General features: G+C 33.6%; 1 pseudogene; it reads left to right on the top strand.

The window, feature by feature from the left end:
• Positions 1-28,935: 28,935 nt before the first annotated feature.
• Positions 28,936-64,094, top strand: LOC120216458 (annotated as a pseudogene).
• Positions 64,095-72,089: the final 7,995 nt, after the last annotated feature.

Raw genomic sequence — 72,089 nt, 5'->3', positions numbered from 1 at the left:
TCGTTAAAAAAATCTCTCTATACCTAAATGGAAGAAAAAAATGTCTTAGATATGGAATTATACCAATGGCACACCCAACATTGTATCGAAACATAGAAACAATTCCTCCTCACAACACAGCACCAAATTGAGCTACTCCCCACCTTAACTAGGAAATGAAACAAACCATGAAGAGCCACCATTAATATGACGACCTTCCCAGTCCTCTCATACAATCAATCTGACTTCTCATGACCTCATCCTAAGAGTAGAGATTCGACCTCTTAAATTTAGACTGACAATACTACAATACAAGAGTAGAGATTCAAGAATTTTTTATGGAATAGGCTTTACCCAAATAAGGGTTTTGAATTTTTGATAAAAAAGTTGATTCTGATTCTAGGGTTTACTGTTTTTTTTCCATGGATGATTTAATCCATTTGATTATTTTAAATATGAAAATGGTTGTGGCAATGATGATCAATAATAATAAAATCGTTAAAATTCAATAAAAGAAAAACTTGATAAATTCAAGTTTTGACTACAAATAATGTAAATCAATGCTTGAGTTGGAATTTGAACTTTGATGGGTGATTGAGAAAAAAATAAAGATAAATTTTGGGTTTAATGAAGAACTAGAGAGTAGAGAGGTAGGATTGTGGTAAAGAAAGACAGAAATAAGGGTTGAGAAATCTAGTTTTGACTTTAGTTTTGTTCTTCGATTGACGGCTGTCATGGGAGGCGAAGAGAAAGCGACAAAAGGTGTGATTAAAAGAGAGGATGAAGGTAACGGACTAAGGGAAGGATAATGGAAGGGGAATAAAGAGAGGGTGAAGACGTAGTTAGGTTTGGTCAAAACGGAAGAGGTAGAAAGTGGGGGTCATATTGTTGGTGGAAAGGTCAGATTTGATGAAAAATCATATATTGAGGTCCCAGAAGAAATAAGGACGATGTTTGATGGCATTGATGTACCAAAACACGATGTGGTGGAAATACTTGACGATGAAGCGATTGGATCAGGGATTAAAGAGGATGAATTTGGCTTGAAATTCTGGGTGGACTTAGACTACATATTTTTTGTGGTTTGGCGGAGTTCAGGTCGGATCTTACTAAAGTTTAGATAAAAAAATGAAGAGGATGTAGTGATTATTTAAAATTAAGGTCAAATTAACTAACAATTAGTTGATTTAGTGAGATAACGTATTATATTTCTTAAACAAAATTACCGCTTTAAGTCTTGACGTTTACAAATGGAGAAAGCTGAGTTAAGAGGGTCTCTTGACCTTTGCAATACTCAATCTGCATTAATCAATCAAAAGATCTGATACCGATTGTTATGAATAAATTACAACATTTATTACAATTGCTTGTTTGTAATTTTTTTTTAAATAGGTTTACAAGTAATAGAACGTTCAAATATCATTTGACAATATTTACAATATTTCCATATAGAAATAATAATCATTCCTTTAATTATTGAGAGCTTGATTCGTGCTATTGACATTTTTTTTTTTGAAATAAGCATCTAATTTATTCAAAATATGAAATATCCCAATTTATAATAAAGATTTACAATCACAATCGTAAATTAAATACATAATTAGGAAAATTTCCTATAATGATTGAAACAAAACTAGCAACTTGAGATCATATAATGATCATACAAGGAAAGATTAAATCTAACCAAGAAACTCGAACAAAGATATATACAAATATATCTGATCGCATCGGTAAATGAACCACAAAAGGGGTCAAATTTTTGAAAGACCACTGACAAACCGCAAATCAGACTCGAGTGACATGAAAAATTATCCACAAACGCAAACCGTGTATCCAAATCCAATCCGATGGTCCAAAACAAGGAAGTATAATATATTGGATAAGCACCATTGTAATATCCCAAAATCAGGGCCAGTGACTAAAATGGAAATTTTGAAACTTTGAGGTCTAATTTTGAAAGATTAAAAAGTTTAGGGACTAAATTGGTAATATTTCGTGGATGATTGTTTAGTAAATATTAAGTGAAGTAAGGGGTAAAATGGTCTTTTCTAAGGAAGGATTTTTATTTATTTTTTCTTTATATAGGAGATCAATACATGGAAGAGGAAAGGAAGGCAAAGTTGGTTCCATAGTTCTCTTCTTCTCCTTTCTTCTTAATACGTGATAGCTCAAGGCAAAGGTAAGATTTCTTAGTAGTTGATTATTAGCTGAAATTTAAGTTAGGTTTTGATCATTATGTGATACTTAAGCTTAAGGAAAGCTTAAGTTGTCTTAAAGATGAAGAGAATATAAATGATTAAAGATGAGGGGTGTTTAAATGAAATATTTGTAGAGGGAAAATAATTAGATTTTAAGACTAAATTTGACTTGTCATTAGTGGAATTAAGAAGTATGAAGTGTTAGAATTGGATTTAGAACATGTTGAAAATTGAGTTTAGTTCTTGAATTTCATGTAGTGGATAGGATTTTGAGGTTTAAGATGTGATAAATGGGTTTAAGCATGTGTATGTGAGTTAAGAATATGATAGGGGATGAAACATGAAATGTTTAAGTGGATTTGGAGTGATTTTTGGGCATAAAAAGGGAATCTGGGAAAGGGGGTATCGGTACCTACCGATACCTCAAGAGTAAAAATAGTGAATACATTCAAAGGGTATCGATACCTGGGAGGGTGGTATCGGTAAGAGAGGTATCGATACCAGGAAAATATCAAATGAAATTTTGGTACCGATACCCATGTAGGTATCGATACCCTCAGCTAGGGTAGTACCGATACCCTATAGTGGGTACCGATACCTCTTCAAAGGGAAATTGAAAATAGACTTTTCCTTTAATTTAAGAAATGAAAGATTAGAGTATGCCACTTGGAATACTGATATGTATAAATGTATGATTATGTAGATATCAATCGAGAGCAAGTCCAGATCAGTCGACAAGTATTGGGCATCAAAGAAAAGATAAGAGAACGGTATTGACTAGTGAGGCCAGGTGAGTGCATACTAGTGGTATATGGTGTTAATGGAAATATGGCTTGCAATGAGTCTATTTCCTATAGTAGAATGTATGAGTGCATAGATATAAGCATGTGTTTGTTATGATTTATATATGTGCATGAGTATATGTGTTGACATGTTGTGGTATATTACATGATTTATGTAAACATATGTTAGTGGGATAAGCTAGGTGAAATAGTATAAATAATCTATGTGATTATATAAGAATATAAATAAGAGATAAATAAGGACATGAGGAATATATGAACATGTGACATAAGATATAAGAATTATATATATATATATGCGAACAAGACAACTCAAGGGTAAGCTATATGGTACGGTATAAGGGATTACTCAAGGAAGGTTAGGAGCTCAATAAGATATGACTTATATGATCTAGGTGAACATAAGAGAACAAAATATAAACTATATGAAATATGGGGAACATATGTGAACAAGATAAGACATACATGTTTATATAAACACATTAGAAGTGTTATAAGCTATATGACATATGAATATGAGATCATATGAAAAGTGATATGAACTACGTGAAAACAAACTACAGGATTACATGTACATGTGAATGTGCCTATGTGACATGTGAACATGTGAACATGTGATATGAGAGTATTATATGATATGTGATATTAATGTGTATATGTGAATGACATAAATGACAATGCACATGTTATGTGTTATGAGAGCTAGGGTATAGTTGGCATGTCAAGAGTCGAGGGTTACCTATGTCCTTCGGGACATATGGACAGTATTACATATGTCCTTCGGGACATATGGACAGTTACCTATGTTCTTCGAAACATATAGATAGGTCCTTCGGGACACAGATTTCATATGCCACTCAGTGGAATTTTATAAGAGCTGTGGTGACAACATATGTGTGCACAACCTCAAAGTACTCATATACCTTGAGTTCTCAGTAATGTACGTGGGCAAATAAAGGATAATATAAATAAACTTGATATGATAATGAGTTGAGTTTGGTGTGAAGTGGTATATATGATATATGATGTGCATGAATATAGTTGTCATATGAATAGTTATATGATATTGATTTTAAGTTAATATTTGAAATATGTTACAGAAATATATAGGATGATATATACATATTTGGTTAATAAGGTTAGGTACAAGAATTCATAACTAAGAAATATGATTGTTAATCATATGAATAATGACAAGAATAATAATAAAAATAATGAAATGATATGTATATGTATGTGTGTATGTGTATGTGTATGTTTTGCATTCTATAGTTTATGAGGATCAAATGAAATGTGCATAGTAGGAACTAGTAATGATATGTCATAATACGTTTATTTATGACTCACTAAGTCATCGACTTAGCGTGTGAGTGTTTCACACGTAGGTTTCGAGAAGCAAGAAGAGGAGTGAAACAAGGGTAGGCAATGCAAGAAAGGGCAGCTTCTCCTTCCCGATTAGCAGATCAGAAAAGTCTTTTATTAATATGTATTTTGTTATTGGAAACTGTAGTTTGCATGTAAGATAAACGATTTGAATTGTATATGCTCTGATAAGTTTGTAAACTTTATTTCAAATAATATGAAGTTTTCTTATAGCGGAAAATTTTCATTATTTTGAACAAGTAAAGGTTTTAAAATTTGATGTGACACCCCGAACTCAGATCTGGGTCAAATGCGGGTTGAGGGTGTTACAACCATCTTGATAATTCGTGGCAATGTCAAATCAACCCTTAGAAAAAAGATAAATGAAAATACGACCAAAGAACTGAAAAACATGCCAAAAAGCATAAGAAAGCGGCCATAAAGGCAGATGAAAACGTGCAACACAAGCAGACTTATTGAGAATAAAAAAATAATAGAAAATAAATATACGATACAGAAAAGGAAAAGGTAAAAAAAAATATCGACGATCGATAACTAACATTAAAATTGATGTCACTGTCGATCAACAAAGACGAAAAAGAAAAGGGATAAGCGACACATCAATAGGTTTTTTCTGCTATTGATATTAAAATAAAGTATTGATAATCTAATTGATAAAAAATTTGTTCAGTAATTAGATTAGAATTGAATTTCTAATTTCATTATTGTATAATTAATTTACCTAAAATAAAATGAAATAGAATTTTGGAGCTAAGATATAAGAATTACGTCGATTACTACTTTTGAACGTTAGAAGAACGGCTTTGGGGCCCGCTCCTCTTTTTACGCACGCGCCCCTCCAGGCTCCAAAGCGGTTTTGTACGGTTGTACCTTTATTTGTTTTATGGGCTATTGACATTCAAAATTTGTTAGATTTAAATTTCACTATTGGGCCTTCAGCAACAAGCCCTTCTAAATATAACTGTGTGAAAAGATTGCACAATTTTCATCTTCGCAAATCTACACAAAATTATCAACATACAATATTCCATAATTATTAATTAATGCAGAAAAATTAAACTTAAAAAAAATCACTACTAATATTTAACTTTCGAAAATCATGGACAGCGAAAACCCTAGTGCCGCCGACGACAGAAGCACCAAAAAGTCGCGCCACCACCTTGATAAACCACCGGACTCCCTCCCGGTGACGGATCTCAAGCCGCCCCTTTCAACTGGAGGGATCGCCTCTGGGCATGGCTTATATCGTGACCGTCTGTTGACAGGTACCTCATCGCCCACTCCTGATGATGCAACTGATCTGGATGATGATAATGATGATATAGAAATTCTTGATGGGGATGTGAAATGCGAAACAATTGATGGGCTGATATCGATTGAATTCTCCGACCGTGAGCACAATCTTGCCGTGAAAAGCCTTAATCAGACTGAGGTTGTGAAATTGCTTGGGCGTGGTTATAATGCTCTGCGAAACAAAATCTATGATCACTGGAAACCTTCTCAGGCCCTCCGTATTATGGATATCGAGAATGACTATTTTCTAGTCACTTTCAGGAGCCATACGGATTATCTAAAAGTCTTAGCGAAGGGACTATGGCTGGTTTACGGGCACTATCTCACAATTGAGCCATGAACTGAAGATTTCTCTACCTCCCAGCCTCATCCTATTAAGGTAATTGCATGGATTCGCTTGCCTGGATTGCTTGTCACCCTGTATAAACAGAGCATAATCACAGAGATCAGTGAGTACATTGGAGTTGGACCGGTGATTAAAATAGACTATCAGACTGACAGCGGTCGCAGAGGTTTTACAAGAATGGTCGTTAGAGTGGACTTGAATAAGCCTTTGATCTCAAAACTTATTGTTAATAGTAGGATACAAATTGTCGAATATGAATCCCTACCTGTTGTATGCTTCACCTGTGTCCTGTGGTACCTATGGACATTCTTCGGAATCTTACCCGAAATCGAAGGCAAGGGTGGCTGCTAATAATCCTTCTGTTGATGACTCTCAAATCCCGGCACAACATGCCATTGACGATAACCGGTATGGTCCCTGGATGCCTGTGGAGAAGCGTCAACGGAAAAATGTCAAAAAGTAAGAGAATTCCCCTGGTAACAACGCTACTGGTAACCATGGATTGCGCTTCCAATCGATTACCATTACGGATAAAACTGCTCAAAATGGCAATGGCGCCAATGATTCTGCGTGCCACCCTAACGATGTCACTTCAATTGCGACCAACCATGCACGTGAAAACATGAGGGTCAATGGCAAAGATAAAGCTTCGGAACCCATCAGACCTAATAAGCCAAAAGGAAATATCTCCTTGAAGAAACCCTTATCTACCCCTATTTTCTCCACTTCAGCTCAACAGGTTGGACCTTCCTCCCGTCACTTACTTGTTTCTACGAAGAATGGCCCCAGACCCACGAGTTCCCAGCCTTAAATTGTATTAGATAGCTCGAGGCACTCCGCTATTATAATTGATGAGAATTCAAACCCGAATGTTCCTATGTCCATTGATAGTAACGAGTCACTGCCTGTTCAAAGGGGCGACCTTTCCTTAAAAAAGCCACTCGATATTGCCCAGGCTGGTTCGATTACTGCTGCTGTCCCGATGGACACCTCAAATGCAAACATGAGTGATGAGGGGCGTGTGACTCCAATGGATATCTGAGGTTTCTTCACTCCTCTTGTTATCTTTTTAAATAAATATTAAGATCTTTTGCTGGAATGTACAACGATGTGGCTATCCTCGTTTTTTGACAGTTGTGAGACAGTATTTTCGAGACCATAAGCCTGATATCATTGGGTTTGTTGAGCCTCGTGTTAACGGATCAAATGCAAATGTCGTTATTGCTGCTTTGGGTTTTCCTAACTCCCATCATGTTGAAGCGACTGGGTTTTCTGTCGGTATGTGGCTATGTTAGTATGATTCTATCTTTGTAGATATCCTCCTGAATCATTTTCAGTTTATACATTATAGCATTCACCATAAGAGGGATGACTGGTCCGCTCTTGCCACCTATGTTTATGCTAGCCCTAATGCTTCTAAACGGAAGGCTCGAACCATTTGCGCCTTCTTGCCCAAGAGATTCACCAACCGTGGATCCTTTTGGGCGACTTCAATGCAACTTTAGCTTCCGATGAACGTATGGGTGGAGCTGGTTCCACGCAACCTTGTAAAGACTTCCAAGACCTTTTATTTGATTTTGACCTCTGAGATTTGCGGCTATATTCACGAGATAATGTGTTGGGATTATTTATTTCACGAGATAATACTATCCCCATATTATTTGCTGAGATCAACCGTAGGTCGCCATGCCGTCCCGCGAGCTGTTGAAAGTTTCCATGCTTGCATTGGAGGTCGCCATGCAATCCAACCAAGCAAGGTCACCATATAATTGCTGCGACCAAGCTGGTAAGAAAGAAGATAATGAGAGTTGTGTGGGGCTACAAGATCACGACATGTGTTTCAAAATTTGAAATAAAAATAAAAAAAATAAAAATTCAACTTTCACTTGCCAAAAAGGAAAAGAAAATAAACGGTAGGTGAAACCAACTTTACAACACTTGGGCCACACAACTCTCATTATTTCTTTCTTACCAGATTGATCGCAGTAATCACATGGCGACCTTGCTTGCTTGGATTGCATGGCGACCTCCAACCATGCATGCATGGCGACCTTCAACAGCTCGCGGGATGGCATGGTGACCTACGGTTGCACTGTAAATTTCACCTTATCTCAGCAAATAATATGGAGATAGCATTATCTCGTGAAATAAATAATCCCAACACATTATCTCGTGGATTTGGTCTGCACTATAATTGGCCGACTTTTACTTGGTCCCGAGGTCTCACTCATGCTCACTTGGATCATGCACTCTGTAATAATCATTGGGATTAAACTTTTTTGATTTCGATGCTCCATCATCTCCTCCGGATCCGTTCTGATCATCGGTCAATTCTATTACAAATAGGGAATATTCCAAAGCATTCTGGCCCCAAGTAGTTTCGGTACTTCTCTGGTTGGCATCTCCATGATGTTCAAGTTGTATGGTTGAATTTGAAAAGTCTAAGACAGTTTAGGATGAAATTTCAACTTATGAATGTTAAAGTAGTGATTTGAAAATTTTATTGAGGTGCTGGAAATTTTTTGTAAATAATGTGACATGATCATAATAGTGAAGGATCATTATGAAGTTAATAGAAAAGTTAAGGTGAATTCTAAAGAGAATTCATAATTAGTGGTTTGATTGTGTAGTTGACAAAAGTTGAAGGGTTGATAGTGAAAATAAATATTCATAGGATCGAATAACTATTTTGAGAAGTTTGAAAGTTACAATGGAAGTACGATTTAGTTTTATATCGATTTAAGTATTAGATTTATTTCTATTGAATTTTATATTTAAGTTTAGATTATGTTAGTTCGATGCTAACATATAGTTTGAATATTTTATGTTATTATATAATGTAGTCATATCAAGGTAAATCTAGTGATTCAAGTAGCTTGAAGGGAATGAAAAAGTATGAGATCGAGAAGATTATCGTGGAGAATGTTCGATAGCGAGGCAAAGGTGAGTGCATTTAACTTGTATTTATGTTATCGAAACAAACATTAGCTTGCGATTAGCCATTGTTGGAGTTACATTAAAAAGTGACTCCTAGTGCATGAGAGGTGTACCTCAAGCCTATACGTTCAATTGGTAAGCTTGTAGATTTAGTGAATAAGTTAAGGATGCAAGTTTGTGAAATCTGCCTAGAAATTATGTTCTGAACAGAAAGTTTAGAAAATCACCAAAAATTCTAAAAAAAATAAATGAAGAATGAATCTTATATCATTGGATTTTTATATCAGTCTAGTTTCGTTTAGAACAAAACAAAACTGATTTCAATAGGTATACAAAAAGATATGAATTTTTAATCAGTGATAGGTCAGAAAACATGGCAGCAGATTCTGCCCGGAACAACTTATGTAAGTCAACTTTGAAAATTTGCTATAAATTGTACAAGTGGAACTAGAAGAAGTGTCTTATATGGTTAGAATCATATTTGAGTCTAGTTTTCATTGGTGCAAACAAAATAATTTTTTAGTATATAAATTAATACATAATAATATTTGTTTGAAGGTAGTACAAACTGACAGAATATGAAATTTTGATAAATTGTGTATTGAAAGTAGTGGAATGTAAAGGATTTAAATCTAAAGCGTAGTGAGACTTATATTTTGATTTTTAAAAAATAAAGTGTTAAAATGAGTGCAGTTTATTTATTTGATTATTATAGTCGTAGACTACTTGCGATAAGGCAACCTCATTTTATTTTCCAGTATGATTTAAAAATTTTCAATATTGAATATTTTTATAAAATTTTTCATCAAGTTTTATGAATGATTTTGGGTATGAACTGCCAAGTATGCTATTTATGATGATGAATTCTAAATGTTTACAGTTATCAGATATTTTCAGTTATCAGATATTTACAAATATCAAATGATTACAGTTATAAGATATTTACAGATATCAGATATTATAGTTATTAGATATTTACAGATATCAGATGTTTTGCAGTTATTAGACAAAAATTAATAAATGATTCTATGATGATACATATAAGTTCATTATATGCTACATTTAGAGTCATTAGTACATTTTGCATGCTATTTAGTGAGTATTTTTCAGTTATTAGTTTAGGTTTGGTATATTCGTGTACCAATTTTTAGCACAGTTGGTGCTCAAGTTATGATTGTATTGAAGTGCATCATATCACATTTCAGTTATGATTCAGTACCGTGTTGTGCCTAGTGCGCACCTTAAACTCACGTACCTTATATTCTCTTACATATACATTGGGCTATAACAGTAAATGTGAAAGTTATGACAGTATATGAAAGAAAAGAACATAGAATTGAAAAGAAAGTTTTGAAATATGTTCAAATGAAAAGAACAAAAGTTATTTATGATACTCGAGTTGACTTACATGATTTTTGATCATGAGATGATGATTTTTCAGGTTTTCAAAAGGAAAAATGGTTTAACTAGTCGGGTTTGAAGTTTAATGTTTTTTATTTAAATTAAAATTTATTTCTTATATTTTATGAAATTTATGATTTTATCACTTTAATTATATTTCTGCCTCACTAAATTTTACTTAGAGCATGATAATTTTTATGCATAGGTTCGAATAAAGTAGATGACGAAAAGTGAGGAGCTTGCCAGCATCTTATGGAAATCAAACCTACCGACAGTTTCAATAAAACATCCTAACTTTGACTTATTAGTGTCATGTACATTATATCCGTAGAGTTGATTTATTAGATTCATTTTTAAGGGTATGTATTAGTAACTAGGATTATTTTCTTTAATTTTGGCTACTTTTTAGTATTGATCGTATTTATGAATGAATAATATAAATATTATATTTTAATGCTTTAAAAATTAAGCAGTTTTTAGACAGTGATATATATATATATATATAAAATTATAATCAACTCTAAACTGCCTATTTATAGACTAAAATTTAATTTATTTTTCAGTGATTAAATATTATTTTATAATTTTATACGAATAAAATAAAAATTCAAAAGTTTAAAAATTAAAATAGTGAAAGTTTTTTAAAAAACGAGATTTTAAATATTTATATATGATAAATATTTAACTAATTGACGTGACATCTGTAACCTAGTAATAGTGAAAGTTTTAAAAAGAAACTAGATGTAAATCTTTATGCATAATAAAAATTCAGTCGCATGGTCGAGGAAAATTGGCCTGTCAATGGCAATCTTTTTGCTTCCATAGCTCATTTCACCAAAGCGACTAAATCTTGGAACAAATCTTCATTTGTTATATCGGCTCCAAAAAGCGGATAGTTATGGCTCGTCTTCGAGGAGTTCAAAAGGCACTTCACTCCCGGAATTTTGTCTTCTTTCAAGATTTGGAGGTGAATTTACTTTCTGAGCTTGAATCCATACTCGACCGAGAAGAGCTTCTTTGTCGACAAAGATCCCGTGCTGACTGGATTACTTTCCATTACCGTAATACTGCCTATTTCCACCGTAGAACCAAAGCTAGGAAACGACAAAATCGAATCTCAGCTCTCAAAATCAATGGCGAGTGGACTGACTGACGATGAGCATTTTCGAGCTTTATTTCCTCTCCAAGAGGCCGTGCATGATAAATATCTCTTAGATGCGATCCCATCGTCAGATGAAATTGTTGCGGATACGGTTATCAGATAAAGTAAAAAAGTAATTGATAATTTGATAAAATAAAAATGAAGATAAAAGAGATAAAAATTTACGCGAAAAATCCCTAAATAATATAGGGTAAAAATCGCGGGCAACGGTAGAAGAATTTTATTATGAGAAAATAGGAATTATAACTTCTCTCGATTTACCAATGAGAAAACAATGATAATTCTCTCTTGATAAAAAGGAGAAAACAACTCTCAAGAACTCTCTAAATTCTCTAGTATTGGAAGAAAGCTAGAATGTTTTGGATGGTTTTGAAGTTTAATGAGTTAGGGTATTTTATTAAAGCTTAAGGATTAATTTATAATACCTAAATTACAATGACTAAAATATAAATTATACTATTGTTAATTTTCAACAATTAACAAACTATTTTTGACATTTTTTCCGTGAATTAATTTCACCTTTCGGTGGATTTTCAACAGAAATTCAGGCTATATTCCGCCCTCTCCTTGGACCGCCTTAGATGCGATCCCTTCTTCGGATGAAACTCAGGCTGCTTTGAATGATATGTCGCCCCTTAAAGCTCGTGGTTATGATGGTCTTCATGCGGAATTCTTTCAGAAACAATGGTCAATTGTTGGCGAGTCAATCTGCTCTTGTATTCAAGGCATCTTTAATAGTGGCAGCCTTGACTCGGATTTGAACAAAACTGTCGTCATTCTTTTTCTGAAGGTTGAGAGCCCGAAATCTTTCGCAGACTTTCGTCCTATCAGTCTCTGCACTGTTATCTACAAATTGCACACTAAAATTATTGAGTGGCGCCTGAAACCCATTATGCCTACCATCATCTAGCCAAACCAGACGAGTTTCATAGCTGGTCGCTATATTACTGAAAACATTATCTTAAATCAAGAAATCCACTCTATTAGGCTCTCCAAAGGAAATAAAGGTTGGATGGCCATCAAAGTTGACTTGGAGAAAACGTTCGACGGACTTCGTTGGGGCTATATTCCTGACACTCTGATTACTTTCAGATTTCTGCCAAATCTGAATCGCATCATTATGCACTGCATCACTACTTCATCCTTCCAGCTCCAATGGAATGGTTCTCTCACTGCTGTTTTTCAACCATGAGCAGGGTATTCGACAGGACGATCCCTTTCTCCCTATCTATTTGTCTTGGCAATGGAGCGCTTGGGCCACTGCATATCTGATTATGTTAATAAGCAAGTTTAGGAGGCTTTTCGCTTTGCCAAAGATGGCTATCCCCTCTCTTATTTGTTCTTTGCCGATGATCTGATCTTCTATGCCAAAGTGGACATCTTCAATGCTGACACAATCAATTCAGCAGTGGCAAATTTCGGAAACTATTATGGCCATCGAGTGAACAAAAGAAAGACCACTATCTATTTCTCGCCTAACACGAGCACTCTGCTGAAGGAAGCCATCTGTAATCGCCTGGGTTTCCAACAAGTAACAGAGTTTGGCAAGTACCTAGGTGTCCCAGTGCAACATGGAAGGAGCCATCGTGCTGATTATGCTTTTATTCTCGAGAAAATGAGAGGCTTACTTGAAGGTTGGGCAACCCGTCCTCTCTCCACTACGGGTCGTATCACTTTGGCCAAACCGGTTCTAGTCTCCATTCCAATTTATTTCATGCAAAACTCCATGCTTCCGATAGGCGTCTGTAACAAAATTTAAAAGCTCATTTGCCGTTTTATTTGGGGCTCTTCGTATGCGCACTCTTCTTGCTCTTTGATTAACTGGGAAACCATTTGTCAACCACTCAATCGAGGAGGCTTGGGTATTCGCCGAATACATGAACAGAAGCAAACTCTTCTAATGAAAGTGTGTTTCAATTTAATTGCTAATCCGTTTGCCTACTGGATTCAACTCCTTCGCTAGAAATATAAGGTAACGAATTTATTTCCTCTTTCAATCAGTCGGAACATTTGCTCTACATCATGGCACTCCCTCTCGAATTTATGGTCATCTTTTCGAAACAATATTGCTTGGTCTATGGGAAATGGTGCCTTTATTCAAGTTTGGGATGATATCTGGATTCCTAGTCTCGACACTCTTTGAAATCACATTCGGCCATCAAGTCAAGTCCTTCCCCAATGTAGCCTTGCCGATCTTGTGAAGCAGGATGGTGAATGGAACTCGGACCTCCTTGGTTCCCTTCTAAATCTAAACGCCCTCAATCACGTTCTTGGAGTTATGCCCCCATCAAATGATGGCAGTATCGATCGTTGTATTTGGCGATGGGGAACTCAACACATGTTCTCGGTTTCATTCGCTTATGAGACCATTGTTGCCCCTTCATGGCGTGACATCTCTAATGCATGGAATATGATATGGAAGTTCCAAGTTCCGCAGCGAATTCGAGTTTTCCTTTGGATGGTCTTTCATAACTGTACTATGGCAAATCTTGAGCGTATGAGACGCCGTCTTACGACTGGTCCGTCGTGCCCTTTGTGTGGTTGAGAGGAATCTATCCTTCATGTCCTTCGCGACTGTGAGAAAGCCCGCAATCTTTGGCACCGTCTCCTTTCTCCTGCACACAGGTATTCCTTCTTTTCTCTTGATCTGCAATCATGGATCCTTGGCAAATTATACCTCACTGATTCGCATCATGGCTGGGAGTGTCCTTGGAATTTTTTATTTGCTGCTCTAGTACTTAATTGTCTATGTATTTATTAAAAGCATAATTCAACAAAATAACTCTTAAAATTTGACAGTAGTGTCAAATATACTCTTATCGTTTTTTTTACACATTCATCCGCTGAACGTTTAATTTTGGTCAAAAATACCATCGGTGGATGAAAATCATTGGTCAACTAACGGTCAACGTCTGATATTGACCAAACATATACACATGAGCGTAGATACGACATGACTTGTCCATGTTAGAGCTTATGATGATGTGGCACTGCCACATCAAATTTTTTTAAAATAAAAAATAATTATTATTATGACCAATACGAGAGTCACTCCTATTAGTGTTTGTTTAAAGGAACTATTAAAAGTGGCTTGGAAGGTGAATCAAACCTGGGCAAGTGCTGTGGAATGGAACGAGTTTTATCATTAGACCAAACTTATTACTTGGTTAAATAATAAACTAAATGCTATTTAATAGATATTTAATTTGAATTTAATGAAAAAAATAAAACGCGTGTTTATAATCTCACTTATACTCGATTATTCCCAAAACTCCTTTAATAATTTGTTTTAGGAAAAACTCCTCTCATATCCGAAATCGGTAAATCTTTTTCTTAGAAGGTGAAGAAACTCAGCTTATTCTCTGTTTCCTTCATCACTCTTATGAAGCTGGAATACGAAAGGTCTCTGAATAACAATTCTCTACATTGATTTCGAAAGACCCAAGCAATACAAAAGAAAAGGAAAATGTTCAGAGGTATTTTTCAAAAAATTTACACTTCCAGTGGTGATTTTATTTTCAAAATATAGAGCTAGTTTTGAGGGTTTTACCTCTGGTTTTTGAATCCCACGATGGGGTCCCCTTTGGCTGTTTCCATGGCAGTGAAGGTTTTGGGCTATTGAGATATCGTTTCTATTTGTTTAGAAGAAGAGATAAGGGTTACATTGTTTAATGTTATTTTTTAGGTTCATCCACTCATCATGGAAGCCTGTCGGAGAAAATATGGCCACCAAAGTATGGTGGCCGACGAAGCATTGGGGGGTTTGAAGAGGCAGCCATTTGTGTGGAGAAGAGAGCTTAGGAGATGAAACAGATTTGGGGAAGACAAACCAATTTATTTAAAAATAATTAATTGGATCAATTTTATAATCGGGAATGTCATCATAATCCTTTATACACAATTTTTATTCTTATAAAACAGATTATTACTATATATTGCATCATATGTGTTTTATTTATTTTCCATCAGAATTACTATGTATAGCATCATATTAGTCGATTTTTCCGTTATAGGGAATTTGAAACAAATTTAGGACTGTGGTAACGAAACCCTAAACCCCAAATTGTTTTGAGAATAATAGAGAATGAGAAGACGAGTTTTGGGAATAATTTGGTATAAGTGAGATTATAAACATGTGTTTTATTTTTTTCATTAAATTCAGATTAAGTATCCATTAATAGTATTTAATTTATTATTTAACCAAGTAATAAACTTGGTCTAGTGGCAAAACCCGTGCCATTCTAAAGTAGTTACATATGTTTGATTCCTCTTCTAAATCATTCTCCTTTTAAGGGTTCCTTTAAACAAACTCATATTGGACATAAATAATTAAATATTAATTATAATAATTATTTATTTTTTAAAAAAATTCTAAAAACAATGTCATGTTATTATGAGTCTGATAAAGACACGTCACGTCGGCATCAACGTCCAAATGTATATGCTTAGTCAACATTAAGTTTGATCGTCAGTTAAATGACGGTTTTCATTATCGAAAGTGATTTTTAATCCAAAATTAAAATTAAGTAGACAAATATATCAAAAAATAATAAGGATATATTTTACACTATTAAACGTTAAGATTATTTTATTATTATACCTTTATTAAATTGCTCATATTTGAAAAGCGCAACATTTTGGCGATTGCATGTGGGCTGGCCTATTGTTTTCGGTCATAACTAATCAACAACAAATAGTATAGGTATCAATCAATAATTAGAGTAAAGTTAAATATACGGATGCTGAAATTTCCTGACAATTTGACAGCGGAATCATATTATTTTATGCTGCGATAAAGATTATTCTATCAACTTGCATTTAAGTAATTTTACCAGAAATCAAACATTTGGAACCAAATTAGATGGCTGTTCAACGCCATTAGTTAATTACTTTTTTGACTACTTAATTATTAATTTTTTATTAAACTAAGATGATTATAAAGTAATATATGTTCTAAATACTTTCAACCGTTTAATAATAAAATCCCTTGCCAAAAACTCAACTTTTAAAAAAATAAATCACCTAAAAGCAGGTTGATGCTAGAACTCATGATATGCGTTCTTAACTATAAGGGTGCGTTTGGTTCACGGAATGTAAGATTACCGGTGTGAATAAAAGATTACCAGAGAATAGGATTACTGGGAATATTATATTTTGTGTTTGGTTGGTTTAGCATGAATGTAAGATTACCGTGTTTTGTTAAAGGAATAAAAGATTATTAAAATGTATTTGACCAAATTGTCCTTTATATATTGTATAATATTACAAATTGTAAAATATTTATATATTTTCTTTAAAAAATTAAATTCATATATTTATATAATTTTTTTTACAAAATTAAATATAAAAAAGTTTAATGAAAGGGTAAATTTTTTTAACCCCTGAACTTCATATAAAATTTTAATTATAGATTTTTTTTTGTAAATCTAAAATAATTTAAGGATAAATTGTAATTTAACCTTCATAAAAAATCTATTATTGGTAATAAAACATTACCAGAAAGGAGATTTCCGACCAACCAAGGATGGGAAAATCCTTGAACCAAACACCCCCTAAAAAATTAAAAAGTAATTTGAGGTTAATTAGGTAAATTGGATAATATTAAGAAAAAATGATTTGAACACATTAAGATTTTTTTTGACAAACATTAAGATATATATATATAATTAATTAATTATATGTTTGTGTATCAATAGCGGATCTAAAAATATTTTTTAGGGTAGATACATGTAAATTAACAACATAAATTTTTTTAAATGAGGTGGATACAAATAAAATTTCAGGGTGGACACTGTCAATAAAACAAGTAATTAATCGAAAAACTTAAATTTCAGGGTGCACATGAAAAACTTCAGGATGAATATCATCAACAAAATAAATAACTAATCAAGAAATTTTGAATTTCAGGATGTCTACTCTCACCAAGCTGTGGTTCCGCCACCACTGAGCGTGTGTGTATATATATCAATAGTTTGTTTTATGTAATATGACTGTCTCACAATTTATTCTGTTACGAAATAGATTTAATAATCATACAAAATCGTGTACGGGACATTTATTTGTACAGAAAAACTTGTACTTAAATTTAGTAATTAAGGAATCCTTGCACAACTAATATTGTTGTTTGATCGACCGTAACAATTATACAAATTATGGATTTCATATATGCTTTATTGTCAAAAGGATTCCCATTGGTCGATTCTCATACGCCTGCATGGTTCACGTGGGATGGACCAATCAAAGTTTGAGCTTCCAGACAGTCATCAAACCCTATATAGAGGAAAACTCATCCACATTCAAAATAGTTTATAAATTGTTTACTTGTAATTTAAAATAAATCATTGGACTGGAACAATTGGCCTTTAAAATCCTTTCGGAGTATATATGTGATGCTTTTTTGGTTCTGATTTTATTAATTTCTGCCATTGGACTGAAAGTCTCTGGAACTCCATAAACCACTAGCTCGGACTGGTCATCTTACTGATGATGTTGGCATCATGATCTTCACGTGTATTTGACAACTCTCGTGATCTCAGATTTTGGTTCCTAGAATAGGACATCGAGCAAATGATATATACGCATATGCATGGACGTTAAACTTATAAAATTTTAAAGAAATAAAAAAATCAATAAAAATACATAAAAAATTTAAAAATATATAATAATTTTAATTTTTTTTATATATTTTTAAATTTTTAGAGTGATGGCCCCACCGCCCCACTTACTTCATCCCTGCGCACACGCACAACCGCACAAGATTATCCTTATTTGAAAAAGAATCCTAGGATTGTTTTATGCACATCCTACAAGCTTAGTGGAAGACATTATTTTCATATATAAATATATGGTAAATTACAAATTTCATCATTCATCATTTAACTTTTTTCTCGCCCTGTTATGGTCATTAGAGTTTGAAATTTTTAATTTACTCATTAAATTTTTATTTGCTCATATTTTAGTCATTTAAGTGTTAAATCATAAATAGAAATGTTACGCGTATCCATGTGTCGATGTGAACTATCTTTTTATGATATGTCATCCACATATTTTTTTCTTTCTTTTTGTTCATTTTATTTTCCTCCTCCAAAGATAAACGATTTCCAATTTTATCATGACGTCTTATTCGACCACTCAAGATATTGAAAAAACTTTCCTCATTGTATCCTAGTACTCTATCAGTAATTAGATTTTATCTAAATCGTTTTAGAACTCATAAAATTCAATCTTGAACCTTAAACTTATAAACCCTCAAACTACTTTGATACTATATGATATCCATAATCTGATCGACAATAAATGAAGATATATAGCCTTCTTCCTCTTTCTCCACCTCTTATCATTGGAATTAGAAGATATGTTTCATCATCGAAAAATCAAAGGGAATTCGAAATAAGGGGTTTTCACAGAAATAAAGAAAATCTTGGGGTTATTTCATATTTTTCTAAAAAGAAAAATATTTAGTCATAACGTCATTAAGTATTTAATAAAGAAGTGACCAAAATAAAATTAAATCAAAAGTTAAGTGAATAAATTATTTTTTAAAAAAATAGTAACTAAAATAAGAGTAAAAAAATTGAACACTGAAATCTATAATTTACCCATAAATATAATTTTCAAATAATGTGTATCCAAAGTTCAAACCATTGGTATTTATAAGCAAAACTTTAATTTTAATTCTTATGATATATTAGTAAAATATCATAAGATGTCGTAATAATATCCTATTGTCTTCACACTCTTTTAGCTTAATGAGGTAGTATTTTCTCATTTCTGAAATTGATATTCAAATTGATTAGATGTCACTTCTTAAAATATTTTAAGTAATACCTTCCATTACTTATTTAAGTTAGTTTAGGATAAGCAGTTAATACATTTAAATAATTCTTTATCTAAAAGTTAATTAAAATGATGTTTTTTAAAGATTTTACATTCAAGTTATTTTTGTGTAGAGTTTATGCGCGTTTCTAATTGATTAAAACAATTCTGAACAAATATTATCTTATAATCACCCAAACTGTTAAAAAATAATTAAATTATTCATAACACCAAATTCATAAATAAAAAATAGTTACATTATGTAACATCCCAAACAACGGGTTAGTGACCAAATTGTAAAATTTCAAAATTTGGTGATTAAAGTAGAATAGTTGAATAGTTCAGTGATTTATTTGAGAATATTTCTGGAAAGTTATTAGTAATTATTAAAGGAATTAAAGGATAAAATGGTCATTTGTCATGAAAGATATTTTTTTATCTCTTTAAGGAGAGATAAACACGTTGGGGGGAAGAGTATATGGAAAACTCTTCTTCTTCTTGCTTTCTTCTTCTCCAACGTGCTGAGCAAATGTGAGTTTTTATTTAGTTGATTACTTGTTGATTTTATAGTTGGGTTTTAATCATTAGATGATAACTAAGCTTAAGGAAAGCTTAAGTTATCTTAAAATCAAAAGATAAAGGAGTTATGACAGATTAAAGAAAATGGGTTTTGAAGTGAAATTTTGAATAGGAAGGTTTAAATGAATTTGGAGGATGAATTTGACTTGTCATCTATGAGAATAAGAAGTTAGAAGTGTTAGAATTAAGTTTGGATAACATGAAAAATTTGGTATGATTATTGATTTTTATATGGAGAATATAATTTTGAAGCTTAAGATGAAATAAATGGATATAAATTAGTTTAAGTATATATATTTTAGTTAAGAATATGAAAGGGAATAAAACATGAAGAATTTAAGTTGATATAGTGAATTTTCGTGCATGAACAATGATTTTCTGGGCTTGAACGAAAAATTCTAGATTACGCAGGGGGTACAAATTCCCCCTGGGGGGGTATCGATTCCCCCTAAAGAAAAAAAGGGGTACAATTCCCCTGGGGGGGTATCGATTCCCCCTAAAGAAAAAATGGAATTTTGGTTCATTAAATCAGCTTAAGTTATTAACGTCAAGTTTAAGTTTAGGCTTCTGATTGTTTTGAAAAAAGGATTAGGATCGAATCAAAGCAAGGCTAAAGTGAGTGCAATTTAATGTGTATGTATAGAACAAACATGGCTTGCGATAAGCCAGGATGGAGTTACTATAGTAAGAAGTAACTCTTAAAATGTTATGATATGTTTGACATGTGTTCTATGTGTTGGATATATAGATATATGAACATAGATTAAGTGAATGAACATAGACGATATAAGAATAAGATATGAATAAAATGATATGAGTACATGAGAAATATATGTGAAAAGTTAGTGATAAGGATATAGAGAATAGAATGAATGAAGGACATGAAATGTATGTATGCTTGATTATATGAGTGGATATGTTCTTGTAATTCATGTGGCTTATGTAAATAAATGGAAAGGTGAGATAAAATAAGTAGTATTACTGATAAGGTAAAAGGAAATCATATGAACATATACTATTGATAGGAACATAAGACTATATGTCTATCTTTTATAATAAAGTGAAATAAGTCAAATGATATGAAGTATGTGAATATATATATGTGATATGAGATTATGTGACAATAAGTTATATGAGGTGAATGATATAATAAGAAGCTATGTGATAAGAGGATATGGGTTTATGCAATATAAAAGTGTATATGTGAAATGACATGATAGGTGATAAAACTGTGAGCCTATATGAATATGTGATATGAATGTGATGTATGTGAAGCATATGAGACAAGACAGACATATGTGGTTATATGAGACGTGATATGAAAAATAGGAGAAAGGAATATGTGATATGTGAAAATGAACCATATATATATATGAATATGAGAAATGATATAAGCTATGTGACATGATCTATATGATTACATAAATATGATATGTTACTGTTATATGATATGAGATATGTTTACCATACATGTGGTATGTGACAGAAGAGAATAAATATGTGATTACATGAAATGTGATAAGAGCTATGTGAAAGAATGATGTGATATGAATATGTAAAATAGGAACTGTTATAAATGATAATGCCCATGTTATGTGATATGAGAGCTAGGGGTATAGTTGGCATGCCAAGAGTCGAGGGTTTACCTATGTTCTACGGAACATATGGACAGAATTACCTATGTCTTTTGAGACATAGGACAATATACCTATGTTCTAAGGAACATATGGACAATTTACCTAGGTTCTTCGGGACTATGGATAGTTGTCGAGGTTCTTTATGACCTTGGATAGGTCCTTCGGGACATTTATATGAGCTGTGGTGACACATTAGTGCACAACCTCAATGTATCATACCTTCAGTTCTCAATAGTATACATGGGCTAACAAAGAAATTAATAAGTATACTGAATATGACATGTATATGTGATTTGTATATGGAATATATCACAGGATTTATGTAATGGGTATTGCTTGGTTAATGCATGATATGTTATATAAGGGTGTTAAATATAAGAATTAATGATAATGAATGTGAAATGTTAAACGCGTTGATAATGTATATGTTTATTTTTGGTATAGTGATATAGTGTTATATGAGAATGTATGGTAAGTAAAAGGGATTAATGTAGTATTGGCATATGTACCTTTTGTTTATATGAAATGTTATAGGTTATATAATAATATTTTATATGCCTCACTAAGTCAACGACTTAGCGTGTGATTGTTTCACGTGTAGGTTTTGAGAAGAGGAAGATTGATAAAAATTATACAAGACATGTCAGTTCCTCATTTCCAAAGATCAGATCAGGAAAAGAAGTTAATAGTATGTATTTGTAATAAGGATAGTGGTTGTCGAGTAAATAAAGGATTAAATCCTATATGTTCTAATCGGTTTTGAAAAGTCATATAATTGAGTTTGTAATGTTTTAAATACGTATATGTAATTGACAAATTTTATATATATGAAAACTTAGATTTTTACGAATTTATACGTATTTTACGAAAGTACTGTAGTAGTACTGTAGCAGGGAATCAGTACCCTGCAGTAGGGGAATCGGTTCCCCTCAAGCAATTGGGAAAAAATCTAACATGCGGTACTGTTCACATACTGTTCATTACTGTTCATACAGTACTATTCACTGTTCATACCATATTTTATTGTTCACAAAACGTATATTTTCTTAAATTGGTTATAACAAACATGATTCAACATATATTATCGTATTTTCTTAAAAGAGTTCAAATTTTGATATTTTGTAAGAATATCGTTTTAAAAGTCAATGTGACATCTCAGACTCGTATTCGGGTGAATACGGGTTGGGGTGTTACACATTAAACTTATATATAATCTTTAAAAAGTATAATCCAATTAAAATTCAGTTAATTCTCTAATTAATTAGATTAAATTTAAGAAAACATCGAAATGCATATTATTATTGTATGCAACGTTCCAAAATTATATATATATATAACCAGTGGTTTAAGTTAACAAGCTATAAATATTATATGCTAACCTGGATTTATCATTTATTAATTTAAAAACTGCAACATTTGCGTTCCAACTCAACTTGCATTACCTTGCGCGGCATGGGACATTGAACTGTGACTAATGCCTGCAACTGATGGATCTCCCATGGATATCATCATCATCCATAAATGGCAACTTAAATTTTATGATTTTTTTATGTTTATTTTTGAAACATTACAACTGGTGGAGGGGATATCATTATCAAGGCTTAACCTTGGACATGGAGTTTCAATCACATGTTCCTTTGGATTGTGGTTAGATATAAGTTCTTCATCAATATATAATAATATATCTATCTTTTTTTTATATCGTATGAATATAAATATTAATACAAGAAAGCAATGTGTACAATAATGTGTCATAGCTATATATAATATATAATTCATTACTTCTTAAAAGAAGAAAAGTCGAGGGTAATCTTAATGTAAGAGAATACGTCTTTAAAAATGGTTGAGGAAGAGATTAAATTAAAATATATTTTTAAAAATTTATCAAGAAGTATTTATAAACTTCTAAATTTAATGACGATAGATTAAGACAACTCATCAATAACTTTATTATAATGTGTGATTTTGATTTTATTTATTAATAGGTGAGTGTATTCATAATCATTATATTATAAATAATTTGAAAGCAACATTTTCCCGATGGTTGAAATTAACACCTATTTAATTATAAAATAATAAAATGCATATTGAGAAAGAGCATCATGCATCCCTATCACATTAATCGCTTCATCACCTCATTCCTAATAAATAACACATTCTCTTTGAACCCCTCTTTAGTTGTAATTTCACATGGATTAGTTTCTCTCAAATAAAAGCAATAGCTTATCTATTTGAAGACACTTCAAGTTCGCTTGTCTGGACTCCCGGTGCTTGCATGGAATGCCGGTTCTTGATTGGCGCCTTGAATATAATTCAATCGAGTCTTGAATGATGTGTTTCTTTCATGGGTGTCTTGTTCTCATCTTCCGATGTACTCCATCGATGCAAGACAGGTTTTGGTGTTTGTTTTGTAATTGTTCGTCTTGATCGTTTCCACCTGATATGGTGGTGGTTATTAAAATTAATAAGAAAAGGAACTTTGCTGAGGGGGAAAAATGATATTTTGCAAATCATTAACTAATATTTTTACAAAATATATATGTAGTTGAACAAATTTGTTAAAAACGCTAAAACAAGCGTTTTTTAACTTCTATATATGATATTAGAAATCATCAAATTTGAAAGTCTGAATTGTAAATGATAAAATATGTATCAGAATCTCAGCACGATCATATAAATAGTACTATTGTTGGTTTCCATTCAAGTAAAGGAGTTTCTTGATGGAAGAGTTCAAAGATGTTGGTGCGGTGCAACTGCAACTGTTTTGTGACGAATAAATGGATAGATTTGAATCTTTAGTTAGTTTAATACAATCTGAAGACCTTGGTGGGTTACATCTGGGTTGCCACTTGCCATTTCTGAAACATGGGAACTTGCTTTGTCAGAAAACAAACATATATATATATATATAAAAGATCCAGGTGTTTGCTTGTTCATATGTTACAACCTTTTGCGATGAATATTTGATTAAAAGAAATATGATTTAGTTTTTTTTTGAATAAAGAGGAAAACAAAATTATGATTTAGTTTAATACAAGCTGAAGATCTTGGGGAGTTTCGTTTGGGTTGCAGTTCTAAAACCTGGGAACTTGATTTGTCGGAAAACAAACATGTCCAAAATAAAAAAGAAGACGATCCAGGTCAGGTGTTTACTGAACTCAGTTTTCAGGATAAATAAAATAGGGTGAGAAGAAGAACATATTTCAGGATTCTTTGTTGGCAAAGATTAATGTTTTGGATATTTTGCCAGGAGCTCGGTTTCCTTTTTTGCACGGACTCAGTCTCCCAATTAGGAAACCTTAAAAACTTAAAAGAGGGAAATGCTTTTACAATTTCCCAATTTTATTGGCACGTGGTGACTCACCCTTTCAGACGCCGGCTTTGCCAGGTATGTCCCTCGTTTTTTCTGAAATGACGAGGATATCCTTTCAGAATTGGAGCGTCGTTTTCCTAGTAGAATAAAAAATGGTCAACATCATGGCAAATATAATTCAATTTTTTAACCTTTTTTTCCTTTCATATCTTAGACAAAATCTACCCGGACATATCACATAGAGGATTAGATCGTCCATGGAAAACAGGTGCGAAACTGACTTTTTTTTCTCACAATAAATTTTTATTATTATTATAAAAATCATATGCAATGGATAAATTAATCCTTACAAAATCCATATAATATATTCTTTCAAAGAAAATGTAAAAACAGTACACATATGTTTTATGCGCACCTAATCTGTATACTGATCATATGCTGTTCTCGTCATCGCTATGAATCTATGATTTAACTTGAACTAAATTGGAACTGTGCCTATCCCACTACCATTCTAGTTAGGTGTGTTTGTATTAATTTTTCCCACATTAATGAAAATTCTAAGGTGGGGGCTATATATATCAAGCAAGTTACTTTAATTGGACGACTTTAAATCTTTAATGCTTAATTGGGATCGTGGCTTGACAAGTTGCCTAAAATTATTAATCTAAGCATAATTATACCTGTTTTGAGACTGTCTTCTGTTTTTATAGCCCTTTTCGTGGAAAAAGAAGATGCTTGGTTGGAGTAGATTAACTGTTGAGAATCTGTTTGATGTCATCCCATGAATAGAAAAGATTCAAATCTTTCCCCGTATGTCTCTCCATTGGCCTTAAATTTCATCAACACTATCAACTTTATTTCGACTCTTTCACAATCACCACTTATTCCCCCACATAAAATTGGGCATTATTATATAAAAAACGTCAAAAAATTATTTTTTTTGGGAGAATATCCTCAAACCAATTTTTTAAAAAAAATACCCCAAACCTACATAGGATGACATCACGTTTTATGACAATCAAATTTCATGCATTTATTATATCTTTATCCTAAATTGAATGACTTATCTAAAATAGTTGATGGGTTTCAAGTTCTATAAAATATGAGGTCCATTAAATACGTTTTATAGGACGCGAGGTAGTCCTCTACGTGAGCAATTTAGGAGGTATTTTTCTAAATTTCTCAAAAAAAAATTTGGAGTTTTTTTAATATAATAACACCATAAAAATACCTCAAACAAACAAGATAAAAGAGATCAACGTTCGGTTGTCAAAGTTTCTGACATATTTGGTAAATCTTATGTTTTAATCTTTAAAAATTGAACTTTGAAATTTATCATATAATTAAAGTGATTGTGTGTTGATTATATAGTTATATGTTTATATTTGATTTATCATAATATACATTAATTTAAATTTTTAAATGTATTTGAAAATTGTTATTTTAAAAATAATATTTTAATTATACTCCAACTTTTAAGCTTAAATATTTATATACGAAATCAATGATTTTTATTAGGAGATTGAATTAATCTAATAAAACACACCAACCCAATTCATTTACTTTCCAGCTTATTATCTTAAATTTAATTAAGAATTAAAATTAGTGAATTCCGATTGAACTTTGCGAAGATACTGCTTTAAAAAAATGCACCCTAGAAAAAGGATAAATGCACACCAATTCAGTACTTTTTAAATCTTCAATTAGTACGTGATTAAATGGATACTATATGTTTTTTATCTTAAATAGATAGTAAATATATGAATAAAAGAAAACATTTTATATAATAAATATTTATATTTTTAATAATAATTATAAGTAAAATAATAAAATTATATACATATTTATTTAATATGAATTATATCTTAATTTATTTAAAGTTTGTCCTCTCTTGTGATTGAAAAGTTAAAAGATATAAAAAAATAGGATAAACTACATATTTAGTCACTCAAACATTTTCATGGTTCTATTTTGATTCAATTATTTTCTTCAAATTATATCTAAAGTTATATTTTAGTCATTGTCGTTAAAAAATAAATATGCTTGATGTTACATTATCTTACGGTAATACGTTCGCATTGTTAATTTTTTAACGACAGATGACCAAAACATAATTTTAGGTATGCTCTTAAAAAATAATTAGGTGACCAAAAAGAACACGACGGAAATTGTTGAGTGACTAAATTATTACGACAAACCACAATATATTCTGATGAAAAATATATTTATTAAATAAATTGATGTTAAAAACCATATGATAATGATTTTATAAATTATATATATATATTATTGTTATAACTAGATAGTGATTAATGTTACCTTATATAATTTATAATATCAATATAAGTAGATAATATAAATTAGCTTAATGGTATATGAGGCATTCGTACTTTAAAAAATAATGTGGCCCTTAAATTTATTTTACCATCAATGTTTATCATTAAATTAAAGAAAAAAATTAATTGATATTGACGTGATAATCTACATTATTGATACGACGATATACAATAGACGATAACATAATGGAGGAGCTTAATCAATTATTTAAAAAATACAAGGAATTGTCTAATTTTTAGAAGATTTAAGGTTTATTTATTTTTTAAAATATTAAAAGTACTAACAATAACAATAAAAATTAAATTGTTAAAGATAAAAACATTATTGATTTTTCAAAAAATAAAATAAAATTATCACAAATTATAAAATAAAAAGATAAATTATTAAAATTAAAAATATTAAATTTTTTGAACATATCATAAAAAAATGTCTTTGAATGTTTTTCGTTAATATAAATCTATTTATTGAACATATTTTCTGTTGAAGTAGTTTATCTTTATTATAATTATATATATATATGAAAAACACAGCTTTGTGCATGCTGTCACTTTAGCGCCACCCTTCCAACTTCGTGGTCCATTTCCAATATTTGTAAACTACACCCAATGTCACTTAATTATAGGTTAAATAATAAACGGCAAAACTTTCGAGATAATATTCTGAAAGAAATTAATTCACGAGCTAATGCACTCCTAAGATTAATTACTCAAATAGGGTGAAATCCACAGTGTTGGCCGTAGGTCGCCATGCACTCCGGGCGACCTACCCTTGCTCAAACAGAGAGAATGAACGTGAGAATGAACGTGTTGCATGGCACATGCAGTCCAACCATAGGTCGCCATGCCCTCCGGGCGACCTACCCTCGCTCGGCTTCCCTCGGATTCCCTCGCATAGCTCGCTCAGTTGCCCTCGGATGCCTTCATGCTCGTTCAGATGGCCTCGGTCGGATGGCCTCGGATGCCCAGCGTGTTGGGACGTGCATGGCACATGCAATCTTGTAGCTCGCCGGGAAGATATGGCGACCTAGTAGGTCGCCCGGAAGGCATGGCGACCTACGACCAACACTGTGGATTTCACCTATTTGATCATTAATCTTGGGAGTGCTTTATCTCGTGAATAATTTTTCCAGAACATTATCTCGAAAATAAACTATGCCAGTCACTTTTTTTTCTTCTAAAAGTTATGAACATGTCACTTAACTAAAGTATCATTACAAATATTCAATTATCATTAGTCATTAAATATTGAAAAAGGATTAAAATCTATAAAAAAAAATTAAATATGAAGGATTGATTTTTTTAAACTATTTAAAATTAAGAAAAATTAATAGAATATATAAATTTTGATGAATAAAAATATTCCTATATTAGACATTTATTTTAACTTTAACGACGAAATGACATGATTGTAATTATAGTTTAATTGAATGACTTGTTTATTATTAACCATAATTAAGTGGGTTTGGGTATTGTTTACCCTTCTAATTTTCAAAGGCCGCTAAATTAGAAATTTTATTTCGGAAAATAATGAAATAAAAAATATTAATTTCCCCGAAATAGGAAATACGGTCCATTGTCTGATGAAATCGTAGGCCCACGCGTCAGTGATCTATACGAGGAATGGTTCTTTTTGCATAAATCAAAGCCATTAAACAAATTCATTTCAAGTCTGGTTGGACCACGTACCCTCAACCTTTTCTAAACCACTAGTGGTTTTAGAAAAAAACTGCCGGTTGTTTTTGCTTTCTTCCCCAAACTTTCCTTATATAGAAGTTTTTATTTTTCCTAATGATGTAGAAAAGGACCAAAACCACGTCTCTGAAACTACGGTTTGTCTCCTTCCTCTTCCTCACTTATTCTCCAAGCTTTTTTTTAAAATAAATTTTGAAGAAACTCTTTCTTTTTTATCTTATCTTATCTTATCATTTTTATTTTACTTTGTTTGATTAAAAGCTTTTTTATTATTTTTCTCGACTTCTTTAATCGAACATCGGGACTTTTAATTTTCTTCTTTTTTTTTCTTCATTTTTTGAATAATTAGAAGAGATTAATTGTTTGAGGCATACTGGGTGAGCTAAAGCTATGGGGAGAGGGAAAATAGCGATAAGGAGGATCGATAACGCGACAAGCAGGCAGGTCACTTTTTCTAAACGAAGGAACGGATTGTTGAAGAAAGCTAAAGAGCTGGCGATCTTGTGCGATGCTGAAGTTGGAGTAATGATTTTTCCAGCACTGGAAAGCTCTACGACTTTGCTAGCACCAGGTAACCTTTCAGATCTCTTTCATCGTTGATTTGTTTACTTTCATGCTTAATTATTATGCTATCTGTTATGCACATAGATAAGATTTGTATGCTTCTCTTAAAAAAATCTGTTCTCTATATATTTGATTAAACGCGACAATAAAATGAGAGTTTAATGTTGAAAATAATACGAAAATTTAAATGCCAGAGTTTTTAGGTTTGATTTTATAATTTTATAATTAAAAGAATGCATGGATTAAATTTACCTTGTGAATTTAGCTAGAATTCCTTCGATTGTTCATCTTCGATTCGATTTTATTAAGACTTAAATTGAATATGAGTTCAAATTTGTTGACAGTGAGCTCGTACATGGCTAGTTCATAACTTGAAGCATAATTACAGATTTTAGACTTTAGAGAGAGTGAATACTTTTTGCTTGACTTAGAGGTTTCGATTAGTTATTACTAAAATTTCTAAGCTCTATAAAACACCTATAGGAACTTAATTCTTTACTTTTTCGCTTAGCTAAAACTGGATTAGGAATCTGATTTGAATTGTTTGAGAATAAACTCCCGGTAGCTTATAATTAATCATAATGCGTGGTTGAAAAATTAAAGCAAAAGAGGGTTGAATGTCAGTAATGACCTTATATAGTACTGTTATACATTGAACTTATATCAGTTGAAATAACTTAAAAATTAATACTATTTTCCCACAACTTCATACACCATATATAACCATGAAAGCTTGGAAGATTATAAAGGCTTTGTATTGTGAAACTCGGAAGATTTGTCTGTGGGATTTTGGTTAAATACAAGGGTTCAAAGCCTAGAGATATATCTTAGTGATAAACTGATAGGAATCTTAGAATCTGTGAAAAAGGTCATCAGGTTAGGGATATCTGGATCCCAAATGTAGGTCATTAATAATTATCATGAAACTAAATGAAGAAAGAAGATTAAGAAGGGAAAAAACTGTGTTGTACGTAGGGAAACTTTTCTTTCAAATAGACTTAATTTAAAAAAAAAAATACCATATCTATATGATTTTCAATCTTTGTTAAACAGTAATAATTTGGAACATTCTATTGTAGGGTAACATTCATTATATACAATCACTAAAACTCATGCATGTTTTCCTTGATATGTTTAGAGAAACGAATTAGGCTATAGTAAGATAGTGTTGAAGAAAGAAGATTAGAAGGGAAAAAACTGTGTTACGTAGGGAAACTTTTCTTTCAAATAGACTTAATTATAAAAAAAAAATACCATATCTATATGATTTTCTTTGTTAAACAGTATAATTTGGAACATTTATTGTAGGGTAACATCATTATATACAATCACTAAAACTCATGCATGTTTTCCTTGATATGTTTAGAAACGAATTAGGCTATAGTAAGATAGGTTGTATTAGTGAACATATCATTTTAATATTAGAACTCACATACATCGTACTTGTCTGTTGAATATACTATTTCAGATTTAAAAATGTTTTTAAAAAATTTAATATATATAATATACATATATCACATGAATAAAATTAAATAAATTTCAAATAAATACTCATCAATTATGCAATTATTCATAAGTAAACTCCACAAATACAATCATAATTCAAGAAATCTAAAACAAACAAGACAGAGAATAATCTCCTACATTAAAAAACTTTCATATACACTGAATTCAATTCTATACATAGAAAAAGATCATTCCATACATTAAACAACTTACAATATATTAGGAAAGAATAATGGTAATTTGACTTTTTCTCAATCTTAGTTATGCATCGGTCGGTTTAGATTATTCTGGTCTGTACAAACGGAATTGGACGAAATGAACTTGAAGAATCGACATAGACCGAAATTTTTACTGGTGTAAAAATGGGAGATTGAGGTATAATGGTTACATTCCAACATTGCCCTAATGGTTAAGGCCAAAATTTATATTAGAAACCGGGATAAAATTATAGGACTGTAAGGAGAAATTTTCCATGTTAAAAAATCTAAATTAAATTATTTATTTTCAAAAGGATTCATATCGTAACCTTTCTACCTTAATCAAAGAGGGTTAAGATCTCTCAGCTCCCTTTAGATCCGCTGGCAATATGATGGTTGTGATGATTGATAATGGGCGCATGGAGAGGCTGTTGTGATATGCAATCAATGCAAAGATAGCAAAATTAGTAAGGCTTGTGGTTTTAAGATCTCATTATAAACAATTGGATAGGTATGGAAGTAATAATAGCCTGTGTGTTGCATGAATATATTATATATTTTTCTTAAAAAAAATAAAGAAAAGAAGATGATTTAAATTATACTAAAGATTAGGAGGCCAATAAAGGAAAAATAAAAGATAATCAAGTCGTTGAAACTTTAATCAGGACTGAGCTAACAAAAATACTTTCCTTATTGGATGTTCTTAATTTTTTTAATATCAGCACATCCTCTCGTTTTCATGATTATTTTCTTATTTTCAATTATTTAAATAGATAATTTTAATCTTTTCCTTAAAATTTAAATTTCATCAAGTAAAATCTAATCATAGTCGATAGGGTAAAATGTTATTTCTCTTATCAATAGAACTAATTTAACATGATATAAAAATAAGCTTTAGGGGTGATTATCAAGCGAGTCGATCGCAAGTTGGACATACTCGACTTGTGATCATTAAAAAATTTTAATGTTGACTCGACTGTTGCTCATTAAGCTCGTTAAAATTGTGCACGACTCGTGCTGTTAAAAAAATTGTTACTCAACTAGACTCGTGCTCGTTAAGCTCATTAGAAATTTTACCTTGTCTTTTAACTAAAAGTAAAATTTAATAATACTATATAGAGATTAATATAAACATAAATTAATAAATTAATAAAAAAATTATCAAAAGAGTGTATGAAACACTTTTAAAATATAAATTTCAAATTCTAAATTTTAAATTAGTAATTATTACGCTTAATACCAAAATAAGTGCTCATACTATACCTAAATTCTTGAATAGGTGCCTAAACTATTTTTTGACCCATCCAAGTGCCTAACGATACAAACGTTATGCATTTAGGTATCTAAGCCGTCAATAGTGTTAATTTTCCCGTTAAGTGACACGTGTCACAATCTGGTGATTTGAAATTTATTCTTTTAAAAATTATTATTATATTTATAAAAAACCAATTTCTCTTAAATTATAAAAACCCTAAAATACCTAAAATCTCCAAATCCTATCCTTAACCCGTTGTTGCCCCTTTCTTACCACAACCACCGCCATCGACATAATCTCTGCCATCCTCCTAGTCTTATGCTATCGTAGTTGTTGTCAATTGGCTGTCGAGATCGCGTGGGATCGCGATTTTCATCCTAGGGTTCGCGGGTATAAAACGTCGATTCACCGTCAATCGATTACGATTTCTTGGGGGGTTTGGTCATCGGGGAAGATGAGTCGGGTGGAGTTTCGTCGACGACAAAGGGCGATGAGATTTAGGGATTGAAATGAAGGTTTTCAAAGTTTTGGGGTTATTTCATTCAAAAAAATATATGAAAAATATAAATAAATATAAATGCATAAACATGTTAAAATTTACACAATACATTATAGTTTTACACTAAAAAATTATAAATGTAACACAAACATTTTGCATAGTTGTGAAATGTAATTATGAATTTAATTTTATCACGTCTTCCACATAAAAAAAAGTATCAGTCTAAACTTTCTTTAAAAGAGTGAAGCACATGGATGATATTTATTTAGAACTGAATTCTATGCTATAGATAAGTTTAGGCTTTCATTTTTCAATGTAATTACCACTAAAATTGGCCCCTAAGAAGATGTTACAACTACACTAATCAGCTTTAGTTGCCAACGATTTTTCTATAAAAATAAAGGATTTTATAATAGAAATTGGAAACTAGGTATGAAGCTTTAAACAGAAAATGGCTTAACATTTGCATAAACTAAGATTCTTATGAAATTTAATATTAGAAAGAAATCAATCTTATATCATAAAAGATGAATATATCTTAACTATATTATTTAAATACAATATATAATATGGCCCATAGAAATTGGCTGAGATTGGCGGGTTTCAAGCACATTCACCACTTGTTCTTTTGTTTATTAAATTTTGTCGAACTCAAGTCCTCCCTTTAGCCATTCTTTATCAATTCTTTCTTAAGGAAAATAAATGGTGGAGATTTCCCCTATATATGATTTTCTTGGATGTGGTGGCTAAAGAGTTAAAACCTGCGACTGACAAGCACAAAGTATTTGGTGAACTATTCCCGACCTAACTTTACCATGTCAAAACTTTGGATAGTGGATTCTTATTTTTTGGGAAAAACCTCGAGAAAAAATAGGTTCGATGGTGATAAAGTAGGAAAAAACTGGTTTGTGATTCTCTACAAGAAAAGTACGTATAAATATTACTTTATTCCTGACTTCTTTAAAATATTTTATTCTCATTGTACACTCTTAATTATTTTTATCAATTTTCTTTAATTATTTGAAATGACTATTTCGTTTTTCTTAAATAACCCTTTATATTTTTGCCGTGTTCAAAGTTAGGGCAGACCATATAAATAGGATTGGAGTATTGGTAAATCTAACAATATTAGACATGAGACAAGCAACTAACTAGACATAACCAGGGATATAGTCGGGATATAAACTCAAAGGGACAAAATATAACTAACAATAGAAATTGAGAGAGGCCAAATGAAACTAAAATAAAATTAGAAGGGTTAAATAAGTATTTTTCTCATATATTTTTTAATAATAAAAAATTAGGGAGGGGCAGTGACTCCCCTTGACAAAGCGTGGCTTAATGGCTGGACATAACAATATCATACAAAAATAAATAAACATAATACGAATATATAAATTTCTAAACAATTATATAGGATAATCTATTAGAAAATATGTCAATAAGATTTATATAAATATAAAACATTTTAACTACAATTATAATATAGGTTACGTAATAACGACATAGTTAGATGAATTACCAATTCCTAAGATGGGGGTTGTGCATATAAAATGAGGGATTAATGTGATTTGTTTCTTGTTAGCAAGGAGAAAGAAAAGGTAGGCAATATGCATACAACGATTAGTGTACTATTGTGCTTTCCAAGTCAACATGAATGTAAAGTGTTAACTATGATGAAAAATATTCAAGGTTAATTATATTTTGTTTGTAACTTTTTTTGTCAATCTTTAGAGCTATTATTTAAAATAATTGTTAACCTTTCATTGTTAATAAAATTTAATTCTCGTATGACAAGATGAAGTATGTTGTGATTGGACTTAAATTAAAAAAACATGCTTTTATTGTAAAGAAGAAAATTTTATTTAAATTTAAATGTTACATGTTACATAATATAAAAAAATATGTTGTGAATCAAAAGGGAAAACCATAAGAGTAATCTAATGAAATTGTTAGGATTTTAGGAGTGAAAAAAATAATAAAGAAAGAGATCAACCTAGAATACAATAACATAAGATATAATATTCAACATGGTTCGACTTTATTTATCTCCATAGATGAAAAGGATAATAATCCACTATAAATATAGAGATTGCGAAGAATACAAATACGTGATATCTCATGTATCCTAAAACTCTTAATTTATATATCAAAATCAGTTGTATCTCAAATCACTCTTTCCATATCCCTACAGAATTTATCTCTACAACATAAACCCTAAAAGTTATTAAACATATTTGTAAAAAAAAATATTCTCTCCCATAGTTCTAAATGATAAGACACTCTTTATTTATAGAGGTATACATTTGACCACCAAAAAATTGCATTCAATATGAATTCTTACTAAATAAACTTAGTTATCAAGTAATTTTCAACCAGTAGAATTATAATAAAATTTAACTTATTTTCTAATTAAAAATTGAGTCAATATTTAATAACCTCTCCCTTGCACAAATTTCATTACAAAATTAATCTTTGAATCTTTAACAACTTCAATTACGTAAACCAATAACTTCAATTCTTACACAATATTTATTAAAGTACCACTAGATCGATTGATAATTACTCACTTGCAACTGTAAACTTATTGTAACAAAGTTCTTCATATGTCTCTAGTATCGCTAACCAAGTCTACAACAATAAATTCTCTAAAATTTTATAACTCTAACATGACTTTGATACCATCACTTGTTAGGAATTAATAAGTGGAAAATAATAAAGTGAGATCGATATAGAATAAGATAACATAAGAGGAGATATTTAATATGGTTTCACATTGTATACCTCAACGAATGAGCAGAGTAATAATCCACTATAAATATAGATACACTAAGAGTATAAAAATATGATATCTCATGTATCCTAAAATCTTATATCTATACCAAAATCTGGTGTATCCCAAGTCACTCTCTCAATGTCCATACACTACAACAAATTTGTCCATTTATGACGACATTTCTATATGACATTGCGTATAACGTCACAAAATATATATTGTGACGTTTTTTCTTTTCGTCGTATTTATTGATTAATGATATATTTTTATGACAATTTCAAAAATGGTCATTGATTTTCGTCACTATATACTTGACGCCAAAATCTTCCCACCAATATTTTTAGTGAGAAACCTTTTAATGACATTTAGATAAAATAATGACCTTGTTCAATAAGAGTTTTTACTAAATAAACTTTAATCACCAAGTAATCTTCAACCAGCAAAATTATAACAAAAGGCACCTTAATTTCTAATTAGAATTTGGGTAAATATATAAGCTCAACTAATTATCATATTAAACAAGGTATCAGATTTAAGGGTAAACTACACGTTTAGTACCTAAATTATCAGTTTTGATCTATTTTAGTACCTAAACTTTCAAAAAAAAAATCAAAACCATACCTAATGTTTTGTTTTTATTTCATTTTAGTATCCCGCTCTTAAAAACTTGACGCATTTAGTACTTAAACTATCAATTTTGATATGTTTTAGTACTTAAACTTTCATTCTTTTTCAAAACTTAATGTTAAATTTTGAACACGAGTACTAAAATGAAACAAAAATTAAATTTTGGGTATGATATTTAAAAAAATTAAAAGTTTAAGTGTTAAAATAAACTACAACTGATAATTTAGATACAAGACTTAATTTACCCAAGATTTAATTTGAGTTGGGTCAAGGAAATGTTAGGATGGCAATCACGATTAGGGATGTTAATTTAACCCGAATTCGACGACCTGGTCCGATAAGGTTAATTTTTTTATTAAAAAAATGGGGTTCAGGTTGAGTTGAATTTTTAAGGGGCGAGGTTGAGTTCGGGTGGAGGGTGAAAAAACTCCGACCATACCTGAATATAATAATGTAATTTTCTTAAAAAATAAAAAAAAATTAAATCCATATTTTATCGAGTAAGATAAGGTCGGGTGGAAAATATATACTTTTCGGGTCTGATGTAGGTTATAAAATTTTCGGGTCGGGCCTAGTTTGGGTGGAGGATATATATTTTTGGGTAGGGTTGAATTAACCAAAACCCATCCCATTACAATCCCTAATCACGATCCTTAAAAAATTTAAATTTTAATATAACTTAAATATTTTTTATATTTAATATTGATAATCTAATTTAACACTTAGTAAAATTTCGTAATTATATATCATTTAAAATTATAATATAAATTCTCAAAGGTTCACACCTCTTAACATAAAATTCTATGTGTGCTCCAAATTTTACCTCATTTTATTATATTTTTATATTACTATTTCATATAATTTTTTGAATAGTCTAGGGTAGAAAACCGAGTTAATCGATTGAACTGATTTTTTTCGATTAATTATTCGATTAATTATTCGATTAATTTTGGGTTCAATCAATTAACGATTAATGGTTTTTTAAACTTTGGTTATCAGTTAATTCTATTTAAAATTGATTAATTAATCAAATTTATTAATGATTTAATATATTATGCAATAAGATCCACTTATACCTAGTGTAAAAGTAAAAGTTTTATACCCTTTTAAGATCGTTTGATGAGGGAAAATCAAATATCGAGTTTAACTCCTTGTTTTTTTTCCCATTAAATATCTTCTCATTTCCTACTGTTAATCTCATCATATGATTTTCTTTCATATAATGATCTTAGTCTAGTGTAAAACCTTTTAGTTTTACTCTATGTAATTGGATCCTAATCTATATATTATTTATATATTATGGGATATGATCCACTTGCACCTAGTGTAAAAGTAAAACTTTTACACCCTTTTAGGATCATTTGATGAGAAAAAATCAAAAGCTGAAATTAACTTATTGTTTTTTCTATAAAAATCTTCTCATTTCTTACTGTTAATCTCAAAATATGATTTTCCTTTATCCAATGATAGTAAAAAAGTGTAAACTTTTTAGTTTTCTATTATGTAATTAATCCTAGCCCGTATATTATATTTATTATTTATATATTATTTAGCTAATATAGGTGTTAAAACTTCTATTTAACCGAATTAACCAACCAAATTAATTGAATAAATATTTTTTTTAAATATTTAATATATAATGTATATTATTTATAAATTTTGATTAATTCAATTAATCAATCAATTAATTGAACTTAGTTCAGTTCGATTAAAAATTTCGAAAAGAATGCCGTTCAATTAACAGTTAAAGGAAATAAAATTGGTTAATGGATTTTTTAGTTCGGTTCCATCAGTTAACCAAATTAATTGATTGAACACCCCTAGTCAAAGGTAATTAGGTAGTATTTATATAAAATCTTTTGTAGTCATTGATAATACATATTCACAAATGCAATTACTTAAAACTTAAAACATCTGCAATCTACAATATGTCATCTACGACCTACAAGTTATGGACAATGTTACACATTATTTAACCCTGCCTCACTATAGTCCCGATTGGAGGTTTATTTGGGTGCTGATCCAGAATGATTCAAAGCTTAATTTTGGGTAATATCCAATCAATACTTTTCAAATAGTTATGATGATATAATTTTTTTCGGCTAAAACTGAAAGTTATGATTATATTTTAACGCCCATAGAATATAATAGTCTTAACATTCAATTATCTTTCTTGGCCAAATGTTCAAGTAGAACTATCGGCATAAAGATTGCACAATCTATGGAAACTTATCTTTTATTTTAAATTTTAAGTACAATCTCAATTATAATTACTACACATCTGAATAGTTTTTTTATTAAATAAAGTGATTATAAAATATTACCTGTTTGAAAAATTCAATTGTTTGACAATAAACTATGAAGAAGGTAAAACTACGTATTTCATTTATTTCATCACCGTTCTGAAGTACAAGAAATGAGACTTGCATAACACTACAATTGGCAGCTAACCATCCATCTAACTAACCTATAATAAATGAAACTAACTTGCAACTAATTCTACAACATCTTTCAGCTCTTCCCCTCAAGTTAGAGGCATGAAATGAGACTTAACAATACAATTGGCAGCTAACCATTAATAAATGAAACTAACTTGCAACTAATTCTACATCTTTCAACACTTTCCCTTAAGTTAGAGGCTTAGTTTTAGAAGGCACAAGGCGCAATGGGTCCGTAGAGAAAATGTGTATTTTTATACTAAAAAACCTACAAATCAATTATACAATATATTTTATACTTGAAACAACGTAATAATCATATTATATATGTTTAAATATCATAATATTCAATATAATCACTAATAACATACATTAACATAAGAAAACATAGTTCAAATACCAAAACATAATTCAAATACTTGAACACTAATAGTATAAACAACCATAGTTCAATAGATGTACGCATAAACTACGACTTTCAATAGAAACAAACACCATAAATTTAATGTCACACAATCATTATATATTAATTAAAAACTTATAATTAATAAATATTTAATACAGTTGAATAAATCTTCTTTTAGAATTTTTGAAAACTTAAAAATAAACTCTAGTATCTACCATCCAACGTATATAAAAAGTAGAATTAATTAAAAGTAATCTCACTAACAGGTTTTTATTCAGAATCTCATTTTCCTAGGATAAGTCATAGAGTTCTTAAATAGATCATTTGTATACCCTTCTCATTTATTTTTTTTCTTTAGCAATTGTCATCTTGCCCTTTTAAAGAAATCCTAAAAATCTCCCTTAGCATCTTCTCATCCCACAACTTGACTGTCACCAGTTCCAGCGTCCTTTCTCCGATCGGGGATTACAAATGGAAGCATAGCGCCCTCCATGTCAAATGAAGACTATGGTACCAAAATCAATACTTTTTTTTATTAATTCCTCGCCCCTCCCATAGGCGCAAGAAGCGCAACTCATTTGCTCATGTAGAAAAGCGTTAAAACTCGTCCACCGTTCACCGCCTCACCTGCGTCGTCGGAGGCGATTATTCAGGTGCCCACTTGCGTCTGGCGCCTTAGGCACGCCTAGACGCGCTTTTTAAAACTAAAGTTGGAGGTCTGAAGATATCTTTAATCCCCAACTTGCTTATTGAATAACTATGTTGTGAAACCCTCAATGCCTTGGTAAAGAAATCAGCTAGTTGCTCTGAAGATTAAAATTATTTTGCGTGTATATCCCTTCTGAATTTTTCCTCGAATAAAGTGACAGTCAATCTCAATATAATGTGTCCTTTCATAAAAAAAACATGATTACCAATAATTTGTAAAGCAAACTTCCTATCACTAAAGAGCTTAACAAGCCAAGTTCAGATAATAAACCTGTTAATCAAACAATCTCAGTAGTGACCATGGCCGTGCTTCTGTATTTTGTTTCTACAACTGATCTAGCAACTATACTTTGCTTTTTTATTTCCAAGAAATCAGTGACTCCCAATTTTATACAAAGTCATGTCATTGATCTCCTGGACATTGGACAAGCAGTCCAATTAGAGTCGTAATATGTTGTTAGATTACAAGCAGTTGCATCTTAATCAAAAGCCCTTGACCTGGATCATTTTTAATATATCTGATTATCCTCAAGGTTGCTTCTAAATGAAATTTCTTTGGCTACTACATAAATTGACTGAGATTGAACAACATAGGTAATGTCAGATATTATATGGGTTAAATACAATAATCTTCCTGCCAAACTCGTACAGATCTGTTTTCTAGCAAGGTGTCATCAGAACTTGATAAGATGCTATCAAAGTCAACATAAGTGAACTTTTCATTATGTTCTAAGGGGGTTTGAGCTAGTCTAGCTCCCCCTAAATATGTGTCTTCAATAAGCTCTATGACATTTCTTTTGCCTCAATATGATCCCTTTCTTTGATCTTAAAATCTCAATGCCAAAGAAGTTTGCATCAGAGAAAGAGTCTTGGTGGAAGAGGGGGGTATGTGGTGTTTATGACATGGATCCGAAATGCATAATGATGGGGAATTCGTGGCCAGGCCGTGCATCATGGATTTGGAGAGGTGTGGTTAAAAATTTCTTTTCCGATGATGGTTTTAGGGATTGTATTAGGAGGAATATGCGTTTGAAGACAGGGAAGAGGAATTATGTGCAGTTCTGGAACGATGTATGGTTGGGTAAAGTACCTTTGAAAATACAGTTTCCTAGACTCTATGTTCTTTCGAGCAACAAATCGGGTAAGGTGATGGAGTTTAGGGTGAATAATGGCACTGATTGGGTGTGGGACATTCAAATGAGGCGAAATTTGGCGGATTGGGAGGTTGAACAGCTGTTGCAATTGATTTCTATGTTGAACAATATCTCAATATCGCCATGTGAGGAAGACTGTTGGATTTGGTCAGGGAATGGTGAAGGTTTTTTTTCAGCTAAATCTTGTATCAATATTTTCCTTGATCAAGATGGTATTCAGTAGAAGATGGAGACCTGGGAGAGACATATTTGGGCAGGGATTGCTCCTCCACGGGTGGAGACATTTGTATGGCAAGTTGCTCACCAGAGAGTGTCGGTGAAGGAGGAATTACTGAAGCGAGGTGTTGTAGGGATTGATGATCCTTTATGCTCTCTGTGTGATAGGGAAATGGAATCAGTTTCGCATCTATTTTTGCATTGCGAGGTAGTATGGGGTCTGTGGGCCAGATTATTGAATATTTGGAATTTGTCCTTTGTGATTCCAAAGAATATCATGGACTTTTTAAATTTGTGGGATGATTTACTTTCGAATTCTTTGATATGAAAATTTATTCCAAGGGCGTTGATGTGGTTAGTGTGGAAATGCAGAAACGAGGTTATTTTTCAGAAAGTTAAGCTGGATGTGGTGAGATTGTTCTTTATTGTCCGTTTTAGAATAGCTTCCTGGTTTGTTGCAAAGTTCAAGGATGTGAATATACCTTTAGACTCTCTTGTGGGAGATTTAAAACTTGCGGATTTGGTGGGTAGACAAGGAAATGGCAACTCTAAACCAATTTGCTGGGTTCCTCCTCTGGATGGGTTCTTAAAGCTAAATGTTGATGGAGCGATGGTAAAGGGTTGGGATAAGGGAGGTATTGGTGGTTTGATTCGGGACAGTAAAGGTGTGTTGCTTCAATGGTTTTCAGAAAGAGTTGGGGGTGGTCCTCCTATCTTGGCAGAATTATTGGCGATTAAGAGGGGGTTATGTCTTCTGGAAGATTTAAGTTTTGTTCCTAATCGGAGGTTTATTCTTGAATCAGATTCAAGCAATGCCCTAAAGTGGATCAAGAATCTGGGTTTATGCACTCCTATGTTTCAAGTATTGGTGAAAGAGATAATCTCTCTTATGGCAGGGAAGGATATCATCATCAAGCATATTTTGAGGGCTGCAAATTGGGAAGCTGACAAATTAGCTAAGGATGGGATAGGGTGATGTAATGGTTTCTGTCTGCTTGTATTGAGGAGTAGAAAATTTTATTTCCTATGTTTAGCTGTTGTGTTTAAGTTTTATGTAATTTCTGGTGGTGTTTGCAGATGTTTAGGGTCTGCCTTTATTGTACTTTGTTTCATCTAATAAATTCTAGGCACTCTTTTTCTCCTTTCCTTGTCCTTCATGTTACTTTTATAACATGAAGGTTGAAAAAAGGGGTTTTTAATAAGGCATAATCTTCTATATAAAAAAAAGAAGTGTTTCAATTCTCCCAAATCTGTCATTTTGAAATTTTGATTCATGATGGCATTCAACTCAACAATTAAATTACTATCATTTTCAATGATAAACGAACCATCTACACACACCAATAACAAAACCAATTTATCATCTTTTCTTTTTGTAAAGGTTTAATACAAAACAAGTGCCTAAACTTTACCTAAAAAAATGATTAGGTGCTAAAGAAATTTTCGCTAAAAATTGGCGCTAACATTTTCTCAGTTACAATTTTAAGTGCCCACCATTATATTTTTTAATTTTTTCAATAATAAAAATATTATTTTTTAATGAAAAAGAAAAAAATTAAATAAAGTTAATTTATTTATACAAGAACTACAAACTTTTCATGAAATTATAAAAAAAACTCTAAAAAACTAAAATCTCTCATTTCAACCCCGTTACCAACCGTCGACGGCCATCTCCGGCCACCATTGTTATCGTCGAACGATTACCCACCCGTCGCTGCCCACCCATCACCCAAATCCCCTAAATCTCTAAAATCACTAATATCAAAATCCCTAAACCTTTAAATCTTAATCTCCATGATTAACGTCGGAGAAGCATTGACGGAGCGACGACAAGAATGGGTTTTGAGCAAAATTACACGCTAGTTTGAATGGTGGTGACAGCATGACATATGGACATCGGGATTGGTCGAAATTGACGAAAAACAGTGGCAGTGGCTTAAAATCTGACGAACCTCCGAACGCTTCTCCATAGCAAATGGTGGCAGCTTACGGTGAAAGGCCAACGGGGGTTTGATCGGGAGTTGACGCTGATTCTATCGACGGTGGCGGTGACGGTCACGGTCGACCTGCCGACCGACGACCATGGAAGGGGGAAAGTGGAAAGGGAGAAGGGGAAAAAATCAAGATGGGGAGTTGGGGTTGTGTAGTGAGCATGCGGGTATTTTTTTAATTCTCAAAATTACTAGTGCTCGACACGTGTCACTTAACGACCGTTACGGTCCAAGAACCTAAAATTGCTCCGATGAAAATATTAGGCACCTAATTTTAGTAAAAAAATATTTAGGCACTAAAGAGTTTTTCGAGGTAAAATTTAAACACTTATTTTTGTATTAATCCTTTTTGTAAATTGTTGAGCTCGAATATTTCAACATGAACATCGAGTAATCAAATTTACCATGATCATAACCTATTGCAAGAAGAGCATCAATAAGTTTAATGTTCGGTGTCTTGAAGCTTGTTTCAGGCTAGATATGAATTTTTGCAAACGATAAACTTGATGTTTTCTTTAACTGCAAAAACCTAGAGGTGGTTGCATATATACCTCCTCATACAAATCACCTTGAAGGAAAGCATTGTTTACATCAATTTGATATAAAAAACAACCGCATATAATAACAAGAGCAAGTAGAGTTCGAACAGTTACCAACTTGGCAACATAAGAAAATGTTTCAAAAAAATCAACATCTTCCTACTTATTATAACCCTTGGCTACCAGACGAGTCTGCTGGGAAATAAATGAGAACAAATAATTTTCCTATAACCAAATTAGTGAGAATGCGAAATAAAAGCTGAAAAATAATACCCGAAATTGATAACGAAGTTCAGCCAATTTTGCTTACATCCCCGGACTGCTGCAGACCTTTTACTAAGAGAGAAAATTTACAGGTATTTACAAAACACTCACTACTCACAAGAAAGCTCTCTACTATTAGGAGAAAGAAAAATGATTTAGGATGATTTTGAAGCTAAATGAGCTAGGGTATTTATAGTTGAAGCTTAAGGACTTAATCTTGTAAATACCCTAAAGTCCAGGGATTAATTATGATTATCCATAATCATTTTTCAACAAACATCTATCAAACTTTGAAAAACTATTTTTCAAAGAAAAATTTACCAAACTTTAAAAACCATTTTCAAAAAAACATTTACCAAACTTTAAAAATCATTTCTTCAAAGTTGGTTGTTAAACTTTGAACTTAACTTTTAACAATCTCCCACTTGAAGACTGATTTTAATCTATCTTTACATCTCGATCAATGCAGTAACATTTCTGATCATGTTATTCTAGTATGCCAACTGAAGCTGAGCACAACTTCAATTTGTCAGTAGTCGCCGTCTTTGTCAACATGTCTGCCAGATTTTAAGCTCTACTAATCTTTTCAATCTTCAAAATCCCATCTTTCAGAAGAGACCGGATAAAATGATATCTCAATTGTATGTGCTTTGTCCTGGAATGAAAAGACGAATTTTTTGCTAGATGAATAGCACTTTGACTGTCGTAATACAAGACATTGTTTTCTTGTTTCTTGCCCAACTCTTCCAAGAAACTTTGGAGCCAAATCATCTCCTTGCTGGCTTCCGTAACAGCGACATATTCTGCTTCAGTTGTGGAGAGAACAACTATCTTATGTAATTGAGAAACCCAACTCACTGCAGTACCTCCTAGAGTATAGACATACCCTGTAGTGCTCCTTTTGATGTCAACATTTTCAGCTAAGTCAGCATCTACATAGCCTGTTAGTATCGTATCTCCACCTTTGAAACAAAATGCTTTGTTTGTAGTACCCCGCGATATTTGATGATCCATTTGACAGCTTCCCAGTGTACTTTACCCGGATTATTCATGTACCTGCTAACAGCTCTCTCTGCTTGAGCAATATCTGGTCTGGTACAAACCATGTCATACATCAGACTTCCAATTGCTGAGGCATACGACACCTTCACCATGTGTGCACTTTCTTCCTCCGTCTTTGGTGATTGTTCTTTGGAGAGTTTAAAATAACACCTAAAGGTTTACTTACTGGTTTAACATCTTGCATGTTGAACCTGAAGAGTACTTTGTTGATGTACTCAGCCTGTGATAACATCAAAGTCCCTAACTTTGTGTCTCTCTTGATCCTCATCCAAGAATCTGCTTTGCATCGCCCAGATCTTTAATAGCAAACTGCTTCGACAATTTTTGCTTCAAATTTATAATCTCTTGCATGTCTGAGCCTGCAACGAGCATGTCATCAACATAAAACAATAAAATAATGAAGTTGTCGAACCTCTTGATGTAGCAACAATGATCTGCTTGGCATCTGGTAAAATCACTGCTACTCATGAAGTTATCGAACTTCTTGTACCACTGTCTAGGAGTTTGTTTTAAACAATACAAGCTCTTCTTCAACTTGCATATCAGGTTTTTCTTGCCTGCCTTTATGAAGCCTTATGGCTGCCTCATATAGATTTCTTCCTCCAAATCACCGTGAAGAAAAGCTGTCTTTACATCTAATTGCTCAAGATGTAGATTTTTTGCAGCTACAATTTTCAACACCAGTCTGATTGTAGATAATTTTACGACTGGAGAGAAAATTTCATTGTATTCAATACATTCTTGTTGTTGAAAACCTTTGACAACCAATCTTGCTTTGTAGCGTTTTCTCCCATCGTGCTCTTCTTTGATCCTGTAAATCCACTTGTTATGGAGCGTTTTCTTTCCTGATGGTAATTCAGCTAATTCCCACGTCTGATTTGATGTAAGCGAGTCCATCTCATCTTTCATGGAATACTCCACTTGACTGAATCCTCCACTTGCATTGCTTCATCATAGCACTCTGGTTCACCATTGTCAGTCAGCAACAAGTAGTGCAAAGAAGGCAAATAACGCTGGGTTGGTTTAGGAATTCTGGAGTAACGTCTTAGTTCTGGTGTGCCTGGTTCTTCTTGAACTGCTTCATGACTGATCTGAACATCATTTCTAGAAATCTCAAACTCGATAAATTCTTTTGTTTCAGCTTCGATATTTGAGCTACTTGATTCTATGGTTGACCTGTCTTTGTACATCACATTCTCATTGAAAATGACATCTTTGTTTCTGATGATTTCCGATTTTCGTAGTCCCAAAACTAGTAATCGAACTCATCACCACCATAACCAACAGACACATTTGTTGGACTTAGCATCAAGTTTATTTCTTTCAGCAGAGTTTATGTGTACATAAGAAATACAACCAAACACTCTTAAGTGTGAAATGTTTATTTCTTTCTTGCTGCAAACATCCTTCGGTATGCCACCATCCAAGAGAACTGAGGGCCCACAGTTAATTAGGTAAGCTGCAGTGTTGATAGCTTCAGCCCATAGAAATTTGGGCAATCCAACATGTATCCTCATGCTTCTGGCACGTTCATTCAGAGTTCTGTTCATGCGCTCTACTACGTCATTCTGTTGCGGTGTCATGAGAACTGTTGTCTCCATCTTGATCCCATTGCGCATAAATCTCTGAATCTTCTATTTTTGTACTCTCCTCCATTGTCAGACCTCAACCGCTTGACTTTCAAACCAGTCTCATTTTCTATCATGACCTTCCATTTTCTAAAGGTATCAAAGACTTCTGATTTTTTCTTTAGAAAATATACCAACACCTTCCTTGTAGAATCATCGATGAATGTGACATAATATAATGAGCCTGCAAGAGATGGAACTGGAGATGGTCCCCATATGTCAGTATGAACCAACTCTAACTTTTCTGCCTTGGGTGTCTTGCCAATCTTTGCAAAACTGACTTTCTTTTATTTGCCAAAGATGCAATCATCACATAGTCCGACATCTACACTCTTTAGATACAACAGCTTCCCTTTTGACAAAAGTGTCTTCATCCCTTTCTCGCTCATATGTCCAAGCCTTTGGTGTCATATGTTTGATTTTCCATCAGCATCTGCTACTGTAATGATATTCTCTAAATTTGAGGTTACATAGAGAGCATCAATCTTCTTACCACGAGTAATGACGAGTGCTCTTTTAGTAATTTTTCATTCACAACCTGAGAATGTTGTGTTATATCATTCTTCATCAAGTTGTCCTACAAAAATCAAATTTCTTTTGAGGCCAGGAATATGTCTCTCCTTTCAGCATCCAGGTGGTCTGGTTTGGCAACTTTAATCGGATGTCTCCTTTTTCGACGATCTTCAAGGTTTCATCATCAGTTAGATGAACCTCCCAAAATCACCACTGACAGTTATATATGATTTCTTGAAATGAGGTGGAGTGGAAAGATACCCCTGAATCCAAGATCCATGATTCAATCGAACTGTTGACGCTTAGAATCATGACATCATCTGTCTCCTCTGTTATGTTGACAGATTCCTGTGCACCAGTATCTTTCTTCAATCTACATCTTCCAAAAACCAAAGTCCGCACTATCGAACTTTTTAATTTTCACATTCCCTTCGTCTGCAGCCATCGCTCCCACTCGAATCTAGATTCGTTTGGATCGTTTCTGACAATTCTTGCGAATCACCGTGTATTAGAACACCTCTGTCGACAAATTCGTATCGCCGACCAAATTTTACTATTCACGTAAATAGTAACCTTACAAAAAATTGACAAAATTCACAACCAAAAGCTTTGATTACCAGTTGTTGGAAAATAAACGAGAACAAACAATTTTCCTATAACCAGATTAGTGAAAATTCAAAATAAAAGCGAAAAAATAATACCCGAAATTGATAACAGAGTATATGTAATTTTGCTTACGTCTCCGGACTGCTACAGATCTTTTACTAAGAATTTACAGGTGTTAACAAAACACTCACTACTCACAATAAAACTCTCTAGTATTGGGAGAAAGAAAAATGATTTGGGATGGTTTTGAAGCTAAATAAACTAAGCTATTTATAGTTGAAGTTTAAGAACTTAATCTTGTAAATATCCTAAAGTCCAGGGATTAATTGTGGTTATCCCATTATCATTTTTCAACAAACATCTAACAAACTTTGAAAAACTATTTTTCAAAGAAACATTTACCAAATTTTGAAAACCATTTTCAAAAAAACATTTATCAAACTTTGAAAATCATTTTTTTAAAGTTGGTTGCCAAACTTTAAACTTAACTTTTAACAATACTTTCAACAATCTCCCACTTTGATGTTATCACAGGCTGAGTACATCAACAAAGTACTCTCCAGGTTCAACATGCAATATGCTAAACCATTAAGTACACCTTTAGGTATTCATTTTAGACTCTCCAAAGAACAATCACCAAAGACGGAGGGAGAACGTGCACACATGGTGAAGGTGTCGTATGCCTCAACAATTGGAAGTCTGATGTATGCCATGGTTTGTACCAGACCAGATATTGCTCAAGCAGTGAGAGTTGTTAGCAAGTACATGAATAATCCGGTTAAAATACACTGGGAAGCTGTCAAATGGATCCTCAGATATCTGCGGGGTACTACAAACAAAGCACTTTGTTTCAAAGGTGGAGATACGATACTGACAGACTATGTTGATGCTGACTTAGCTGGAAATGTTGACATCAGAAGGAGCACTACAAGGTATGTCTATACTCTAGGAGGTACTGCGGTGAGTTGGGTTTCTCAACTACAGAAGATAATTGCTCTCTACAACTGAAACAGAATATGTCGCTGTTACGAAAGCAAACAAGGAAATGGTTTGGCTCTAAAGTTTCTTGAAAGAGTTAGGCAAGAAACAATAAAACAATGTCTTGTATTGCGACAATCAAAGTGTTATTCATCAGACATGTTGAGATATCATTTTATTCCAGGACAAAGCACATACAATTGAGATATCATTTTATTCAGTCTCTTCTGGAAGATAGGATTTTGAAACTTGAAAAGATTAGTAGAGCTCAAAATCCAGCAGACATGTTGACAAAGATGGTGACCACTTACAAACTGAAGTTGTGCTCAGCTTCAGTTAGCATGCTAGAATAATAGGACCAGAAATACTGCATTTATCGAGGTATGAAGACAGATTAAAATCAGTTTTCAAGTGGGAGATTGTTGAAATTATCGTTAAAAGTTAAATTCAAAGTTTGACAACCAACTTTGAAAAAATGATTTTCAAAGGTTGGTAAATGTTTCTTTGAAAAATAGTTTTTTAAAGTTTGGTAGATGTTTGTTGAAAAATGATAATGGGATAATCACAATTAATCCCTGAACTTTTAGGTATTTACAAGATTAAGTCCTTAAGCTTCAACTATAAATACCCTAGCTCATTTAGCTTCAAAACATCTCAAATCATTATTCTTTCTCCCAATACTAGAGAATTTTCTTATGACTAGTGAGTGTTTTGTAAACACCTGTAAATTTTCTCTCTGAGTAAAAGATCTGCAGCAGTCCTGAGACGTAAACAAAATTGGATGAACTCCGTTATCAATTTCTGATATTATTTTTCCGCTTTTATTTCGCACTCACTAATATGGTTATAGGAAAATTATTTGTTCTCGTTTATTTCTCAACAGAGCCTTGTATCTCTCTATCCACCTGAAGTATTATACTTAATCCTATAAACTCATTTACAACCAATAGATTTTTTACTAGACGACAAAGATGTTAAATACCATGTATCATTGACTTCCAAAATTTGAATTTCCTCTTTCATTGTTTGAATCCATAGAGTTTTTGATAGCTTCAACTTAAGTCTTGGGTTCAATGAGAGTTGAAGTTAAAAACAAAAAACTTTGATTGTTAGAAGGCAAATGAGATTATGAAATATATTGAGAAATTGGGTACCAACCTGCAAGGATAGAGGATTGACAAGCATATACAAAGGCTTTTAAACAATTAGGAGGTTTGGTCACTCTACTATACTTTCGAACAGGTAATGATGACACATCCTACAAACTGAGTTTCTGTTGAGATCGGTGGTGAAGAAATAATTTCAGCAAGAGAACTCAGATTTTTTTAATGACGAGAATTAGAACCCATATTTTATGAAAGAGGAGAATTAGAAACCAAATTTTGTGGTGAATTAGGAGGAGAGGAGATGATGCTCGTTGTTCATGAGGAGAAAACAAAAAATTCAAAAAATCAAGATCATGTGTTGAAGTATGATCAGGAAAGAAGGAAGAATCATAATTTTAGGACAAATAAAAAGAAAATATTATTTCCTGAAAAACATCTTGACTTACAAAGAATGACTTGTATTGTTTAGTAGAAGAGTAACCCATAAAAACAGAGAGAATGATTCTTGGTGAAAATTTGTCATGAAAAGTAAAGTTGATAGCATAGCATATGCAACCAAAAACCTTAAGATGAGAAAAATTTAGTTGTTTTTTAAAAAGAACTTCAAAAGGGGTTTGACAATGTTTATGTTTTCTTTCTGTAATTCCATTTTGTTGCGGAGTAGATACCCAAATACTTTAATATATGATTAGGGTTGTAAACGAGCCGAGTTGAGCTCGGGTATTGCTGAGCTCGACTCGACTCAAAAACTCTTAATGGAGCTCGATTTGACTCGAAAACTCGCAAGCTTAAAATTTTTAAACTCAACTCGAACTCGAATCATGAACTGAAGCTCGTAAAAGCTCGAAATGAAAAAAAAGTAGCTCGATTGAAGCCTCAAACTCGAACCTCAACTTTAAATACATGAAAACCTTATATTGCATTTTAAAAAAATTAGCACATAAATGTTAATATTATTAATAATTTATTTTTTAAAAAAATAAAATTTTAATATATTATATTTTCGAGCTGCTCATGAGCTTTTCGAGTCGAGTATCAATTAACTTGTTTCGACTCGTTAAGAACTCGAGTATTTATCAAGCTTTGATCGAAACGATCTTGGATAACTAGCGATTTGTCTCGTCTCATTTTCAACCCTATGTATGATAGCAAGATAGGTAAAGAAACCAGAACAACGTGTATTAAAGAATTTAGTACCGATGTCACTACGCAAAATTTTGATACTAGTAGAAAATTGGTTATGAACTAAGACGGAGAATTTTTTTAAGGTAAAGAAAAATTCAAATCATGCGAGCGTGATCATCTACAAGGGTTAAAAGGAACCTTTAACCTTGTAGAGATTCGATAAAGACCCTATAAGTTTATATAGATTAACTCAAAAAGAGAGGTAGCTCTAGACAGACTTGAGGGAAATGGGGCCTGATTGGTTTAGCTAAAAGACAAACAATATACTCTTTAATAGTATTAACATTTTTTTATAGGAATAGAATGCCTCTTTAAAAACCTCCCTCTTAGTAGTCTTTTGCCCTAAGGCAAGAACCATCTAGCGAAAGGAGGAAAAGAGTACATCAATTTATTAAAGTTTAAGCTGTTACATAAAACTTAAGAACACTCCACCAAGATACAAAAGACATAAAACACTCCTGAAACGCCTTTTCTCTAAAGCATACAAACCAACTAAAGCCATGTCAACAATCACCCAATTCCCTCTTTCGCTAGCTTGTCAGCCTCACAATTACAACTCCTAGGAATTCACCTGACAATAGCCTGTTTTAGAGAAACAGAAGCCACAATTTCCTTAACTAAATTAGACAGAAACTTGGCTATTGATCCAATCCACTGCTAGCTTTGAGTCGCTTTCGATAATTAGCCTACCCTTCGAAACCCATTCTGAAGAAACAAAAATATCAATGCCTTTTTTGATAGCTTTCAATTCTGCTATGATGGGGGTGGTAGGACCGACATTTTCTGAAAATGAAAGAAGAATAACCCGATTCCAATCCCTGAGAATTCCTCCTATTCCAGCCATAATCCCAACACAACAAACAACCCCATCCACATTCATCTTAAAAAAGTCCACCGGAGGAGGATTCCAGCAGTACACCATGTTGTTCGAAACCTTAGAAGCAGAAAATTTGTCAGCCAAAGAAGGATCACCAATTAATGAGTCTACCTGAATGGAGCATAGGGGATACTTTGCTATAAACCATTTGGCTAATCTTAAACGAACAATGAAAAACAATAAAATTCTGTCCAATTTTCATTTCTCAAAGATAATCTCATTTCTTAGCTTCCAAATTGACCAAAAAACAACCCCTAGAATAAACTTCCATATAGCAGAATTAGGCCTCAAATCAGCCCACAAACTGAGCAGGTTGGGAGGGTCTTGTGGTAGAGCTAACCGAATACCCCAGTACCCTATAAGCTTAGTCCACAGTTCCCAAGAAACATGGCAAAAAATAAATAAGTGCTTAACTGATTCATCCTATTGATTACATAAAGGACAAAGAATGTTTTTTTCCTATATTAACCCCTATTCTCAACAATTCCACTCTTCTAATTTTTGATGGGATAATTGCCAAAGGAAAGTCTCCACTCTAAGAGGAACTAAACCCAACCACACACAATTATTCCATTGAAAAGAATCATCAATAGAAGAAGAAAGAACTCTCCTACATGCTTTGACAGAAAACAACCCCTCACCCGAACCATCCCACAACAAACAATCCTCCAAGTGCTCCAAAAGTTTAATATTTTTCAGCCTATCCAATAACTCTACCAACTGCTCAACCTCCCAATCACAAAGATTCCTCCTAGTCTCAATAATCCATTCTCATCCATTAGAATCAAAACTCCCAAATTCTGCTACACTACCCAATTTATTTGAACAAAGGGCAAAAATCCTAGGGAACAACAGTTTCAAAGGCAACTCCCCAATCCATGAATCGCTCAAAAAGGAAATAGATTTACCATTGCCAATTTGAAGCTTAGCATAAGATCTAAGACATACACCAATAACATCATCCTTAATATAATTGTTCACAATTCCCCTCCATAACCAGGAGTCTTTTTGAGATAGAACCTTTTTGATATCCATGGAATGGCAGCTCACATTGTGTTTGCCACATAAGAACTTCTTCCACATCGAATTTTTATCATTAGCAAATTTCCAAACCCACTTACTCGGCAGTGATCAGTTTGTAAGATTCAAATCAGCAACACCCATTCCTCCGCCACTCAACGACCTGTAAATAATTTCCCAACGCACCCAGTGCATTCTCTTCTTTTCAGCTCCTCCCCCCATAAAAAAATCGACATCAAGGAATTTAACCGTTGACAAATAGTCGAGGGCATCTTAAAAATAGATAAGAAGAAGATAGGTAAGGATGATAATATCGACTTGATAAGCACCAGTCGCCCAGCCATAGATAACGAAGTAGCTTTCCAACCTGCCAATTTCTTCAAAAAGCTGTCAATAACCGGCTTCCACAGCTTCTCCGAGTTCTTCAACGCCCCCAACGGAAGACCCAAATAAACCGAAGGAAATGTTCCAATAGAACAACCAATCTCCCTGGCCCAATCTTCAAGGATATCATTCTCCATATTAATACCAAAGAGTTTGCTTTTAGCTAAATTAAGATAGAGCCCCGTAATCAAGCTAAAAATCCTCAAAACTATTCTAACATTATTAATCTGAGTAATACAAGCTTCGTAGAAAATAATTAAATCATCTGCAAACTGAAGATGGGACAAATTAAATGAGTTATGATTCTTGCCAAAAGAGAACCCTTGAAAGAGACCCAAAACCACTGCTTTAGACAGCATCATATGAAGTAGTTCCCCAACCACATTAAACAACAAAGGAGAAAGGCTACAACCTTGCCTTAAACCTTTAGCAATAGGAAACTTTACTGTAGGAGACCCGTTCACTAGAACCGATATTGAAGCTGTAGAAATACACTGGTTAATCCAAGAGCACCACCTCTCACCAAAAGCCATCTCTTTCATTAACCTTAGAAGAATTGGCCATTCAACTGTATCATATGCTCTGCAGAAATCCACTTTAAATACAACCCCTTGTTTCCTCCAAAAATCAATTCCTTCATTAGCTAAACAAGCACAGTCCAACAATTACCTCCCCGGAATAAAAGCAAACTGTGTATGGCTGATAATGTCCTTAACACAAGATATCAGTCTCTTTGAAAGAACTTTATTAGAAAGAATTTTATATAGGCTGCCCACAAGACTAATAGGTTTATAGTCTTCAATACACTCAGGATTACCTTTCTTAGGAATCAAGGTAATAAAAGCATGATTAACTCCATGAGTCCACTCATTTCCTTTATAGAAATCTGAGAAAAACTCCATAATCTACTCCTTGAGATCTTTCCAATATTTCTTATAAAAACCCATGGTAAAACCATCCGGACCAGGAGCTTTTGCACTTTCAGAAGATGAAATTGCTTGCCATACTTCTTGCTCTGAAAATTCTGCCTCCAAAAAAGCACATTGAGCTGCTGTTAACTTAAGAAAATCAAAATTAAGGCCCTCGACCTCCAAGGATGAAATTTTATTATAAGCAGTCTTGTAAAAATTAAACAGACTACCTCTTAACATTTCCGGATTCGAGATTAATTCCCCTTCTACTTTCAATGAAAGGATATAATTGACTCTATTCCTTTTCAAAGCACTGAGGTGAAAAAACCTCGTATTTTTGTCACCTTCTTTAATCCATCTATTTCTTGATTTTTGACACCAAATACTCTCATCTATCCTTAACAACCTCCATAACTCCTTTCTGAATTCAACCACCTGATCCCTCTCTGTCGTAATCAACACGCCTCCTTGAGACTTTTGATCCAATTAAAAAATCTTCACTTCGAGAGACGAGATAGATTCTGCCAGTCCTATATGACTACTTCCAGGCCAGTTTCTGATCTTTTTTGCAGCTTGTAACATTCTGAAAATACCACCTCTATTCTCCTTCTTCTTCTCTGCTGCCACAAAGTCTGTAACCAAATCATCGAAACCTTGATTCTCTAAAAGATAATTAACATGAAGGTTTTCAACAATAGAATAAGGCAACTTATGCATCTTAGTAAATGAGACTTCCCAAACAAGCATGCCAAGTATTTGTATTAGTGATTGAAATCATTCAAGAAGATGGCAAATCAGAAACGAATGAAACAAACAATTTTGGAAAAGAAAGGACTCTATCAATGTAGGTATCAAAGGAAAAATCATTGGCAGAAGACTCGAAGACATAAAGACCAGCCACGAATTTATCAACCCCTTCATCCTTTCACTAGAGCGGTCCTATAATAGACAAAAATTGGGGTAAAAGAAAATAGCACAATTGATATTTAGCTTAATAGCATCGCCAGTTTTCTCCTTAACTTTGCACTGGGTTACTAAAAGACCTAATTCGTCATAGAAGATATAAATGAGAAAAATGAGCATAATTATAAATAACGCATCAAGTAGATGTTTAGAAAAGAAAAGTGGTGTATAAGACACTCAAATATCATTTTTTTTAAGAATCAATCTAACATACCATAAGATCCCGCTTCTTTTAAAATACCATAAGATTCATACAATAAAAAGATGAATTAGGCAATATAGAACTAATCTCATAAGCAAAAAATAAATTTCAAGTAGACTCGTTCACCTTTAATCATGTTCTCAAGCTATCTGTCGGCGCAGCCCTCAACAATATTCTTGATCAAATTATCCTCAGATTCTCCTTCGTATTACTTGACATTATTACTTAACAAGTGACCTCTATTCATACCACAAATATTAGTAGCTCAATTATCATAGCAAAACAAAAGAACATGCTTTAAAATAATTTAGTATCACATATGTAAAGTAATGAAACATATGACAGCGATGTGTAAAATAATAATTTGGAGTTTTCTATTTATGAGAGAAATAGGAAGAACATAATTGTAGAAAGGACAAAGACGATTACTAGAAAATCAGTTAACATTTTTTTTTACATTACCAACATAACAAATCTTAAACCGGCTAATTCGACTGTGAACACTTTTATTAGATCCAAACTGTGTAAAACAATCTTCTTACAAGTTAAACTATTTAATTTTCTTAAAATTTCCATTTCTTAAACAAAGAAGTTTCTTTTTCTATTCAAATCTGAAATAAATAGTTAGAAGTTAAATTTGTTTAGGTTTGTATTTATAATATATCTTTTCGAAAAGAAAAGATGAATGATAATTGCCCATTGTCAAACTTATCTGAAATGAGCTCATTTAATATGCCATAATAAAATAAAACTGTTTTTCTATGAAATTTAGAATATTTCGTGCTTGAAAGCTGTTATGAGTTTGCATATGTCAGAAATGTAATCTTTCAAAACTTGAAAGGATCTCTTAAAATTTTAACTCTTCTAAATAGACCTTAAAAAATCCAAACATGAAACATCAACAAATGAGTCTATAGATCTTATATTTAGTGTCAATTCTATAAAATTCATTCATTTATGGCATGTCTCAGAAACAACGTTGTGAGGGAAATGCAACATCGTTATGCAGTCTCTGTAGTTCCAATGTTATAGTTGAATAGCCAAGCTAATGATAAAATAAAGCAAGCATGGAGGAGATAGCAACATCCAGACTAATCACGACTGATCTTCCATATTTAACAAAAAAGAAAACTTACCTTTTAAGATTGAAACTTCAGTTTTCGCTAGGTGGTTTATGTTTCTGGAAGGATGCCATGGTTGATTAATATAACCACAACTTTGTCAGATGTTATCAGGTTGTAGAGCCCATGTATGGTGATTTTGTATGTTATGCGATCATCATTTTGTCTGCTTTCCTTCTCTGTTATAAGCCTTCAGGAATTACATAATTTCTGATGTAATTCAAATCTTTTCTTTGCCAGCATGAGATCAGTAATTGAGCGCTACAACAAAGCAAAGGAGGAAAATCAATCAGGGAATCCAACATCTGAAGTCAAGGTATTATTTGGTACTTGATCTTCAAATTTCTTGAATTTTACCTCTCAGAGCACGCTGAACGCATATATCATAAGTGAATTTGCATGCTTGTAAAGATAAAGTAAGACTGAAAGGCTAAATAATTTTCCATTTGATGAACCAAACATTACAAGCATGCCAGAAAATGTGAGGTGCGAAGTTAAATGTTCCCAACTTTGCATACCCTGTTTTCGCTGAACAAGTAGAGCATCAAACCGGTTTTTTCTTTTCCAGGTTTGCAGTGGGTATGAGGTACTGACACAATGCATGCAAAATTTATAAGTAGAGATTTTTTTTTTATAGAATTTATAAGTAGAGATTAGGTTCAGGTTTAGACTTCTTTCAATTATTGATCAAAATGTTGACAGCACCGAAACCATAAACATAATAATTGATTTGTATGCACAAAATTCGACTCCTCTTGAGAGTGTTAGAACAGGAATGCCTAATTGCATGCATAGACTAAATTGCCATGCCAAGACTGTTTTTCACTTGTTCTAATAGCCACAGGATTTTCGAAACAGAACCAATAGAAAAGAGGTCCAGGGAGAGTGTTAGAACAGGACTGCCTAATTGCATGCATAGACTAAATTGCCATGCCAAGACTGTGTTGTTCAATTGTTCTAATAGCCACAGGATTTTCGAAACAGAACCAATAGGAAAGAGGTCCAGGGTGAACATCCAGAGATGGATCGAGGGGGAAGCGGGTGGGGGCGGTCGCCCCCATAAAATTTTCAGTTTCTCTTATATTTTAAATTTTTTCTTTGTATTTTTTATTACTAATCTGTTTTCGCTCCTCACTAAAATTTTACAAGTTTTTTTTAAAAGAGTTGGAGGCCTCGTTAAAAAACCCCTTCATACTTCTCAGATTACTAAAAATATTCTGATAGGTAGCAGAAAGAGGAAAAGAATGCCATAGATTTTATTCCAACATGAAATTCCAATTACAAGAGTTCGAATACATTTCCACTTCATAGGATAACTCAAAACATAAAAGGCTACATCACTTAACCCAAACAGATTTTCAAAGACATCCAAGTTTCAATATTACCAACCCTCCTACCCTATCCCCTGCTTTGCTAATTCATCCGCTTTAGCGTTAACACTTATCCTGACATGGCAGAGAACAATTCCTCGGGCTCTAACCATAGCTTTCTATATCTCAAACCAGGTTCAAGAAAGGGTCAGGGCTTAAGAGAGGGTCCTTCACCCAATCCAAATATTCTTACAATCACTCTACAATCAACTTGTTTCCTTATCTCCAAATCTAAAAACAATAAGATTCCTTGCATTTTTGCTAATAATTCTGCCAACGCTGGAGGGCCTTGACCAACTTCTTTAGAGAACGAGGTTAAAAAAATATCTTCCTGATCACGAATAATACCCCCAGTCCCTCCACCACTCCAAGAGCCATTCATGGATCGATCAACATTGACCTTTAGAAACCCATATGGAGGTGGGGACCAAGACTCTTTAGCCAAAACAAGAGGGGAAATGTTGAAAGAACTGTCAGCCAAATAAGGATCACTAACTAGGCTGTCAAAGGGGATTAGAGGTGAAGGGAAGCAAACCTTATACCAAGAGACCATCCTGAATTTCGTTAGAAAGAAAATCTGTTCAATATCCAGAGAGCAGCTGTTGAATACTATGTCATTTTGAAATTTCCATAGTGTCCACAAGACCGCAAACAGTACAAACTTCCAGACTGAACTTGAAGATTTAACATGAGCAACATTATGCCAAGAGGCTAAAAAGGTAGTAATATCACCTGGAAAGACAGTGGAAATTTTCCAGTATTTAAGAATGAAAAACCAGACCTCCCTTGCCACCTTACACCCTAAGAAGAGATGATAGACCATTTCTGATTCAGCCTTACATAGAGGGCATAAAGAATCTATTACTGTCTTCACACCTCGCTTCAACAATTCAGTTTTGACAGCAATCTTCCCGTTGACAACTTGCCTCCACCCTTTGTGGAGCTAACCCCATCCAAATAAACTTACTCCATTCGAAGTGGTTTTTCTTTGATTTGAATACGGTTGCTCCAAAAGACTTCACTGAATATACCCCTTACCATTTTCGAGTCCAAGTTAGCCAATCAACTGCTAAATCACTTGATTTAAAACTGCTTAACAACAAAAGGTCTTTCCATTGTGCTAGTTTCCAATCCTGAAGCCTTTTGCGAAAAGGGATATTCCAGTCCCAACCCAAACTTCTTTTCAATCCAAACTCGAAAATTCTACCATTTTTATTCCAGGACAGCAAATATCCTCGGGAATTTCTGTTTTAGCAGGGAATCTAACAGCCAAGTGTCCCACCAAAACAGGATTGAACCACATTTCACAACTTGGATTTTAAAATTATTTCTAAGACAGCAACTGATCTCGTCCTCCTTATAAAACGATTTAAGAACATCCCTCCAGAGCCAATACACCCGTGAATTCTGCGATTTTCTGGGTAAAATCCCTCCATCCAAATTGTTTTTTGAACATAATAGTCCCTTCCACATGCAGTTGCCTCCGCTTGCGAACTTCCAAACCCATTTACCTAATAATGCACGGTTAAGGAAATCCAGATCCAAAATCCCTAATCCACCCTCTTCCTTTGGTAGACTTACCGAGGACCATCTCATCTGGTGGATACTTCTTCTTTCATCTGAACTATTCCACAAGAAATTTGCCATTAAGGAATTTAATTTCTTGTAGACTGCAGCTAGCATCCTAAACAAGGAGAGGAAACATACGGGCAAGGAGTTTAAAACCGACTTGATAAGAACCAATCTCCCAACTATGGATAGCATGTTTGATTTCCAGCTAGATAGCCTAAAATGAAACTTTTGGATAACAGGTTACCTAAGAGATAGTAATTCTTCTTTGTGCTTAGGGGAAGGCTTAGGTATTCTGTTCGGAAAGCACCTGCTGAGCATCCAATTGAGGCTACCCATTCTTCTAAAACAGAATCTTCAATATTAATCCCAAACAGTTTACTTTTGTCTAGATTCAGCCACAAACCCGAGGCTATTTAAAAAATGCGAAGGATCCTTTTTATGTTTATGATTTGCCCTAAGGAAGCATTTCAAAAGATGATCAAATCATTGGCAAATTGGAGGTGCAAAAGCATTACTAAATCCTCCTTTTTACCGATTACGAAGCCACTAAACAGTTCCACTTTTACTGCCTTCCTTGGCATCAGATTTAGTAGCTCTCCAACAACGTTAAATAATAAAGGCAATAAAGAGCACTTTTGTCTGAGCCCTCTGGCTATAGGAAAGTTTTCTGTAGGAGCGCCATTTATAAGGATGGACAACGAAGAAGTAGAGATGCATTTTGCAATCCAAGAAACCCATCTACCACCAAAATCCATCTCCTTCATTATTCTTAGCAAAAGGTGTCAATCGATCGTGTCATAGGCTTTCTTAAAGTCTATTTTAAAAACTACACCCTTCAAGCCTCTTCTACGCAAATCATCAATCCCTTCGTTTGCAATAAATGAGCAATCCAAAATCTGCCTCCTCAGGATAAAAGCAAATTGTGAATTGCTGATGACCGAATCAATGCAAGCTCTGAGACGTTTGGAGAGAACTTTCGAGAGGATCTTGTACACTCCTCCCACCAGACTAATGGGACGGTGATCTTCTAACGACTCCAGACTGATCTTCTCCGGCATTAGAGTTATGAAGGAAAGGTTTACACCATTCTCCCAGATTTTTCCCTTGTAGAATTCTTTAAAAAACTTCATAATATCCACCCGACCAAAACCTTTTAAAGAAAATCATATTAAATATGTCCAGCCCAGGAGCTTTGTTGCAGTCCGATGAGACTATCGCTTCCCATACTTCATCCTCTGAGAATTCTCTTTCAATAACAACTTGTTGGCCAAGATCTAGCTTCGGAAAGGGCAGATTCAAGTTCCTAACTTCCAGCGTTGTTTTGGAATTATAACTTGAGGAGAAAAAATCCTTTACGCACTCCTTAATCAAATTCGGGTCGTTGATGGACTTGCCATTTACTTCGAGGATCTTGATAGAATTACACCTCCTATTCGAAGCACAAATGTGGAAGAACCTCGAGTTGCGATCCCCCTCCTTAGCCCATTTCAGATGGGAATTCTGTTACCAGATTTGCTCTTCTATTCTCATTAACTTCCATAGTTCCTCTTTGATCTTCAAAATGGTTGTTCTCACATCCGAAACTGCAGACCCCAATTGAATAGCCTTCTCCATACGGTGGATCTCATTTTCCAACTCCTCAATCCTCCTGGACATGTGTAAATCTACTTCCAGCCCATTGTTTGACGACGTCTTTAGCCTACTTAAGCAGCCCCATCATCCCAATTCTGTTGTTTCTCCTCTTGATTTCTTGAAATGGATTCCTCATCATTTCTTCAAATCCCCCTTCCTCCAACAAGTAGCTATAGAATCTAAATGGTTTCGGTCCCCAATTTACCTCCTCGTTCACCAACAGGATTGCATTATGATCAGATATTGACTTCGGCAACAATAATTGAGATAAATCTGGAAAAGCATATATGAATTTGACATTCCCTAGAAACCTATCTAGCCTTACGAGTGTTGGGTATTCTCTGTTATTGCTCCAAGTAAAAGCCCTCCCCCACCCCCAAAAAAAAATAAAAAAAACCAACACATGAAGTAGATCCAGCAAAGCAACTTGTTGGATGAAATCCCTGAAACATTCGGTTGAATGAACCTTCTTCATCACTCCTTTCTTCTCCTCAACTGATAGAAATGCATTAAAATCACCCCCTATACATATCGGCATCTTATAATTCTCCAGACAAGAAGTTAATTCCAGAAAGGACGCTTTCTCAGCCTCCACAGCAGGCCCATACACATTAACAAAGCAACAAGAAATCTGACTCTGCTTCACCCTACCTACCAGAACAATGAACCTCCTACACACGTAATTTATCTCTATCTCAAAGAAATTTTCAACCCACAAGCACAACAAACCACCCGATGTTCCTTGTGAGGGGGAGAACAGTCTACATTTAAGAATGTTTCCTCCCAAATTCCTTAGCAAGCATGGTTTTAAGGCTTCTAACTTTGTTTCCTGAAGAAATAAAAACTGAGGCTTCCTTTTAGAGACCATCTTCCTAACCACCCTCACATTCTCTTTCCTCCCCAACCCCCTAATGTTCCACGAAATTACGACTAATCCCATCAGGAGAAATGAAAAACCTAAAAGAAACCTAACATCACCCTAATGTTCCACGAAATTACGACTAATCCCATCAGTAGAAACGAAAAACCTAAAACAAGCCACTCTCACCAAATAAATTTTATAAGTTCATCCCTTTAAAATTTATAAATTTACCCCTCCTGGTATAAAATCTTGCAGTTGTCCCTGTGAACATCAGCTAAGTAAAATTTTCTAGGTAACATATTATAAGGTGATACTTGGGACTTTAACTACTGATAAATTTGAATAACCCAACACTTCAGAACCTTTCCATAAGGCAACATAAAAATTAATTTAGTCTCATGCATCTGATTAAAATATATCATAATTTTTAAAGGGATATTACCTACAACTATAGTGATCATTAAGAGCATTGTCACGTCTATAAATATGCTTGGTTATGGCAATGTTTCATTATTGAAATTATTTTTCTATTTAAGCAATAAAAAGCTGCGACTGTGAATCTTACCATATTATCAATCTTTCTTCTCAGTTCTGGAAAAGGGAGGCATCAGTTCTGAGACAGCAACTACAAAACCTGCAAGAAAATCACAGGTATTTTGACTCTTACACCATATAAATCCATCATTGCGACATCAATGGGAAAGTAAAATGAGCCAAAAATGCAAAATCAAGAAACCACTTTTACATTAAGCATTTTTCAGAAAACAACAACATATATACCTATGTCTGGATTCCACATAGACAACCTCTTTCTTTCAAGCCGGTAACATGAATAGCAATCTAACTTTCTCCTAGAACCCATTGTAACTATCTATTCCAACCTTTTAGACGCAATTAAGATGCTCTATACCATGGTTCAGATATTCGTATATCAGATTGAATGAAACATTAGTTCTTCAATTAAGGCGAACACACAGACACGAATGGTCCTAGACATAAACTTATGTCTGTTAAAGGCAGATTTAATATCTGTCCATAAAAGCATTGGACGCATCAAAAGTAAAAATGACCACAATAATTGAAATGGGATAGAAAATTCATTGCATCTCATGCGTATGCCTATGAAAAGCTTTTATGCAAGAAACAAATCCTATTGACTGAAAATATGCTTCTGCACACCAAAACAGGCAAATGATGGGTGAAGAACTTACTGGATTGAACATAAAAGATTTACAGAATCTGGAGAGCCAATTGGAAATGAGCCTTCGTGGTGTCCGTATGAAGAAGGTTTGAGATTTCTATTTCCATTTCATTGTCAGTTTTTAAGTTCAGGATAGCGTACAAAATAAAGCAACTCCATGTTGGTAACATTTACCCCACTGCTGTAGGACCAAATTTTAATGAATGAAATCCAAGAACTGACCAGAAAGGTAAACCTAAATTGCATTGTCTCATTACTGAATCAACTCAAAGTGCTCAAGTTTGTCTAAATTGCATTGTTCCATTGCAGGGGAACCTCATTCATCAAGAAAATGTGGAACTCTATAAGAAGGTAAACCAAATTCGTCTAGAAAACTTGGAATTATATAAGGTAAAAATTTTAATGGCTCATAAAAATTTCAATTAGCTTAGAGATATTAGAGAGACTCAAGAATCAAGACACTAACATTTGTCATCTATCTATGAGATAATTAAAAACCAACCTCAACAGATAAGTTTCCATCCAGGTTTATGGAACAAGGGATGTGAATGGAGCAAACAAAGAATTGTTCACTACAAATGGTCAAAGCATTGAGAAGGATCCACATGTCGCTGTCCATCTCCAGCTAAGCCAGCCACAGCAACAAAACTGAGCTACAAAATTGGGGTAATTTTCCTCCTTATGGTAGATTATTTTGATTCAAATACCATGTACTTTGCCACAAATTGATATGCAAACTTTTTTTATGGTGACTGCAGCAGATTGCAATTGCATTAGCAAAAGAAAATGCTTCAAAGTGGGACGGGATGTCATTCGATTTCTATCAACAAATAGCTCACGGTTCCAAAAGTTAAGGTTCACATAGTAAGATGTTTTATGCTATAATCACCAATCACTCAGCAAAAAAACACTGGTTTGAAATGACCGAACAAATGAACATTTAGCATCGATGTGATGATCAAGAAAACCAAGCTAGTTATGTAGAGATAAATTAAGAGTAATAAAGAAGATATATATATAAAGGAGAAAATGGACATTTATTCCACGTGCAGTTAACTATTTTTTTCAGTTTTAAAGATGACCAACAATGGAGGCCACGGTTACACTTATTTAAGTTGATTTAAATAAGAAAAAACTTATTGTAGTTATGTCATGGAACATATATGACGGCAACAAGGTGCTTCAGAAAGATATTAATATTTTGCATAGGTGAAGCTACAAACAATTACTGAAATATAGAAAACATCGAAAACAAGATACACTCAGCTGAATATAATTTTACTACAAATCAATTTTCAATGATAAACTGATACCAATTATCTGCTATGGAAAACGAAAGGTTCATGTAACAATGAGAAAACCAGTTCAAGGTACCCAAAGAAAATACCATAGTTATAATATGTTCCCAAGACTACATGATAAAAGGTGAAACTAAGTTTCTTCAGTATTTAATAAATATCACGATTACTTAACATGAACGATATTAAGAGACATAAATATACATAATATAGTAGATAATAGTGAGATTTCAAAGTAAGACAACCATAGAATCATGTTTCTAGTTTACTGCTCGGAAAGAAGATGAAAAAGCATCTTCTACATGACTCACATTCACATAACCAGCACATATTTACCTGTTGAAATGGTGAGCCTTAAAAAGTAACTTCAGGCTGCATTTAATGTCAGCAAACTGTCAGATCAAAACATTAAAAAATTGAACAGCATATAAGCATCACAAGGTACACGAACCCAATACTAGATACAACATAAAAATTGAATTAGAACAAGGGGCAGTGTATTTAAGAAGGAATTAAAAGCATATGCTGCAATAACTCCGCCTGTGGAACACTAAATACCTAAATTTGTGAGCACAAACGGTTTCAAGCCCGGATAAAGGAGGAGGGTTGCAACATGTTGACAGAAACACTCCAACAATTATGCACTATCAAAATAACCTAACTTTTGAACCACAATATAAATTCAAGTGTAGCAAGAGCAAATATAGAACATAAATATGTCCCTTGTAACTACTTTTAGCCATATTCTGATGTAGAAGTCTTGTTCTCTTGCAGTAATCATGTTGGATACATAAACATATACAAGAGAAAGAAAAGGGAACGTTAATTACCTGCTCATCACCCTTTTAGAAAGGCTTGAAAAACCCAAAAACAAGAAATATTTTTATCTGTATTCTTTTTTGGATAAATCGATTGTATTATATCCAAAGAAACAGCAAGTTGCTACACAAAAACAAGAGTATCAACAAAAACAATGACACTCAAACAACCAATCCCCACCTGTACAAAACCTACTATCAATAGTTCTCAACCTATCTATCTTTATTCTATAAAGTTTAAAACGAACTAATTCCTTTAACAAGTCAAGAATAATATCTCCCCCAGGTGAACTACGAAAAACCCTCCTATTACGCTCCTCCAAAATCAAGTAAAGAAAAGCATTCCAAGCCAACTTCATGATAGTAACAACCATGGACTTACCCTTTAACGTAGAAACCGCCCATTCCAATTCACTGTCCCACGAACGAACCACCCTATTATGACAGCACAACCAAAGAACCCTGCTCCAGATATCATCTTAGAACGAGCACTCAAAAAAATAAATGATCGCGAGATTCATCAACCGCATCACATAGCACACACCTAGAACACACGACCATCCCCATCTTCAACAACCGATCCTTGGTAGCCAGCCTGTTAAGAATGGCCAACCAAGCAATCACCGCGTGTTTAGGAACATGCAACGGGAACCAAATGAGACGTTGCCACACCACCTTGTCCCCCTATTACGAACTTCTTTCCAAATATCCCTCAAAGCTCCATCTCTATGAACTAAAACATCACGCAGCTGTAAGGCTTTACCCCGGAGTGAGAGGATCTTCCGAAGACTCCAACTAGTCGACTATTTCATCTCTGCAGTCCAAAGATCCTTCTCCTTGAACACATAAGCTTTCACCCACACAACCCAAAGAGACCCTTCATCCGCCAATAAACTCTTCATCAAACGGAAAATACAAGTTTTATTCCAACAAGAAAGATCTTTAATACCCAACCCACCCTCTGATTTAGGCAAACAAACATGCTACCAGCATACCTTATCCCCTGTGGCAGCAAAATCGTAGCCATTGTAGAAAAATTGAGAGCAAAGCTGTTTAATCATGCCGATGGCTCGGCTGGTGGACAGTTATTTATGTGGAATGAAAACTTTTTTGAGGTCACAGCAGAACATATCCATAACAGATTCATGGCATTGTTAGGGAAGTTCAAGTTGCTTAACTTTGTGTGTGTTATCATAAATGTATATGATCCATCAGTAGAGGTGGACAAAGAGAAATTTTTCAGGGAATTGTTGTGCTTTGTTCAAGGTCTAAATCTGCCAGTTTGCATAGGGGGAGATTTTAACGTGTATTTAGATACTGAGGAGAAATGTGGAGTTTCACAAAATTGGCATTGCATGGATTTGTTTAGATTCTTAATACAACACACTAATCTTATGGATCTTCCGTTAGTTGGAGGAAGATTTACTTGGTGCAACAATAGAGATTCTCCCACTTGGGTAAGGCTTGATAGGTTTATAATTAGTAGTTCTTTCCTTGACAAATTTCCAAATGTGATACAGAAAATGCTACCCAAATCCCTTTCGGATCACAATCCGATAGTGTTAGTAGAAGAATGCAACAATTGGGGACCTAAGCCTTTTAGATTTTTCAATTACCTGTTAGAGGAAGACGGGTTTGTTGGATTGGTTGAAAATTCTTGTCTAACCTTATGATGGACAAGGGTAGAAGGGGATTGTTTCTTTACTTCGAGGAACAAAACAATAGATCAAGAAGTGGCCCAACAGGAATTTAAGTAGGATATCTGAAGCGATTTCAGAATTAGAAGGTAAGATAAACAGTTTGGAACTGAAGTTACAAAACGGTGGGATTTCAATGCAAGAACGGGATATGCTGATACTGTCTAGAAATGAATTGTGGAAGCTGCACAGAAGAGAAGAGAGTATTTGGTTGTAGAGATCAAGATTGAAGTGGAGCAAGGATGGGGATAGGAACACGAGGTTTTTTCACTTAACAGCAATGAATAGAAACATAATAAATTCTATTTCGACATTGAAAGTTACTGATGAAGAATGTTCAGACCCGGATCAGTTGAAAGCCTTTGTCTATGATTATTTTAAGGAGAATTACAATTCTAAAGATACGTTAGAGGTGGAAGAAATCAATTTCAATTACATGAAATTAACAGAGGAGCAGAAGAATGGTCTGGAGGTTAATTTTTCAGAACAAGAAGTGTGGGAAGCAGTTTTTCACTCGGACAGTGCCAAAGCCCCGGGTCCAGACAGTTTCACGATGGGCTTTTTTAAGAAGTTCTGGCCTATATTGAAGGATCATCTTATGAAGTTTGTGAACGATTTTCATAGAGGGAGGAGTTGAGAGCATGGGGTCAATCATGCTTTTATTACATTGATTCCCAAGAAACTTAATCCAAAAGGTATTGAAGACTACATACCAATTGGCCTAGTTGGTACCTTATACAAAATTATTTCCAAAATCTTATCGAAAATGTTGATTTCAGCTATTAAAGATCTAATTAGCCCCTCACAGTTTCCCTTTATCCCTGGTAGGCAGCTGCTTGATTGTGCTTTTATGGCCAATGAATCCATAAACTTTTGGAGGAAAAAAGGAAGGAAAGGAGTTGTCTTCAAAATTGATTTTCGTAGAGCTTATGACTCAGTCGAATGGCCAATTATATTGAGATTATTGAAGGTCATGGGTTTTGGGAAGAAATGGATTTCTTGGATTCGGTACTGTATTTCTTTTGCTTCAATATCAGTTCTCGTTAATGGTTCTCCAACAACAGAATTTCAGATGGGCAAGGGCTTGAGGCAAGGCTGTAGTTTGTCCCATTTATTGTTTAACATAGTTGGGGAACTCTTGAATTTAATGTTGTGTAAGGCTGCGAATCTGGGTCTTTTTGAAGGGTTCAGTATCGGTAAGGAGGATAATCCCTTTAATTTGACTCATTTACAGTTTGTGGACGATCTAATTCTATTCTGCAGAGATTCTTCAACTCAAATTCTCAATATCAGGAGAGTTTTGAGGGTGTTTAGCCTAATTTCAGGACTTCACCTTAATTTGTCTAAGAGTAAGTTGTTTGGAGTTAATTTGGAAGAGGACATTGTGAAAGATTGGGCATATGAAGCAGGTTGTGGGGTGGGTTCTTTTCCTATGACTTATCTTGGTTTACCAATAGGTGCAATCAAAAATTCAGAATTGTTGTGGGAGCCAGTTCTACAGAAAGTGTACAACAGACTAGCAGGTTGGAAAGCTTCCTCTTTATCGATGACTGGAAGAGTAGTGTTGGTGAAATCGGTGTTATCTTCCTTACCTATTTTCTACCTTTTTATCTTCAAATTACCTTTGAAGGTAAATCAGAAACTAAACTCTTTAATGACTAAATTTCTTTGGGGTGAAGGACAAGCCAAGAAACGATCCATTGGATAAATTGGAATATGGTGTGTTAACCTTATGACGAGGGTGGCTTGGGAATCTTGGACTTGAGATTGGTTAACAAAGTTTTGCTAGGGAAATGGGTCTGGAAGTATGCAAATGAGAAAGAATCTCAATGGAAAAAATTACTGTGTTGCAAGCATAATGTCAGTAATTTATCCTTATCAATATGCAAAGTCGTTTCTCCTATAGACTCATGGATATGGAGGGGTATTTTGAATAATTATGAGAAAAAGGATCAGATAGGGGAGTGCTTGAGGTCCAATTCGAAGATTCAAGTGGGGAATGGGAGGTCAATTGAATTTTGGAATGATGTTTGGGTCAATGGCTCTTCTTTAAAGAGTCAATTCCCTAGGATATTCGCTTTATCGAACAATAAAAAAGGAAAAGTGGCAGATTTTGGTTGCTTTGAAAATAATGGTTGGGTTTGGAATATTCAATTAAGGAGGAACTTATGTGACTGGAATTGGATCAGTGGTTTTCCTTAATGCTTTTGATTGATAATATACGCCTGTCTGAATCAGTGGATGATTTTCTTGGGTGGTCGGGGAAAGGTGATGGCTTGTTCTCGGTTAAGTCATGCAGAATGGCTCTTTCATGCATAAATGGAGATACTTTTCAATGGAAGAAGTGGGTTTGGTCTGGATTGGCACCTCCTAGAGTAGAAACATTCCTATGGAAGATTACTCATAGGAAAGTGGATGTTAGAGTGGAACTAAAGAAAAGAGGGGTTAATATGGAAAATGTCCAGTGTCCATTATGTCATAATTTTGAGGAATTAATTCAACATCTTTTTATATCTTGTTCGGTTGAAATGGAGCTGTGGAATAGATTCTTAAAGTTTTGGGATATTTCTTTAGTTTTGACCCAAGTTCCTGCTTCCCTACTTTGTTATTGGTCTTATATTAGGGATTACTCTACCATCTGGAAGTTTATACCTGGAGTGGTTTTCTGGTCACTATGGAAAGCGAGGAATTCGGTGGTGTTTGAAAATTGGAATTTTGACAGCTCATCTCTGTTCTTCATTTCCAGATTTAGGCTGACTAAATGATTTTTAGCTAAATTCCCTCATGCTAATATTCAGGCTGATTTGTTAATAGGGGATTCATCGCTTGCAGACAGAATCCCTACTAATTTATCTAAGAAGAAGAAGGTTAATTGTTGGTCGGACTCATAATTTCTTTAAATTCAATATTGATGGAGCGGTGAGAGGTGATGGGCTGCAGGACAGAATTGGAGGAGTTTTGAAAGATTCAAATTGCTCTATTTTAACCTCTTTCTCTACGGTTGTGGGACCTGGTCCTCCTATGTTTGCTGAGTTAAGAGCAATTAAGCAAGGAATTTATATATTTCTTTCATCAGGTTGGGCAATGAAGGGAAGACTAATCCTTGAGAGTGATTGCAAAAAAGCAGTTGATTGGATCTTGATACCTTTTTCTGCCCCAACGTTTTTTTCATTCTTTGGTTGAGGAAATTGGGGCCTTTGTATCTGCTAGGGGTATTATTATTAATTGGGTTCCACGGAGTTGTAATTGGGAAGCAGACAAGCTTGCTAAAGAGGGGATTGGTTGAGGTGTTGTGTTTTATTGTTGTAGAATATGTATTTTATCAAGGGGTGTTTATTATGTAAGCAGTATCTTATGTAATTATGGTTTATTAATAAGATGAGGCACTCTTTTCCTCCTTTTGCTAGTTGCCTCTTTCACAAGAGACAACTAAGAGGGAGGTTTTTAATGAGGCCTCCTATTCCTATAAAAAAATAACACTCTTTGGAATAATAAGTTGCAGACACTAAAAACTCAAAATACCAAACAAAACTAAACGTCCCCCCATAACTCAACCTATGCTTAGCCCATTGCTCCAATCTACTGCTAATGCTTCTAATCAAGGGTTGACAATCTGACTCAATTAACTTCCTCGTGACCAAAGGAACCCCCAAATAACAAATAGGAAGCACACCAGGTCTGAACCCCGAAATTCTCTGCATATCCTGCAACTCGCCAACATCTACCCCCGCCGAGAATAAATCACACTTCGAAGGGTTCAAATGAAGCCCCGACATCTCATAGAACCTACCTAAAACATACTGAATACCATAAATGGAATCGGTTGAACCCTTAGAGAACATCATTAAATCGTCAGCGAAGCGCAAGTGCGTCAAACCAATCTTCTTGCACTTACGATGGTAGCGAAAATACCATTCCTAGCAACCACATCCAGCATACGAGATAGAACATTCATAGATAACACGAACAAATAGGAGGACAAAGGGTCCCCTTGACGAACCCCTCTCGCACCTCAGAAATAACCCACAAGACTACCATTAAACATTATAGAGAAGCGCGAAGAAGTTAAGCAAACTCTGATCCATTCCCGAAATCCCCTAGGTAACCCCATTGCATCCAAAACAGTCATAATAAAATCCTAACTCACACTACCAAATGCTTTCTGAAGATCCACTTTAAGCGCACATCGCGTCAAAATTGATTTCCTAGCATAGCCAACAACCAACTCCTGAGCGAGCAACGTGTTATTCACCAAAATCCTTGTATTTGTCTTATAAATCATTGAGCAATAGGAAATAGGACGATAATCATGAATCCTACACGCATTCACAGTCTTAGGAATAAGAACCACAGTCGTGGAATTAAATGCCGACAACAAGAAGCCAGTATTAAAGAAATAGCGCACTGTACTTAAAAAATCAGCGCCAACAATGGACCAAGCAGCCTTGAAAAATAACAGGGTGTACCCATCCGGCCCCGGAGCCTTATCGTCCCTTTGTCTAAAAATTACAGCCTTAATTTTATCATTTGAAACAAGCTTGATTTACAAATCCAAGCCCCTTCAGGGAACGAGTACTCAAGTAATTCCTTGACCAGACCCACATCACAGGCAGTAACCTTCACGTCAGCAGTAGCAATTAAATTGGTAAAAAAATTGATCGCTTCAGAAGACATTTCTTCAAAACTCTCCAATTGCTCTCCTTGTCAATCACCAAGACCCTAATTGTGTTCCTTTTGTTCTTAATTGCAACACGTGAATGGAATACCTTAGTACTCATGTCCCCCTCTTGGATCCATCTAATTTTGGCCTCCTGCTTGTAAAACGCAGCCTCAGCTGAATCCAAATCCTGCAATTCACACAACAGCCTCTTTTCACATATAATACCATCCAGACTCGCCCTAGTCAGATTTGAAAGTTGTTGTCCTTCCAGCTCAGCTCTCTTCGACACAACCCGAGCTGAAATATCAGCAATATACCAAGAATTCAGCTCCTTAAGATCACCTTTGAGTCTTTTCAACTTATGAAATAGGACTTCCATGGGATTTCCTCCCGTCAACAGAACCCAAGA

The sequence above is a fragment of the Hibiscus syriacus genome, unplaced genomic scaffold (genome assembly GCF_006381635.1).
Source record: "Hibiscus syriacus cultivar Baekdansim isolate YM2019G1 unplaced genomic scaffold, ASM638163v2 tig00110160_pilon, whole genome shotgun sequence".
Taxonomy (NCBI): domain Eukaryota; kingdom Viridiplantae; phylum Streptophyta; class Magnoliopsida; order Malvales; family Malvaceae; genus Hibiscus; species Hibiscus syriacus.
The sequence above is the reverse complement of the archived record's forward strand: the minus strand, read 5'-3'. Positions and strand labels throughout refer to the sequence as shown.